The sequence below is a fragment of the Salvia miltiorrhiza genome, chromosome 5 (assembly GCF_028751815.1).
Source record: "Salvia miltiorrhiza cultivar Shanhuang (shh) chromosome 5, IMPLAD_Smil_shh, whole genome shotgun sequence".
NCBI classification, from domain to species: Eukaryota; Viridiplantae; Streptophyta; class Magnoliopsida; order Lamiales; family Lamiaceae; genus Salvia; species Salvia miltiorrhiza.
Window position 1 is genome coordinate 30,121,634 of NC_080391.1, and position 60,948 is coordinate 30,182,581.

General features: G+C 38.7%; 9 protein-coding genes across 11 annotated transcripts; 5 read left to right on the top strand and 4 right to left on the bottom strand.

Annotated features, from left to right (window-relative positions):
- Nucleotides 1-1,077: 1,077 nt before the first annotated feature.
- On the top strand, nucleotides 1,078-2,183 carry LOC131026397 (glycine-rich cell wall structural protein-like). Its single transcript, XM_057956273.1, has 2 exons — nucleotides 1,078-1,194; nucleotides 1,292-2,183. Exon 2 carries the CDS (start codon nucleotides 1,297-1,299, stop codon nucleotides 1,759-1,761), a length of 465 nt encoding a protein of 154 aa, XP_057812256.1. The 5' UTR covers nucleotides 1,078-1,194; nucleotides 1,292-1,296; the 3' UTR covers nucleotides 1,762-2,183.
- A 4,049-nt stretch (nucleotides 2,184-6,232) lies between these two features.
- On the top strand, nucleotides 6,233-7,206 carry LOC131025784 (uncharacterized). The gene is made up of 3 exons (XM_057955570.1): nucleotides 6,233-6,242; nucleotides 6,285-6,640; nucleotides 6,718-7,206. Exons 1-3 carry the CDS (start codon nucleotides 6,233-6,235, stop codon nucleotides 7,204-7,206), a joined length of 855 nt encoding a protein of 284 aa, XP_057811553.1.
- A 6,552-nt stretch (nucleotides 7,207-13,758) lies between these two features.
- On the top strand, nucleotides 13,759-15,276 carry LOC131025785 (uncharacterized). The gene is made up of 2 exons (XM_057955571.1): nucleotides 13,759-14,562; nucleotides 14,689-15,276. Exons 1-2 carry the CDS (start codon nucleotides 13,759-13,761, stop codon nucleotides 15,274-15,276), a joined length of 1,392 nt encoding a protein of 463 aa, XP_057811554.1.
- Nucleotides 15,277-17,309: 2,033 nt separating this feature from the next.
- Nucleotides 17,310-26,291, bottom strand: LOC131026371 (uncharacterized). Its single transcript, XM_057956238.1, has 22 exons — nucleotides 26,052-26,291; nucleotides 25,239-25,763; nucleotides 24,872-25,086; nucleotides 24,706-24,795; nucleotides 24,077-24,211; nucleotides 23,866-23,984; nucleotides 23,439-23,603; nucleotides 23,087-23,192; nucleotides 22,831-22,936; nucleotides 22,631-22,741; nucleotides 21,750-21,913; nucleotides 21,541-21,658; nucleotides 20,696-20,920; nucleotides 20,129-20,319; nucleotides 19,876-20,043; nucleotides 19,663-19,768; nucleotides 19,360-19,497; nucleotides 18,755-18,913; nucleotides 18,215-18,421; nucleotides 17,879-18,073; nucleotides 17,731-17,802; nucleotides 17,310-17,625 (listed from the first exon to the last, which is right to left on the bottom strand). The coding sequence occupies exons 1-22, from the start codon at nucleotides 26,097-26,099 to the stop codon at nucleotides 17,467-17,469; spliced, it is 3,522 nt and encodes a 1,173-aa protein (XP_057812221.1). The 5' UTR covers nucleotides 26,100-26,291; the 3' UTR covers nucleotides 17,310-17,466.
- Nucleotides 26,292-31,161: 4,870 nt separating this feature from the next.
- LOC131025786 (uncharacterized) lies at nucleotides 31,162-32,396 on the top strand. The gene is made up of 3 exons (XM_057955573.1): nucleotides 31,162-31,686; nucleotides 31,791-31,943; nucleotides 32,133-32,396. The coding sequence occupies exons 1-3, from the start codon at nucleotides 31,162-31,164 to the stop codon at nucleotides 32,394-32,396; spliced, it is 942 nt and encodes a 313-aa protein (XP_057811556.1).
- Nucleotides 32,397-33,140: 744 nt separating this feature from the next.
- Nucleotides 33,141-36,189, bottom strand: LOC131026401 (epimerase family protein SDR39U1 homolog, chloroplastic-like). 3 transcript variants are annotated; one of them, XR_009102280.1, is made up of 9 exons: nucleotides 35,693-36,181; nucleotides 35,052-35,162; nucleotides 34,885-34,960; nucleotides 34,585-34,699; nucleotides 34,416-34,460; nucleotides 34,280-34,330; nucleotides 34,088-34,190; nucleotides 33,620-33,763; nucleotides 33,141-33,379 (listed from the first exon to the last, which is right to left on the bottom strand). XR_009102280.1 is itself a non-coding variant. In XM_057956278.1 (9 exons), exons 3-7 carry the CDS (start codon nucleotides 34,949-34,951, stop codon nucleotides 34,140-34,142), a joined length of 333 nt encoding a protein of 110 aa, XP_057812261.1. In that variant the 5' UTR covers nucleotides 34,952-34,960; nucleotides 35,052-35,162; nucleotides 35,693-36,189; the 3' UTR covers nucleotides 33,141-33,379; nucleotides 33,620-33,763; nucleotides 34,088-34,139. The 3 variants fall into 3 exon arrangements, 1 of the variants encoding a protein (XP_057812261.1); XM_057956278.1 differs by having other exon boundaries at nucleotides 34,585-34,703; nucleotides 35,693-36,189; XR_009102279.1 differs by lacking the exon at nucleotides 33,141-33,379 and adding an exon at nucleotides 33,465-33,554 and having other exon boundaries at nucleotides 34,585-34,703; nucleotides 35,693-36,182.
- A 7,271-nt stretch (nucleotides 36,190-43,460) lies between these two features.
- Nucleotides 43,461-44,773, bottom strand: LOC131026394 (chlorophyll a-b binding protein 8, chloroplastic). The gene is made up of 3 exons (XM_057956264.1): nucleotides 44,386-44,773; nucleotides 44,250-44,311; nucleotides 43,461-44,174 (listed from the first exon to the last, which is right to left on the bottom strand). The coding sequence occupies exons 1-3, from the start codon at nucleotides 44,530-44,532 to the stop codon at nucleotides 43,559-43,561; spliced, it is 825 nt and encodes a 274-aa protein (XP_057812247.1). The 5' UTR covers nucleotides 44,533-44,773; the 3' UTR covers nucleotides 43,461-43,558.
- A 3,877-nt stretch (nucleotides 44,774-48,650) lies between these two features.
- Nucleotides 48,651-51,319, top strand: LOC131026373 (uncharacterized). The gene is made up of 2 exons (XM_057956240.1): nucleotides 48,651-50,876; nucleotides 50,939-51,319. The coding sequence occupies exons 1-2, from the start codon at nucleotides 48,655-48,657 to the stop codon at nucleotides 51,276-51,278; spliced, it is 2,562 nt and encodes an 853-aa protein (XP_057812223.1). The 5' UTR covers nucleotides 48,651-48,654; the 3' UTR covers nucleotides 51,279-51,319.
- A 740-nt stretch (nucleotides 51,320-52,059) lies between these two features.
- Nucleotides 52,060-56,498, bottom strand: LOC131026372 (uncharacterized). The gene is made up of 8 exons (XM_057956239.1): nucleotides 56,126-56,498; nucleotides 55,980-56,039; nucleotides 54,476-55,294; nucleotides 53,498-54,394; nucleotides 53,092-53,394; nucleotides 52,906-53,013; nucleotides 52,650-52,838; nucleotides 52,060-52,568 (listed from the first exon to the last, which is right to left on the bottom strand). The coding sequence occupies exons 2-8, from the start codon at nucleotides 55,998-56,000 to the stop codon at nucleotides 52,131-52,133; spliced, it is 2,775 nt and encodes a 924-aa protein (XP_057812222.1). The 5' UTR covers nucleotides 56,001-56,039; nucleotides 56,126-56,498; the 3' UTR covers nucleotides 52,060-52,130.
- Between the last annotated feature and the right edge of the window lie 4,450 nt (nucleotides 56,499-60,948).

Below are 60,948 nucleotides of genomic sequence, written 5' to 3' on the forward strand. Positions count from 1 at the left end.
CTCCCAAACCATAGCCATCTCAGCCGGTTGAGTTTGTTGCGCCTCTCTGGAAGCCGCCACCAAATCATAAGCCGACTTTGTTGAGAATTTACCGTCCGTAGTTGCCCTCCAACTCCATCCATCAGTTAAACCTGTAGAAGGGACAAAAGCAGCAACAAGTCTCAAAAGTTCCTCCACCTGTCCATTCTCTCTTTCCCTCAAATCCCTCCTCCAATTCACCGACCACACCCACTCTTCTCCTTCCCAAAACCCACTCTCTCCGACAAGGGCTTTCTTATTCGAGCACAAGTTATACAATCTCGGGAAAGAGAACTTGAGAGGTTTGTTAACAGCCCACACGTCCTCCCAGAACATTGTATTCATCCCATCCCCGAGACTGTGTTGAAGGTGATCAATGAACCATCTATCGTCTCTTCCTCCCCCTTTCTCCACAATTTTCGCCCACCACCCCAACTGCCCACTTCTTCCCACCATCGAGCAATCCCCCTCTTCGCCCCAGACAAGTTCCCCATAAATCGATTTGATCACTCTCGCCCACAAAGCTCCCCCATCCACCAAAAATCTCCAAAAATCGAAGGTGATATGAGTAATTTTTATGAACAAACGTTTTGATTTGGGTTTGGATCTTGGAGGGGCGATATTTTCAACATATTAAGTAGATACGTCTATTAAGCAATTATATTGGTTTATTCATAAAATTTATTAATTTGTTCATTATTTTATATAAACACACACGAGATTAAATATCCAAAAGAATACCTTAATTTTATTTCAATTTTCAGTTACAATACAATCTTTTTATAATTTCAATTTTCTTTTTACGAACTTTTGATATCTCTTTTTCTTTTGCAACCATGTTCTTGAAATACACACATACATCATCACATAATTAAGATTTTAATTTAATCTTTTTTTTAAAGATTTTTATCTTTTAATAACTATAATCTTCCTTATATATAAAACCATTAATAACTTTTAACAAAAGACAAATTTTCCAGATTATACTAATGTGAATCCCCGACGTAAAAGTCGTTGGGTATAAGAATTGAATTACAACTTAAAATTAATTCAAAGTTGGTGAATTTTTACATGTAGAGTGAGAGACACGAAAAACTCCAAACCTAAAAGAATCAAAAGACGAAGAAAGGATAATTGTAGCTTCTGAGAACGTACGAAATAAAGACATTTCCGCAGGTATTGTTAGTGGTCAACACAAGTAATCAATATAATACCAATATAGCATGTATAAATATAAGTTGATTGGGTGTTCTAAAATATTCTCATATGTAAGATATCATGGCAGTTGAAAATGGTGTGATCATTGTAATAATTATTGGCGCGGTTTTGATATTCACGGCCGTCGTCGGCAGGCTCATGTGTGCTTGTGCAATGAATCTAAACGGTGAAGGCGGCGGCGGTGGTGGAGATGGTGGAGGTGGTGGAGATGATGGCGACGGCGGAGGTGAGCCTGATCATGATGACGGCGGGGGTGGTGGATTAGAAGCCGGCAACCATAGTGGCCATGGTGGTCACAGTGACGGAGGGGGAGGACATGACGGCAGTGGCGGGGGTGGAGGATTTTTAGGAGGATTTTTCGGCGGCGGTTGGGGTGGCGGCGGACATGACGGGGGTGGCGGGCATGGTGGCGGGCATGATGGCGGAGGATGGGGTGGCGGGGGTGGTGGACATGATGGTGGAGGAGGCGGGGGTGGTGGCGGTGGCGGTGGCTTTGGCGGTGGGGGTGGGGGTGGTGGAGTTTGATGGGGGTTCCTTAGATAATCAAGTGGAGGAAATTGAAAGACGTGGAAGATAAGGAAAGGCATGGAAAATATGTTAGCACTAATTTTTTATTTTTCTAAATTTTTTAATTCATTTTTTCAATTTTATTGTGTTTGTGATTTTATGGGATGATAGTGTATCTTCGGTATCAATTATTTTGTCGTAAGAATTCTATCAAAACGTTGCGGTGTAAAATTTTCAAAAGTTTACCAAATTATATTTATTGGAAAAATTATAAAAACATTTGATTTGATATCAAAATTCTGGTTGATGATATGCTTATTGATGTAATTTCTCAAGTATTAGTGATTTTTTTTTTTTGGTTGAAACGATTTTGACTCTCTAATATTTCCATCTATATTTCCTTAATATCGAATTATCACTATAAATCCCTAGCTTGCTTAGATTCGAGCACACTAGCCTTAGTTATATTCTTAACTAGTACGTCCTCCCGTGTGATGCACGGATAACATAGTATATTTTTTTTTACATTTTAAATTATGTAAAATTATAAAAATGTCATCATTTATCAGTTGATTAATTTTACGAAAAAAATTAATTTCAAGTTAATTACATTGTGTAAATATTTTTATTTTTGAATTAATATATTGCAATATTTGTTTTAAACACTGTAACTTAAAATATATGTTAAAACTATATATATTGATTACATATGGATAAAAAGTGAACTATATATTGATTAGAGTTAATATGAAACTAGCCATTTTGTTTTAGTAAACTTAAAATTTACCCATTCAAATAAAAAGTTTAAAAATTATCCATTTTAGATGTTAATTGACTAAATTACCCTTAAGATTAAAATTTAAAAAATACCCACTAATATATATAATCATAAATACACTACACATTTGCAAAAAAAATATCACAACACACACGCTCTCTCTCCTCTATCTTTTTCGTACAGCGCTCTCTCTCTTCTCTCTCTTTCTCTTCTCTCTTTCCTCTTTCTCTTCTCTCTCTCTCAACAGCACACTCGCTGTATCTCTCACTCTCTTTCTGCAACCTCCGCCTCTGCTGTTCTGCTTCCGGCCGCGTCCAACGGAGCCTGGCCTCGACCGCTCCGCCCCGTCCTTCACCCACGACGTCGCCTCAGCGCCGCGCCACCCCAGGTCTACATCGCCGCCTCGCTCCGGCTAGAGTAAGGCACAGATCTGAAGATCTCCGTCATCGCCTATGAGGATCTCAAATTATTTCTCCATCTTGAAATCATTGGGATGAGAATGAGAATGATTATTTCTCCATCACCACCTACGCCGCCACAGTTTGATTTCTCCATTTTTGGTTTTGAGGAGAAGATGAGAATGATTGGGATTGAGACTTTAGTCAAATTCAATTTGATTTTAATAAAAAAAATACAAGTAAATGAAGTAATGAAGAAATTGATGAAAATCACGTAATTATGTACAAATGTTCTTGAATTCACAACTAGATTTATGAATTCACAACTTAATATTCTTAAATTCACAACCAGATTTATGAATTCATAACCAGATTTACGAATTCACAATTAAATTACCAGCGTTGGTTGTGAATTCACAACTGTTAGGTCCGGAGGGTCTCGAATAGGTGTATGGGTGGGGGGGGGAATACACCTATAGGTTATTTTTGAAATCTCAACACAGAGATCAAAACGAAACTTTTAACACAAACTCAGACACCTGTTAATTGAAAGGAGTTTTGACCAAAACAGGGTTAACGACTGATACTGAATACTCTTCAGTACTTAACTGGTGCACGTAAAGCTTCAGTTGAGTTTGATAAACAGAGATGTTATAAATCTTACTGACTATAAGAGGATAGATCAGTCAGACCGATAACACACGCAGCGGAAATCTTTTGTTTCGCAATAGCCAGTGAGTTGAGCACGTTGTTAGTATTAAGTTTCTCTTTGCACTTAATCAGTTTTCAGTTGATGAAAGTAAGAGCACAAGTAAGAAAGTGAATACTGAAAACTATAAATAACACAGAGATTTTTACGTGGTTCGGAAAACACTTCCTACATCCACGGTCGGTTGATCAAACCAACAACTTCACTCTGCAAGTGCTTACGGGTGCACTGCAAACCGATGCTCGTGCTTACAGGTGCACAACAAACAGAAACGTGTGCTTGCGGGTGCACACAACCGAAACAACTGAAGATCCAATCTTCAGTACCAACACACCTTGTTGGATTTCTCACTCCTTACACGCACTGTGCACTAGGATCTCATCACGGAGTCAGAGTACCTTCCTGAACTCCTTTACAACTCAAACACTCGATTCACTCGGTTGAATGGAGGTTTGAAAACTTGCCAACTAAACTTCAAAGAACAAGTTATTTGGAGTTAGTTTGACCTAGGCTTTGGATATACAAGGTTTGCCTAAGGTCTAAGAGAATTTATGTAATCAGCAGTGACTGATCTTTGGCTCTGGGATTCTCTTCTTCGATTCAAACTTTGGAGAGGTTGGGCTTTGGCTGAGAAACAATTTTGGCAGAGTTTCAGCTTATGTTGTTGAATCGGTGAAGATTGAAGTGATCCTCGAGTGCTATTTATAGGAGAAGTCTTGAATAGATCCATTGGCGGAGAAGGTCTTTAAGATTTCTTCTGTTAGAGAGTAATTTGAATTTGGGCTGAGGCTTCAATCTTCGAGGTTCCTTGTTTGGTGAGAACGGCCATCTTGAAGAGCAGGAGATGCGACATCTCTGAAAAGGTAATCACCAAAAAGGAGTGTCATCTGCAGAGAAAGGACGATACTGAGGTCATTCTTCCTCGAACTGATCTTCCAACGTTCAAAGGAAGCCACGTACTCACAAAAGTACAGCCGTATTAAATGCAGAGATCTCAGGATCTTATCTCTGCAGAGGTCATTCCTATTTGGTGGCTACTTTATCAGAGACGTCACATCTCATGTCCCTCAAGAGAGCCGTTTCCACCAGACAAGGAACCTCGAAGATTGAAGCCTCAGCCCAAATTCGAATTGCTCTCCAACGGAAGAAATCTTGAGGACGTTCTACGCCAACGGATCTATTCAAGAGTTCTCCTACAAATAGCGCTCGAGGATCACTTCAATCTTCACCGATTCAACGACATAAGCTGAAGCTTTGCCAAAATTGCTACTCAGCCTAAAGATTAACCTCCCCAAAGCTTGAATCGAAGAAGAGAATTCCAAAGCCAAAATCAGTCACTGCTGATTACACACATTCTCTTAGACCTTAGGCAAACACCTGTTTACCCAGAAGTCAAGGTCAAACTTGCTCCAAAGAACTTGTTCTTTGCAGTATAGTTGGCACCCGGTCAAACCTCCTTTTAGAAAGAAAGATTTGAGTGTTTGAGTGATTCGGAGTTCAGGAAGGTACTCTGACTCTGAGAGTCTTAGCGCGGGTTATGCTAAGCAAGAGAAATCCGACACGAGTGAAGTGTGGGTACTGAAGAAGTGGTTTCTTCAGTGGTACGGTTGTGTGCACCCGGAAAGTACACGATTTGGTTTGCAGTGCACCTGTTAAGCACTTGCAGAGTGGATTGTTGGTCTGATCAACCGACCGTGGATGTAGAAAAGAGTTTTTCCGAACCACGTAAAAGTCTCTGTGTTGTTTACAGCTTTCAGTTTTACTTTACTACTTGTGTTGTTTCAATTGATAAACTGAATACTGAATAACTGCAAAGAGAAACCTAAGACCAACAACGTGCTCAACCGAGGCTATTGCAAAACTAAGTTTAATTTTCGCTGCGTATGATATCAGTCTGACTGATCTATCTTTAGATAGTCAGGAAGAGTGTTATCATCTCTGTTTTAGCAAACTCGACTGAAGCCCATAAGTACATCAATTAAGTTCCAACAACTTAACTGATAACTCCTTACTGAAGAGCTTTCAGTATCAGTCGTCAACCCTGTTTGGTCAAAACTGTTTTCAGTTAACAGGCGTCACTATTTGCGTGTAAAGTTTCGTTTAGATCTTTATTTGGAGATCCTCACTTTGAGGAAAGTAAAAATAGCCCATACGTGTATTCCCCCCCATACACCTATTCGAGACCTTCAGGACCTAACATAATCATATGTTTCGGCCATTGGAATAGATCTGCATTTCTATGAGAAAATGAGTTATATAAATTATCTTTTATCATGTTATGTTCATACCTTTTTTATATCATCTTTATATCTATTTTTTATATCATCTTTTGTGGTGGATTTTCACAACGTATTATTGTCAAAAAGTCGCATCCTTCGATTTTGTTTATATCTTTTTTTTGTATGTGTTTATATTTGTCTTACATTTTCCTTTCGCAATCTGAACTGGACTTTGGATGCTGCTCATGCCGCTATAATCTGTGTAGAAAGTATGTTTATAGCCATCTTATATTTTCAAACAAGAACCTGCTCATGCCTCTACAATAGGTCGTCGAGCATGTTTATATGTTTTATAACCGTATGTTGATATCATGTTAGATTGCCGATGGATCGATGTGAAGTAATTTGACAGAATATATGCTTTGCCTGTGGTTTAGGTAGCACAGGAACTACACGTTCTGGCCGTGTCAACAAGACGGACCAAAAGCGCCGCAGTTGGTCCGTTAGGGAAGAAGAAGTTCTAATCGTTGCATTGAAAGAGCTCGTTGCACTTGGATGGAAATCTGACAACGGGTTCCGAGCCGGCTATTTGAGTAAGTTAGAGGAGGCTATGAAGAAGGAATTTCCGACCACCGACTTGAAGGGAATGCCTTATATAAACTCGAAGGTGACAACGTGGAAAAAGACTTACTCTTCACTGTGGAACATTCTCAAAACTAGTGGAGTTGGCTTCAATGTTAACGGGAAGCACATGATTGATTGCGATGACGAGCAGTGGGAGAACTTTGTGAGGGTAAGTTCATTTATCAATATATATAGACGTCCATATTTTGTGATTGTTTTATCATACGTTCTGGCCGTGTCATTTAGGTCGATGACAATGTGCGCAACTTCCGATATAAAAGTTGGCCTTATGTAGAAGATTGGAAGCTTATATTCGGAAAAGATAGAGCTACAGGCGATAAGGCGGAGGATGTCATGGAGGCGGCTTTTACGATGTATCGGAAGTTAGATATCAACCAACCGCTTGATGATGGTGAATACCATGTCTCACTTGAAGATATATTGGAGAACGGCGAAACGGGTGACAATGTAAGCCAAACTCAACCGCGGGAAGAGACTGTAACGGCTGAAAAGGAAGCTCCAACATCCAGCAAAAAGCGGCGCCGTAGTGTCGGTTTCGATGATAGGTTTTTCGAGGCTCTAACTAATATTGGTCGTGGCACGGAAACTAGACTTGATACAATATCAAGTCGGATGGGTTACGACTACGATATATCAAAGGCAAGGAAGGAAGTTTTTGCACAGTTGAGTGGTATTCCGGGCCTGTCAAAGACCGAGAAGTTTTTGCACAGTTGAGTGGAATTCAATAATATGCAGAAGTGACTTAAAAGCAACAAATTTTGCAATCACATTAGCCTTTGGTAGCATAATTGTTGCTCGTTAAATTGGTATTCTAACAAAAAATATATGAAATATTCAGTTCGTTGCAAAGAAAGAGGCAAACAAAGAAACAATTTATTGAAACTCGCAGGTGTTGAAATCAAACAATCAGTAGAATAGTTTCGAACCCTAGATGATGAAATTCCAGTAGACAAATTCCACATATTCTAAAAATGACGATCGACATAATGAAATCGGTAGTTGATTTTTTTGATTTTCAAATGAACAACCCCCAAATCAACATACCACAGATCGACGAAAAATCGAAAGCCATAAACACATATAATGGTGGTTCTTACCGATCTTTACACTGCTGATGATGCCTTTCAAATTTTCTCGCTTAGTTCTTGATTCGAGAACAGCTGGAAGATGGTGCCGCCGAAATGCCCAAATCCTAGTTTATACCCTTTGAAATTGTATTCCGCAATTGGCCGCGTTCGAGATGGAAGTGGATGACTTTGAATCTGAAATCTGAATATTGTGAGAGAGGGAATTTGATGGCTTTGAGTTTTTTAGCAAATCGAATCTAAAATTATTTCCACCATAGGTTCGAAACAGAAGGAATGGAGAAAGAGCAGCGATGGGAAGAAAGGGAGCTAGGATTGAAATCCAATCATCAGAAGTCGTGCGAGGGTAGTGAAAAATATTGCCATAATCTGTATTGATTACTATAATCGGAGGGGGTTGGAGGTATTAGGAATACAACATAATCCTGAAATTTAGCTACGGGCCTTGCCTTATCTCAGGGCCGTCCACAATGTTTCAATAGAATACCAAACTCCTGTCTAATCCGGATAAAAATAACTAATATGCTGTATAACCCCCAACCAAACCAGCCCTTACTATATACTCCCCCCGTCCCACTCCAATAGACTCATTTTTTTTGGCACGTAGATTAAGAAAATTTACTTTTTAGTAAAAAAGTGGTGTGGTCCACACCAATTAAGTATACTTTTTTTTGCTTAAAATGTAAAATGAGCCTATTGGAGTGGGACGTCCCAAAAAGGAAAACGAGCCTATTGGAGTGGGACGGAGGGAGTATCATATTAATATCATATTTAATAGAATGCATTAAACTATCTATAAAATATAATATGTTGTTTGATATCATGTAGTATTAAGATTATATAAAAGTTAATAGGGTTAATGGTAGTCTTTACCCTATTTGAAAGACAAAAGCAAAAATATACCCACTATAAAAGAAATGTATAAAATGTGCTCATTTTGGGGTTGAAAGAAATAAGATACCCTTAAGACAAAAACAAAATGCCAAACAAATCCCCATTCCCCCCAATTCACAATTTCATTGCTCAATTCCACAAATTTTGAGAACTGAGATGGCGTCTCTCTTGCTCGGAGTTGGAGCTCCTCCCATGGCTTCCAGACCCTCCACAATTCTGTTGGATTTGTATACTGAAAGCAAGAACGTTTTATGCTTGTATACAATGTTTCCTAAGTTCACTATCTAATCTCCTATCTGATTGTGTTCATGATTGCATATGTATGTTCTTTATCTCTATATAAGTAGATTATATGGTGTGTTGTAGATCACAGAAGACCATATAATTGGAATAACCTTAAGAGATATAAGATGATCACAGCCGAAATAACTCTAGGACAAGTTATTGGTTTAGGCTGCAGTATAGATGGAAGTAGTTTGTCTTGGCTACTTGTCTATACTGGTACGTCATTACGTATTGATAGGACCACAGTTTGAGATGTATTCTTCTATCTGACTTAAGTGAAGAATCAAGATCTCGGTGACTTATAAATCTTAATACTAATAAGTATTCAGATATATATATTAATTCGTATATCACTTTGACTTACTATGGGTGAAAGTTATATACTAACTCGAGTACTCTGTATCTTGGGTGATAGCGGTTAATATATGATATTTGATTATCTGTATTAGTACCCGTATCCGGTATAGGATAATGACATCCCCTTAAGGAGCTCAATAAGGTTTATTACGCTAAACCCTGCAGGTTGATTAAGTTCAGGCGTAATAATAAAGTTTGAGTGGTACTGCTTAAGGAATTATTAAGAGATTAATTAATTTAAGCTGTCAGAGCTCTAATTAATTAATGGATGTCGGATATTTTAAATACGGAGATTTAATAAGTCTAAATACAAGCCCCGACTCATCACCGGCAATAAAGGGGTAAGTCAGTATCGGTTCTCTAGTGGAATGAACTGATATTTATAAATTAATTATGGTCTGGGCTGACCATAGATAAATTAATTTATTTGAGGCCCATCTTTATTCCTTGTATCTGGTCCCTGGGCTGGCCCAATGTCTCCTAGCCCAAGTAGGGCAGATTTTCGGCCCTCACATAGAAACTGGCGCCCCCTCTCAGTTTTCTGTATTATTAAATACAGCTGTCAGCTCTCAGGAAAACACACTGATAAAATTAGGGTTTTGAGAGCAGAGAGAGGCGCAGGAAAGCGTGAGGTGATTTCTGTCTTGGGAATTTCCATAGCTCGTTGTCCATCCAACGTTGGGAATTGAGCGGGATACAGTCGAGAAGATCAGAGCTGGAGTCAGATTTTCGCAGGAAACCATGTTCTGGCAGTCTCCGTAAAACGGCCATAACTTCCTCCACAGAACTCCGATTCAGACGAATCAGGCGGCCACAGAAAGCTCTTTCGAAGACGAAGAAGTCGTAGTTCTGCACAAAATACGATTGGAGGTCGTTTGAGGGGTCAAACGGAGCGTTGAAGTTGGCTGACCTGTTCAGCGACAGATTGACGAATTCTTCTGAATTCTTCAGGTATTTCTGAACTCCAACGTGCAGCTGTTAATTTCATAGGAGCATGTTAGGATTTAATCGTTGTATGGTAAATTAATAATAACCAAGAAACGATCATCGGGCAAACGGAACGTTAATTCAATTTAATATTCCTTCAAATTCCCCCTTCTCTCTATCTCTAAGTCTCAAGCCCTATTCAATCCCCATTCCTCCCTCTCCGTCTCCACAGCCGCCCCTACGCTTCCTCTCAGTAAGTAAACTCTCTCATATCTCTCTCTCTCTCCCAGCGCGCCTCTGGCGCCTCCACGCATGGAGGAAGACCGCCGTGGCCACCCAGATCTGCCTCCACCGCACCTTTTTTTTTTCTCTCCAGATCCACCGTGGCGCGCCACCGTGCCTCGCCTCGTCGCGATGCTCTCTCTAGATCTGCTGCAACGCCGCGCCTCCGCTGCGCCGCTCCTCTGCCTCGTTGGTTCAGTGCTCGACAATTCAATGCTCAATGGTTCAGTGCTCGACGCGCAGCAATAGTTCAATTGCTCACCTTGCTCGACGCTCGACGCCTCCGCCTCGCTCGACACTCGATGCCCGAGGTGTCGAGCAATAGTTGCTCGACACTTGAGTGCTCGACGCTTCAGTGTCGAGCAATGCGTGAATTACACATAAGGGTAAAAATATCCTAAGTGGATAGATTTTATTGTTTTGAAAAAAGGTGGGTATATTTTACTCCCTCCGTCCCAATAATGTTGTCCCCTTTCTTTTGGGCACGGAGATTAAGGAGTGTGGAATTAGTGAGTATAAACTAGAAGGCCCCACATGTTTAAGATGGAAATTGAGTATAGCTTAATTAGGGTAAAATGTAACCAGCTATGCATCTGCAAATCCTCTTCTCCGGCGAGACAGTGCTACAGCCTATAGCTTCTGCTCAGCCACCGCCACCACTCTCCTCCGCCGCCCCATCACTTCTTCCACCACTCCTTGTGTTCCCTCTCATCTAAAACCAACAAAACAACCCCCTTCTCAAACAGCTCTTCCTCTCTCTCTGCCAAACAAAACCCAATTGAAATTACCGACTGCCCTAATCCCCTTTCCGGCGACCGCTGCTTCCTTCGCCGTCCAACACTTCGATAATTCAGAAGAAAAAAAAAACACCTTTTTCACGTATTGAAAAATGGAGAAGAGAGTTGTGTTTTTTCGTGCCGACAAAGTATTTTACCAAATTGAGCAGAGGCGACCGACGGCGAGAGCCGGCGAGGGAAGAGAGGCAAGAGGCGGAGGGCGCTCTCCGCTGTCACTGCAACGAGTCTGGCGAGCCCTAATTTTTGAAAAAAAAACAGAGAAGACAACACGAAGACGGTGGCACGAGGGGTGGTAGCGATAGGACGGAGGCTGGAGGTGGGAGAAGGGGGAAGGGGAGAGGCGGTGCCGGCAGAACAGATGGGCAAGGGAGAGGCGGTGCCGGTGGATTTACAAAGAGAGAGGAAGGGGCGGCGCCTGTGGAGTTACAGAGGGGGAAGGAGGAGGTGGCGCCTGTACAGAGGGGGAAGGGGGGAGGCGGCGCCGGCGGAACAGAGGAGAAGGAAGCGGTGTCGCCGGTGGAGTTACAGAGGAGAAATGGTGGAGTGGATTTCGAGAGGGGAAGGAGGAGGTTAGAGAGAGAGAGAGAGAGAGAGAGAGAGTCATGTAGGTGTAATTTAGAGGGGGATTAACTAGAATCATGTTAATTAGAAATTAATTACCTTTTAAAATTTACCTAAAAAGGAAATGGGACAAGATTATTGGGACAACCCAAAAAGGAAAGTGGGACAAGATTATTGGGACGGAGGGAGTATGTTTTATCTTTCAAAAATGGTATATCCCATTTTGCCTCAATAGTAATAATAGTAATAATTAAGATTTGTATTGTCGTCTCTTGTTTTGTTTTGTTTTGTTTTCATTTTGTCCGTTTCAGACTTTCATTTTTAGACGAGTACTCTTTTTCCTCTTTAAGGGTTTTCTCATTGGGTTTTTCTAACGAGACTCAGCCCTTAGTCTACGTCTTTGTGCTTTGAAAGGTTCTGTAGGTTTTCTTTTTGTCTTTTTTATATAAAATTCCATTGTATTATTATAATTAAGATTTATATTACGTATACCACCTACGGATGTGGTATACAAAATCCCTCAAATCAGTATAATATTTTCAGACTTTTATTTTTAAAGGAGTGTGTTTCGTATTACTTATTTTCAGACAAAATATTAGAGTGTCATAGGCATATTATACACTAATCAGCTGTATCAAACGAGCCTTAATGTACAAAATTTAGTGTGCCATTTTCAATCTTTTTATTTTACATATTTTTCCTCTTATTTCAATTTTGTATGCTTTGTTTTAATTTTATGATTAGTAATTTGAGCTTATTTAATCTAATTAAGGTATATAATAATTTTTATCATTTAATTTCATTATAACCAATATAGATATAGTAGAAATTTAGTTGTCCATCAACTTAGTTTCAATAAATTATACTCCATCCGTCCCACCGAAAGTGGTGCGTATTCCTTTTTAGGCTGTCCCACCAAAAGTGGTGCATTTCATTTTTTGATAATAATTTTACACTACAAACAATGTGGCCTCACACACATTTACACACCTTTACACTACAATCTTATTCTCCTTAAATTCCTTGCCAAAAGAAGTGCACCACTTTCGGTGGAATGGAGGAAGTAGTTAATTTTCAGGATTTTATGGAAAATTGTCTGCAGCCTATTTCTAATTTCTCTATTTCTTCCTCTCCCTCTCCGTCTTTCTCTCGTTTACTCCGCCACCTCCCTCCTTCCTTTTCTCAGTCCTCTTTTTCTTCTCATCCGAACGTCGTCGTCGTCTTTCGAAATTCAGATACGTCGTCGTCATCACCTACACTAAACCACCTTCTTTAGTATTATAGATTATATCATGCATCTTCTTACTCTAGACATCCCAATCAAACATATCACACATTATCCTATACCGCGAACCAAACGTGCCCAAAGTGCAATTAGTCAAGTGGTTCATGCTTTCTCCTGCTTATTTCTCTTATTGCTCGTACTTCTTTTATTTTATAAGGTAAACTCCAACATACAAAAAGAACAATCGTTTTACAATATACTCCCTCCGTCCCCAAAATAAGTTCCTCTTTGGGGACGGCACGGGTTTTAAGAAAAAGTGGTAAAGTGTATTGATAGTGGAGAAAAATATGTTATACTCCCTCCGTCCCAATAATCATGTCCCATTTCTTTTGGGCACGGAGACTAAGGAGTGTTGAATTAGTGTTGTAAAGTGTAAGGCCCCACATGTTTAAGAAAAAGTAAATATGGCCTAATTACTCTTTTGTTTGAGTCATTTAAAATGATGGCTAACATATTTAAATTAAATTAAATTTTAATTCAATTTTTAAATTTAATTCAGTTTTTAAATTTAATTCAGTTTTTTATTTAATTCATTGTTTATTTTTTATTCAATTTTTAAAGGCAATTCAATATGAAGAAAAAAAAAGGCGGCAGATTGTACACAAATTTGGAGCCAAACCTGAAACTTTCATTTACTTTACCAAAATTCAACAACTTTGAAAATTTCCCACCAAAATACATTTGCAAACTCTATAAAATCTGCCTAACACTCTCATCTGCCTAACACTACACGCCCAAACTGAAAAGAGGCAGCATACAAATTGCCCAAAAAACACTAGGAAAAAAAGGAAAAATGCGGCGCAAGGATCTAACAACGGGAGAGAGAAACTCCGTAGTGCAGTTTCTGCTTGAAGACAGCCATGGTGGGAAGCCAAAAAGGGGCAGAATGCAGGCTGCCGCCATCAAGTTTGCCATTTGCCGTCGAACCGTCACTCGGTTATGGACTGCTGCAAAAAAACAACAAGCACAAGGTCAGCATATTCATAGTAGCAGTGGCAAAATCGACAAACCAAGGCGCAAGAGAGTTGAAATAGATCTTCAATTAATTTCAACATTGGAGCTAAGCAAGAGATCAACCATTCGAAGGCTAGCAAGTGGAATAAGTTGCAGCAAGAGCACAGTTGGGCGATGGATAAGCAAGGGTTTGATCAGGGCTCATACTAGTGCGATAAAGCCCGACTTAACAGCCCCTAATAAGTTGCTACGTCTAAGGTTTTCACTTGAAGCAATCGAATATGATAGAATACTCAAGGTGCTTCAATTCAAGAGTATGCATAACACGGTGCATATTGATGAGAAATGGTTTTATATAACCAAGTCAAATCACAGGTTCTATTTGACACCGGGAGAGGCTGAACCACATAGGACTTGCAAAAGCAAGAAGTTCATAACCAAAGTCATGTTCATGTGCGCTGTGTGCAGGCCGTTGATAGCCGAGGATGGGACTGTACTCTTTGATGGGAAAATAGGCATTTTCCCATTCACAGAATACATACCAGCCAAGAGGAATAGCAAAAACAGGGAGGCAGGTACACTTGAGCAAAAGCCCATTCAATCAATCACGAAGGAAGTAATTAAGGACTGCATTATCAACAAGGTAGTGCACACACATGAAATGTGTCATAAATGTAACTCTAGTATGATATGCATTCAAATAACTTGTGCTTTAGATAGGATTTCAATTATTTAGTGCTGAACTGCTTTCCTTACTGTAATATGGCAGATCATTCCTGCCATTAAGGTCAAGTGGCCACAATTTGCAAGTAGAGTGATTTTTATTCAACAAGATAACGCGAAGCCTCACATTAAAGATAGTGATCCGGATTTTAGACACGCTGCCAGCTCAGATGGCTTTGACATCAAGATTGTTCATCAACCACCCAATTCACCGGATACCAACATCAATGATCTTGGTTGGTTCAGGGCTATTCAAAGCCTACAAATTGAATCAGTTTGTACCAACGTAGATACATTAGTGGAGGCTGTGAAGAGGTCATTTGATGAACTATCTCCAACAACACTGAACAAGGTTTTTTTAAGTCTACAAGGTTGTTTGACAGAAATTCTGAAGGTAAAAGGCCACAACAGCTACAAAATACCCCATATGGGCAAAGGGTCACTTATTAGGCAAGGAGCATTACCAATCAACTTACAAGTTCCCCATGATCTAGTTAATGAAGCTATTAACTATCTCATGGAGAATGGAATTGTAAGTGGCATGGATCATCTAAGGAATGCACTTGGAATAAGTTCAATTTCCTTAGATGAAGTTGAATACCAAATGGGACATTTGGGTATTCAAGTTCCATGAAAATGGAGTCTATATTTTGAAGGCTGCCACTTTTTGTATAGAATAGGGCATTTTAAAGGATTTAAAGTTTAGTAGGCTGCCACTTTTTGTATAGAACAGGGCATTTTAAAAGAAAGTTCAGTAGGCTGCCACTTTTTGTATAGAATAGGGCATTTTAAAAGAAAGTTCAGTAGGCTGCCACTTTTTGTGTAGAACAGGGCATTTTAAAAGAAAGTTCAGTAGGCTGCCACTTTTTGTGTAGAACAGGGCATTTTAAAAGAAAGTTCAGTAGGCTGCCACTTTTTGTGGATATCCACATAATGATGTAATGAATGCTATCTAAATGAAATGCAAGTTTTTGTTTTAACCTTAGACTTAGCCAACATATGGGCACACACCAACAAGTTGCAAAACATTTGGGCACATACCAACATATGTAAGCAAGAAACTTAGCCACATATGAGCACACACCATCATATGCATGCAAATTGGACACACACCAACACATGTAACCATATTAGAGGCTTTAAATCTGGAATTTCAGTTAATTCGAGTTCATCATAGATTTTTGCACATAAAACCACTCTATGAGCACAAATTCATCATCTCAAACATGCTCACAATCGCCCAACAAGTGCCTCACACAATTTCACACACCAACACAGAACAAAGGCCACACAGAGCCTATACCAAATCACATATACAGAGGCCACACAGAGCCTATACCAGAGCACATATACATGGAATAGTTCAAAAAACAGAGGCCTCACAGAGCCTATACCAAGCACAAGGTCAGCAAATATACATGGAAGAGATAAAATTGGAGGATCTCACCCAGTATTCTGGAAAATAGAGTAGGCCATTCAGGAAGGCCAACATAGCAGGAGAGTACGAGAACTTCTTGACAGGGGCCTCCGGACCACAATAACGAACAACATCGTCCCAATTTTCCTCACAAATCAAGGAAGAATCATCAGGATATGAAACCAAAGGCTCCACAGCAGGAGGCCTAATCATTTGCATATAGTTCAAGGGGGCAGGACGCCTAAACAAAGAGAACCTGGATTTGGGCGAACCTAGGGTTCCGATCGGCGAACACACGGCTCCAATCTCCTCCACCACGTCAGACTCTCCTTCTTCCTCCGAAAAAGTCACCGAGAAAGGGAAAAACACCTTTGGAGGCGAACCCCAAGTCGAAAAGTCCTCTTCCGTGTCAGGAACGTACGAGCTGCTCAGATATCCCTCCCATGGGTTGTCCATCACGGCGGTCTTGTAGATCGGCGGCCGCTCTGCAAAGATCTGCGAATTCTTTAGGGTTTTCACAAAAACCCTAAAACACCGATCAATAATAGCCGACGAACACGGAATGACACTTTGGAGGCGGAAGGGAAGGCGGCGCCGGTGGAAATCGATCGGCGACGTTATGATTTTCGAAGAGAAATGGAGGGAGTCGACGGGTAGAGAGAGAGAGCGGCGTTGATAGTCGATGGAATTAAACTGCTTCGCCCAAATATTAGGCGACGAGAAACGCTGTAGATACAGAGGGGAAAGGGGAGGCGACGCCGGAGGATCTTGATCGGCGAATTTAGGGTTCTCGAGAGGAATGGAGGGAGTCGGCTGGAATAGAGAGAGAAAGAGAGAGAGCCGAATGTGTTTTCTTTTAGAGTAGAAATGATTAATCAAGTTGGAATTAATTAAGATGATTAATCAACAAGTGAGATCCCTAATTTTTTCCAAAAAAGGAAATGGGACATGAATATTGGGACAGCCCAAAAAGGAAAGTGAGACAAGATTATTGGGACGGAGGGAGTAATTAGTATTGGGAGTGGTGAAAAGGTGAAAAAATGTTATAATTAGTATTGGGAGTGGTGAAAAAGTGAAAAGTAAGAATAAATAAAGTATTATTAGTGGGGTAGTTGTCCAAAAATGGAAAGAAAAAAAGAGGAACTTATTTGGGGGACGTCCCAAAAAGAAAAAATAGGAACTTATTTCAGGGACAGAGGGAGTATAATTGAACGTGACTGAAAAAAAATGGCAAGAAAAAGCAAAGAAACTGACTTTGCAATATATAATTTTATTAAAGAATAATCGTTTTACATACAAAAAGAATAAATATGAATAAAATTAAAATTTGTGATCCATGCAAGCCATGGCTTCTGTTTGGGTTTAAAAAAGTTGAAACTGGAAAATCCGTTTTGAGTAAGATGGTGACTAGAAGTATATATATGAGGATGAGTCGATTCTGTTTGTTGTGTCTCTTGACAAAATAGATCGAGCTTCAGTAATTGAACGTGGTGGCTCCAAATTTTTCTCCTGCAAAGCATTTCCTAGCAATCTCTGCATCTGAGATGCATATGTATCATCCACAATCTGGAAATGGAAATAACAACACTAAATTGTCACACAATCTGATTGTAATAAAAATGCATCATCATTGCTTTAGTGTCAAGTTTTCTGCATAATACCAACACTTACCCCGAGGGCATGATATGATCCGGTATACCATACTCGGTTCTCCTTCCTTCCTTCTAGAAACTTCAACACAATCTTTAAATGTCCAGAAAGCCACATAAGTCAGTATGTATTTAAGCTCAATCAAGCAAAGAGTTAAGCTGTAGCTTACTTGTCCCATTTTGTCCCAGAAAGCACGGGTGATTGCAACAAATATTTGGCTTGTAAAAGTTTCATGCAACTTGGAGATGCAATCAGAGAGTTGTGTGCTCAGAAGTTGCATCCTCTCACGAATCTGAGCTTCACCGTCAGCTTCTTTTGTTTCTTCCAAGATCCTTTGAAGTCGGGTGCTCTTGTTTGCTAGCATCTGGAAAGATTTACAAAAAACTATCAAGTAAAATAAAAGAGGCAACACTAGCAGTCTAGCTATATACTTTGCAATTTGGTGGATTCATCAATCATTTATGCAAGTCTGGAAGGGGTAGTAAGCTCAGAAATCACTGCTTACATTGCCGGCAAGCTTGACTACGATGGCTTGAATGTAATTCTTATATTTTGTTCGCAGAAGAACAGTTATAGCATTCATCTGCTCTCCAAAACTAGTTTTACTGTCTCCATTCGTGGGCAAATAAGAAGCCCATGATTTCAGTTTGTCCTCAATCCTACAATGCAGAACATCCAGAATTCTCTTGATTGTGTTCAGAAAAATTCCAAGCTGCCAAACGCAAAAAATCAGGAAATCGAATCAGCTGCATTCATATCAATTAAGATATTGATAGGCAAAAAAAGTTGATTTTCATATGAATTAAAGCTTAGATTTTGATGCTAGTACAAATAAAACCAACCCCAATTAGGCAATCTAGATGACTACTTCTAACCATAAAAAAAAATTGGTTTTATATGCTAGTAAGCATAAATTGCCAGTCGAAAAGGAAATAAAGACTGACGGATGTCAAAAACCAAGGTCGGCATCTGATAAAGTTATTGATTTAAGATATTGAAACAGTGAAGCCAACATTTATTTGGTGCCTGCGCCAATTGAACTCACCTGACTAGGGATGGTATAGTGAGCCGTTGATTGCCTCCTTGCCAATTTCTGGACCTGCATACCAAGTCTTTTTGGTATGCTATCTCGCAGAGGGGTTAAAATATCATGGTATTGCCGTTCCATTGCTTTAATTATAGCCCTTTCCACATTTGCAGCGGCCTTTTAATCAACAGTTAGTGAAAAGGACACGATTAGGTGCAAGTCAGTTCAATAATATTAGCCAGATAAATGTAGCAATATTATACTGCCTCCGTCCACAAAAACTAGTCCTCGTAAGGGATGGCACGAGTTTTAATAAAAATGGTTATTGTATTGTAAGTGGAGAAAGGATCCCTCTTAAAAAGTAGTGTTTATAATGAAAATTAATTGTATTGTGAATAGAGAATAGGGCCCACTATGTGATAAATGAGACTAATTTTTGTGGACATCCCAAAATGGCAAAAAAGAGACTATTTTTTGTGGACATCCTATTGGCTGCTTATGTTGACCGTTTTAAACGCAAGAGCTCCTAGCAGTATCAGCATCTTCAAATATACAGCCAATTTAGCAAAACATAGAACTCACATTTTCCAAAATTTAAGTCTCTGACAAAACATAGAACTCACATTTTCCAAAATTAGTGTGTATTGAGGCCAGCGATTGATAACGACTTCATATTCACTAAGCATTCTTGCCAACTTCTCAAACATTTCCTCGGCAAAAGGGGACGTTGAATATTTGGTAAATACTCCGGACCACGGAACCTACAATAGGAAAATCCATTTGCAATTGTCATAATTATTAGCAGAATAATAATATAGTAGCAATGCACATCCTCCACTGAAATTATGTTTTAACATTGACTTTTGTTTAGAAAACAAACAATCAGGTGAACCGGATGGCACAATCACGATAGTCAAGACGTTAACCTTTTCTGCTTTGCAAAGATCAAGCAACGTAAGTTGTAAATCTTGTATCCAGACCATGATGTAACCATGGAACAAGTCTTTGGAGTCAACACCACCTTGGACAGTGCTGGCCACAGAAGTTCACATTACATTAGTACGAAGTTTAAGAAAGTTGTACCGGTAATTCGATTTTGTGGGGTAACTTGGCTAACTTAAAGGTGTGTGTTTATAAACCTGATATTCCATAGTTCAAGATTCCTCTCAAAGTCGGACATTGCTATTAAAAGGTCATTCACATGTGGCATGGGACTTGACGGGGGCCATATGGCAAGGAAGCATCCCAGTCTCTTGCTTAATTCTGTGTTGTAAACTGCTGAGGTTATGGAAGACAGTTCTATTGAACTGAAAAAAGAATAAGATGCTTTTGTTATCAGAGTTGTTATTTCCATAGGGTATATAGGAAATATGCTGATTATAAGGTAGGTACCTGGGAAATATATGCTGATTGTGGATTTTGAGGTCAGTCTGGATTTCATTGCCAATGTTGATGCAAAGATTCTTCATCTTCAAATAGGCTTTGGTGATGGTATCAGAGTCCATAACAAAACCCTCTGAGTTGCTTGACACAAACTCATCAGTCTCCATCATGTGTTTTCGGCATCTTTTCGTTGCTGCTGTCTGGAGGAAAACATTCAACTCACTAAACATATCCCACAGGTACAAAAATGAAGTAATAACAGCAGTAAACTATTCCATAATCCATATTAGAAAATATAGGATAAAACTTATAGATATGGCTTTTATTGTATGTCCTTTCCCTGCATCTCTTATATAAGGATTTAACAAGTCCAAGTGAAACTTAAATATACAAGTATCTCCCACTAAAATTTTTGTTTCTGTCAATATCCAATTAATTCAAATTTCAATTTAAGTTGTGTTGGGTTGATCTGGTTCCTTAATAGCCAAACATAATTTCCACCAACTGAAAAGATAAGCATGTTGACAGGTTTTGATATTTCACTAATAACATGTCGTAGTATAAACTAAGAGTTACCTTTAGATAGTTTCTCAGCATAGTCTGAGCATCTTGAACAAGAATGTCATGTAGTAAGGTATAAACCTGCACAGCAGGAGCTAGTGCAGGCGATGCAGTTTCTGATGTTGGAGCTGACGTATCTGCTAAGCCGGTTGGATAATTATCATCTAATGACTTGTAATTCTGGAAGGCCTCAGCCAAAAGCCTTTCGACTTGGGTCTCACAATCCAACAAGATGTTTTTCTGTGAATCCACAAATTCATAACAGTTAACAAGAAGTTGAACAACTTAAGTAATCCAGGTAGGACAACAAAAGCAACAAATCAAGAACATAACTGAAGACTCAAGAAATTGTCACTTGGTAATTTTAAGTATGTTGCAAAACTACTTTCAGAAGAAAAAAAACACTATGGTTTTGAACTGGAAAGCATCTGTGCTCATCACTAGGCCTCTTATAATTTCTTGAGATACCACATCTTCTGTTAGAGCACCAAATTCTTTCTAAATTGTGGTATATTCTTACATATTGTAATAGTCCAAACAGAGAATGCTCATTCATTACAGAGATTCACAAAACTGAGATATCTTTATCTTCCAATATAATCCTCTCAACATTGGTTGAAGAGGCATGTTCGAAGAATCTGTTTTAAGTGATTATAGTCGGCATCAAAGAAGCTTCACTGGGAAGATAGCACTCATTTGACACTGAATACACATTTTTCATGTCAAAATTTTGCACTGCCAAAACAAAAGGAGTAAACCCCAATAGACCCTCCCGATCAATTTCAGGTCCTGTTTGCACAAAGATATGTTTGCTTGGAAGAATCGACAATCTTTAGCAATGTTTTTGTTATCATGCTCACCTCTTGTCTTGTTAAATTTCTCTCACTTCTTGCCTTCAGGACTGGGACAAGCAACTCATGCAAAATCTCTAAGCATTCTTTTGTAGGAGTGGCAACATTCATGACATATGAGAGGTATCTGTATAACATTCAAAGTTAATATACCAGTAAACAAGTCACTTCATTTCCCAAGCTGGAGATGAGATTCACGAGGCAGTAAATGTTTATACCTTAATTTAGTATAAGAGTCGGACACTCCATAATACTCAGAAAATTCTGTCAGTATCCACTTCCAAGGCCCATTTATGCGTAAATTTCGTGCATGAAACTGTTGAGCCCGCATGGCAGCCTCCAGAAGCAGATCATATGCTAGGGTCTCCACAATAGATCCACTCTATCAGATCACAGTGGAAAAACTACATGTTAGAACACTTCTTGAAAGTAATAATTTTCTATTTGAAAACTGGAGATGTATGAATCTATTGTTCAAAGAAACGTACTCATACTCCCATTGAAGAAATGCCACTAGATAATATATTAGAGTATTTGAAATAGAGGAAATACAGACTTATAGAAGAATTTTAACTCTAGAATACTGCCAAAATATTGCATAGTTCATTTATCAAAACCAGAAAAGACATACTCCCTCCGCCCTGTAAAAATAGTCCTAGGAGGGAGTGGCACGGATTTTAATCATTGTAGTTGAGTGTATTGTGAGTGGAGAAAGGAACCCACCATAGGGGTAGTGTTAAAGTGGATAAAGGGACCCACCTTAGTGGATGATGGGATTTAAGTTACATTAAAGTTGGGCCATATGTTACTGAGGGTAATATGTATTGATTTGTTGGGTTAGTGTCTATGAATGGAATATGAGTATCTTGTGAACGTCCCAAAATGGAAAATTATGACTATTTTTAAAGGATGAAGGGAGTATGCATAGTATGTATGTATTTTACAAAGAAAATCAACTCATTCCTCCCCAGTGAAGAAATGCCACTAGACGGTATATTATGAAAGAATTCAAATAGAGGCATACGAACTTATGAAAGAATTTAACTCTAGAATACTGCTAATATTGTACGTAGTACATTTGCATAAATGGTAAGGATACCTTCATAAGCACTGTCTCATCACTTGTAAATGTGCTTCCAATGGAGAGCAAGACCTTACCAACACATTCTTGATCACTGTGGTAGATTGGCCACCACCGAACTCTTTCATTCTACAAAAGTTCAGTTAATGTTAGAAAAGTAATGGTTGATAACAATATCTCCTGACAATGATCAGGCCAGTTATAAAAAGAGCACTTACAGGGTTATCAGTTAGAGAAGAAATCGGAATTGTAGCACAACCTTGAACGTTTTTCATTGCATCCTGAATTTCAAGTAGAAGAGCATCCCCTTGGCTCTCGGGAAAACTGAAAGCCAGATTCTCATTAACATTTCTACTGTGAGGTTTATATCAGAAAGACTGGTATGATCTTAACAGATGGCTATCTAGAATCAAAATCTTGCAATTTCATGATTCTGCATTATGATCACAAAAGAATAAGTAATCGCCAACTTACAATTCATGGTATTCACCAGCTCCGGGCCGAAGTGAGATGGCAGAACCTGCTTCAGCTTCAATATCTTCAGCTGAACTTTTTAGTTGAATCACACACCATAATGATTCTGTAGATAATCAACAATAGCAAACCTACTTAATCTACAAGTTCCAGATCTGCTAATCATAAGTTAATACTTGATAAGATGCTTGAAACTCAATTCCAAGATCTCTCAGTTCTGATCAGAAAAGACTTTGCTTGTTGAATAAGCCAAGTACTCAATATTTAATGTTCTATATCAGAAAACATTATGTATTCTGTTCCCATGAGGAGCAATTAGGGCTCAAGAGACTTCAAAGATTCAGAGACATACCTTCAGATGGAAATGATAAGGGACTGAATTTAAGAGTATTGATTCTGTGTTTTACTATCGAGGAAACATGACGGACATAGTCAGCCCCAGCTTGCAGGTAAATAGCACCTCTCATTGAGTTTGTATTCTTTAACTTCCTTCTCGGTATTATACGGAGCTTTTTCACTGCAAAAGAAAAGTTAAACGATGTTATATTTCTCTAGGTATTTAAACAGAATTTAGCTTTTTCTAGAACTGAAAACGATTTTGAACACTGAGTACACTATTTATAAAACCTCAAGAAAATACTAGCTTACCATAAAAAATCAGAGCTCTCATTCACTAACAGAGAATATGAAGGACAAAGATTATATTTGAAAAGGGCGACGACTATCTGATGGGAAGGCCATACTAGTTATTTAAGAGAGTTGAAGGTAAAGGCTTAGACCTTCCACACGAATCTTCCCAACTGTCTGCTTGACTTTCGAGGCCATTGCTTGTTCGGTGGTCTTGTTATTCATGTCTGCTTGCTGCACACCTCGAGGTTGAAGCAAGAGCTTGTGAAGTCTACAAAAGGGAAAGTCAATGATAATTTCATTATATCAGGTAAGCACGATCCAGGAAATTCTTGCAAATCATAAGTGACACATATGACATACCCAAAAGCATTACGAAGGAGCAGGCACTCATCTCGCAGAAATTCTGGAGCCTCCGCACAACCTCTTGCCCATGAATTCAGACATAAACGAACGCAGGCATCATAAGCAACAAGCGCTTGATATGCATTTTGATTGCTGTCATCATAATGGAGGTGTAGCGTTAAGCGGTTGAATAGGGTCATATTGGCGAAAACATGGACCACCACCATTCATAATGCAATATGCAGGATTGACTAAAAATTTTACAAGAATACATTTCACAGGTGCTTCTAGACTTGGCCAATTAGTACCAGAAACCAATAGATTGAAAGTTATTGCTTTGGATAAGTTCTGGTTCACAGACTGCTATTAATTCCACTAAACGTTTGATCCTGTGGCTGTATTTACATTGATCATTCAGGACGAAGCAACAAATTCAAATAACTATTATCTTCTTTCCACACAAGGTGATCCGTTGGTAATGCCTGAGCAAAGGATAACGACGTGAGACAACCCACTGTGACTTTTGAGGAACTAATTTGAGGGTGCTATATATGCAACCCTGGCGAGCAGGGGAAGAATAGGAAAAAGAGCATGAAATATGCATCAGCAAAATTAGTCAGTGATACAAAACTTGCAAGAAGTATAACCTGGCACAATAGTAGGGTATGTGGTTTACAGAGTTTGCATGGCAGACAGGAGCAGGGTGTTCATTTTCCCCAAGTAATTCTTCGCGATCCCTATAAATAACTGTTATTAAATAACGGAACATGTACAACTAAACCAATATAATGGATTGCCATCCTCTCATCATACCTTTGGCCAACTTCTGTTTCAATCTTCACTGATTTGTTACTTTGCTCTGCAAAACCTTTATCACCCAAAAAGCCCTGCTCTAATTCTTTGAATTGACTATCAATGCTTTTCTCGCTTCCGGCCTCAGAGTCATGAGCATTTCCAATATCCATGAAGGGTGGTGCACTAGGAGTACCAAGTTCAACATTTTCACTCATGTTACCAATGGGAGTACCCTGCATCAAATTGAAAACACACAAACCTAATTAACCTAGAACATTCAACTTAACTACCTCAATTTTCTATTTATACTGAATCATGACTATTTTCTTAGAATTTCTCAGCTCTAGATAATTGCTTTTCTTGAAAACATTAAAGTATCACTTACATAAGCACTGTTAGGATCCTTTCGATCATTCAACCGGAAACTTCCACCACTGCTCTGACCATATCCCCTTGAACCCCATTCCCCATCCGTGAATCTCCTCACACTTCCCGGAACTTCAACCCGAAGATCCTCTTGCAACAACCCTCTTTTAATCGTAGACCTATATTTACTGTCATTTAGTTTCTTGCTAGCACTGAAGTGGAACATATCCTCTTCAAAGCCCCTAATCACCGGCCCATCCACTGCATTATCATCAGAGTTGTTCCCATGTGGGGCAGAGCCCACGCTCTCACACTCATCATCATTATCATCATTGTAATAATCGGACTCATCCTCATTACTTTCAACACTTAGAGTGACGGTGCTGAGGGGTTTTACTAATCCAGAATGAAATTTCAACGGAGGCAGAATATGGGAGGCATAACTGCTCGAATTGTATGCTAATGGTGATCTAGGGAGATGATATTTTGTATCTATCCTCTCAGACAACGGTGATCGAGGTGGATACTGTTCTGAATCTGATCCCTGCGGTCAAACGGAGTTTAAACTTTTACGAATCTTTCAGAATATGGAGTGAAAGTTTCAATCTTCAACATAAAATTTCAAACTTCAACATTATTAACTAGCAAAATTTCCGTATATAGTGGAATAAACACAGGAAATATACATATATATTCTATGTATATTAGAAATTTGCATGCGTCTATACACAAATTCATACGCACCTCAACTTAAAAAAGTGAAGAATTATAAGATGATGATGATGATTCAGAAAGGTTCAAAGAATATGTTGGTGGGTCATGAAAAAGTTACCTTCTTGATCCAGTTAATGGCACTTTCATCTAGCCCTTCCGTGAACATTTCAGAAGTACTTTAGCTTCACAGACGATCACCTCAGTAGGTGAGAGGATTTGGAGATGTTGAAGAGTTACGCACTCCGCTTACTGACTAAAGATCTTGAATATAGAGAAGAGAGAGGTGGCTGTGAGAGAGCGTCGTCGGTGGAGAGCTGGCTGGATTTGTTCACAAAACAAAGCCCAACGGCTAGTTTGAAACTGGAGGTTGCTTTTTCGTTCATTAGGTAATTATTTATTTCCAGTGGGTCCGGCCGTCCAAAATTATGCCTTCCTTTTCGTTTTCCGAGAACCTTCCAAAATTAAGTCTTCCTTTGCTCCAAAAATATTATGCGGCTTTTAGAGCATTCGCAATGGTGAGCCTTAAGTGGGTGCAAATGATGGTCCCCACTACTATTGCATTCACTTTCTACAATGAGAGAGCTCACTCTTGGCTCTCTAGTTTAATTTTTTTTTATGTAAAATACAAAAATAGGGATAAAAAAGGGAGGTGGCAACACGTGCGGCGGCTTGCACCCGGAGCGCTGGGGCGCTTCAGTCCTCTGCACCGCCGGTACGGCAACGGGAGCGGGTGCAATAAATGGGGGCTCGCACTGGCTATTGAGCCCCATTGTGGATGCTCTTAGAAGACCCGTATAAAATAATGAAAATTAATACTAGTTACTTTTAAATATAATTGTAATAAATTATATTCCCTTCCTTCATCAAAGAATTTTTTTAGGAAGGAATGACGTAAATTTTAAGAAAAAAGTTGTTAGTATATTGAGGGTGGAGAAAAGATTGTTGAGTTTATCAGAAGTGGTGAAAAAAATATTGTAATTATAGTCCAAAAATAAGTACGTAGGAAGTTTTCTGTGGACGTCCCAAAAAGAAAAAGTAGTAAGTTCTTTCATAAACGAATGTAGCATTTAAAATTAATTATTTTGGATGGAATTATCTCCGTTCTTTCTCTTGTTACGTACGTACAAAATATATCGGCTATCTTTTTTTTCATTACTTCTGCATTCCTTCTCTCTCTCTGAAACCCTAGTTCCGTCGTCGCGCCTCCACCACTCTAAAGTATCTCTCTCGAAATATATATCTTCATCGCTGCTTACTCTCCAACAAGCCCCTCTTTCTTCGATTTTCTTTGTTGCCTCCATTGATTCATCTACTCCTAGAATGCGGCGAAACATGAGTTTTATGAGTTCCAGCAGTTCAAGGAGTTCCAGATCTATGAAACTCATGAGATGCAAATTCAAAATTGGTACGAAATTATACCATACGTGCCAAGATCTATCGTATGAAATGGAGGAATGGAAGGGGCCAACGCTCTCATTAGCATCATCCATATCGTCCATACTAAGATCTGTCGAGACAAGGACTGGTACGAACGGTTGCTAATGGTTCCATTTATGCCAGTCGCCGATATTTGACTATCATATGTAAGGAACGAGTGGAACGAAAAATAATTTTGTTCCAACCATGAAGAGTCTACAGCCAAAGACGAATTTGATCAACTGTACCAAGTGCACAGGACTGGGGTGAGGAAGAAATCAATCTCCAGCCTGTAAGTCTCCAGTCCATCACTGTCGCACGACTCACAAAGTCTTCCTCCAGTACAAGAAAGTGAATGAAATGATGAAAAATGATGATTTAGTTTAGAGAATTAGTTAGATTTTGTGTTAGTTCATGTTTTTTGCGTTAATTTGTTTATATGATTTGTAATTGTATTGTTTGGAAATTGAAGAAAATGAATAAAATGTTAATTCAGATTTTGTTTATCAATTATAGTTTGATTTGTCACTACTAAAAAAAAGCTCATAGATAACGCTCAAAAACCGTTATCTATGTGCATCCAAGAGTGTCAAGAATAGACATGTTATCTATACATCTAGATATGATTACACTCAATAACCGTCATCTATTCGCTCATAGATGACGGTTTTTACATAATAGACGTCACTTTAAAAGCATCATCTATGAGCGTTTATATAACGATAATGTCATATATATGATAAATAGACGGCGTTTCTGATGAAGCAAGAAATAACACCCAATAATTAAACATATAAGAATATAAAATAACACGAGAATTTAACGTGGTTCGATCTTTGAAGATCTACATCCACGATGATCACCCGAATAATCTCACTATTTTAGGAGAGTTACAAGCACAAGTTAAGTAATCCCTCCCACTTTCCATGTATAAGAGCCCTATTTATAGATGACTAATTGGGCTTAACCCTAAAACCCACGAAACAGAGAAATGAAGCCCAAGTCGGTGGCAAGGCTGGCTCTCGGCAAAGCTGACTCTGGAAGCGCTGGAATCTAGCAATGCTAGAATCCAACAAGGCTGGCGCTGGAAGCGCTGGAATCTGGCAAGGCTAGAATCCGCCAAGGATGGAGTCCAACAAGGCTGAAAACCAGCAAGGCTGGAGCCGACAAGCTGGAGGCCAGCAAGGCTGGCATTTCCACGGTGTACAGCGCTAATGCATATTTTACTTCTCATCAGCTACTCCCCCCAGTCTGGTTGAACCGGGTCTTCTTCGTGTTCAACCGAGGAACTGTTGTGTAAAATCACTGCGATGTTGTTTTCCCAAATAAAGTCCAAGTATCTTAGCCCTGCAGCCCTGTAACTTATCCAAGATTGAATAATTATAAATTTACAAAGTAATCGATGATAAAATATTACACCCCTGCCAATATACTTAGAATAACAACAAAAATAACAAGAATAAAGAAACTCCCTTTCGAATGTGCTCATTGAGCCACTATTTGATTGTTACCATTGTGCTTATGGCCAACGACCCTCCCTTTATGTTTGAGTTTTCTCTCCAATAGCTCGCGGTTGAGGCAACTTCTAAAATTTAATGCTCGCGCTAAGCCAGCATTGGGATCCGGACTTAGGTAGCTTCTCAAACTTAATGCTCTTAATGCCCATGCTAAGGCAGCTCTGGGAGTTTGCGCTTAGGCGACTTCTAAATCTTAAGTGCTCGCGCTACCACCAGCATTGGGATCCGGCGTAGGCAGCTGCCCGTTCTAAGCCAGCTCTGGGAGCTCAAACTTAGGCAGCATCTAAAAAATTTTAACCCTCCTGATGCCCGCGCTAAGGCAGCTCTGAGAGCTCGCGCTTAAGCGACTTCTAGGTCCAAAGTGCTCGCTACTACCAGCATTGGGATCCGATGTAGGTAGCTGCCCTTGCTAAACCATCTCTGGGAGCTCAAACTTAGGCAGCATCTAAAAAATTTTAACCCTCCTGATGCCTGTGCTAAGGCAGCTCTGGGAGCTCGCGCTTAGGTGACTTCTAGGTCCCAAGTGCTCGCGCTACTACCAGCATTGGGATCCGGTGTAGGCAGTTGCCCGCACTAAGGCAGCTCTAGGAGCTCGAACTCAGGCGACATCTAAAAAATTTAACCCCATTTCCTTAGATTTTAAATTTTTTATTCCTAAAAAATAGGATATCAGAGATGACGGGGGTATGCACCCCCTACTCCCCCTAGTGTCGTGCGCGTACTTTAGAAGTAAAACACGATTGTTGAAGACCCGGTGAATAAATAATAGAAGACCAGGTAAAAAGCTGGGCTGGAAATCATGGAAACTTTTTGAATCCCATAGTCGAAAAAATAAGAGTATTATACATGAATATTATGTGACCCTGTTAACTCAACATTCTTGAGCCCTTGTCAGCTCGAAAAATCCCATAAATAAAAGGCATGGTTGTCACATACGCAAAGCTATCGTGTGCCCCTCGGCTTCAGAACAAATGTTGGGCTGCCATGTTCCCCTCAATGCAAGAATAAGTGTAGGGCTGTGAATCTCTTCCCTAATTCCAAGAAATAAATTCAGCCGTGAGCCCATGCAGGACTGCCATTCATTCCTTAATTCAAGAGTAAGTGCAAGGTTGTTAGACGCCTCCCAAGTCAAGAATGATGCATGTCTGCCGTGTTACTCTCAACTTAAGAATCGAAATGGACAAGCACTTGGCTGTCGCGTGCTTCCCTCAGTTGGTTGCAAAGTCCCCTTTGCGCTGAGAAGTCCCTCATATGGTTATTACATGCCCCAAGAAACCTCTGCAATGCTGCTATTGCTTCCTTGTGTCACTGTTACTCCACCATTTGTGTTATCCTCCCAACCAAAGAAATTGCATCCCTTTGCCCCCAAAAATTTATTCGAAACATTCTTGCTCTGAAACTATTATGGCTGCTTCCAGAGAATCCCCAGCTCATACCCGAACAGAGCTCCCTTTTTTCTCGAGTCCAGCCCGCTGCATATACTTCATCAACAGAGATCACAAGACCAGCGCACTTTTCTTTCATGAACAACATCGGGCTGTTGCGTGCCACACACCAGGGCTGTCACGTGGCCAAAGCTGTCGTGCTACCCTCGCATGAGACGCCAAGTTGGACGTATTGCTACACCATGGTTAATAGATTCATAGAGCTAGAATTTACCATCGCGCCGAGAAGACTTATACAGGGTTGTAATATGCCCCCTTTAATTTCGAGAATTCCCATTGAAAAGGGTGTAGGGCTGGAACGTGCCCTTTCAATTTTGTTGATATCAGAGCCCAACTTAAACCCAAGTTATAACCCCATCATTAAACTTGTTTAATGTTCGAGTCAAATAGGGTTTTGAGTAACTGAATCTTGCATGTGATAAGAAAAATCTTTATTGCGACGCGCAAAGAAGCAATACCCGGAGGGCTAGAAAATAGACAGAGCTATCACGACTTTAAACAAACAACTGTCCCCCACACTTCAAAAAACCAAAACATAAATCTTCCACGTCCCCCGGGAAACCTACGAGGAACAGGGCTGGAATACCCACTACCAGGCCATCGTGCCCCCATATCCTGCTCTCAAGGAGAAAAGAATCCAAGCTTTTCTACGACTAAGAAAAAACAAATTAAAGAAGTTAAATGTATGCAAAGAGGCGGCAACTCAATTTTTTTACCTCCAAATCTTTTCATTTCACAAATTTGAGTACATTTTCAGTTTTCCCCCCAAAACTACTCTATAAATCTGCCATCAGTTGGTAGATTTTTACAAATCATCTTCAGTTCCAAAAAAACAAAAAAAACACACACTATGGTGAGCAAATATCTCTCTAATAAAGATAAGAACAAGATAGTGCAGTTTTTTCTTGCAAACTTGAAGAATGAGAAGCCTAGATATGGAGCCATGAAGGAGGCTGCATCCCTCTTCAACTCTTCCCATCGCAACATTACTTGTCTTTGGGTGGCTGCGAAGAAACAAAAGGAAAATGATGAGGAAATATATCTAACAAGTGCCAAACCAGGGGCTACTAGAAGAAAAAGAGTTAGCGTCGACATAGAGCTAATTCAAAGCCTAGAGCTACACAAAAGATCAACAATTCGACGACTTGCAGTGAGGATTAATCAAAGCAAAAACACGGTTTGGAGGTGGGTAAACAAGGGGCTGATCAGAGCGCATTCTAGTGTTATTAAGCCTGATCTCACAGCCCCAAAAAAGTTTCAGCGACTGCAGTTTTCATTAGAGGCATTGGAATTTGATCGCACTATGTTGGCTTTGAAGTTTAAGGCTATGGACAACACCGTTCACATAGATGAAAAGTGGTTCTACATCACAAAGGTAACACATAGATTTTACCTAACACCGGCTGAGGGAGATCCTCACCGCACATGCAAGAGTAAGAGTTTCATAAAGAAGGTAATGTTTGTGTGTGCCGTTTGTAGGCCAATATTTTCAGATTCGGGGAATGCTTATTTGATGGGAAGATTGGAATCTTTCCATTAACGGAACAAGTTCCTGCCAAGAAGAACAACAAAAACAGACCAGTGGGCACACTAGAAACCAAGGAGGTCATGAAAGGCTGCTTCATAAACAAGGTATGCAAAAGACCTAAAGTATGTATGCAATGTGGAAGTGCTATGTAGCTTATTTTGAAATGAATTTAAAAATGTTCTTTCATTTTTGTTGTTTCAAAACAGCTTGTACCAGCCATAATTGCAAAGTGGCCTGCATTTGCAAGTAAAATGATCTATATTCAGTAAGATAATGCGAAACCCCATATTCAGGACTCAGACCCCGATTTTAGAGCTGCAGCCACTGCGCAAGGATTCGATATAAGAATAGTTCATCAACCACCAAACAGTCCGGACGCAAATGTGAACGACTTGGGATGGTTTAGAGCTATTCATAGCATTCAAACCGAATCTACGTGTTACAACTGTGATGATCTTGTCAAGGCAGTTGAAGAATCTTATGCACAATTATCTCCCCATACACTAAACAAAGTGTTTCTAAGTTTGCAGTCATGTATGGTGGAGATAGTGAAATAAAGAGGTCATAATACATACAAGATCCCACACATGGGGAAATATGCACTAATGAGAGCAAACCAGCTGCCAAAGAATTTGGAAGTGCCTATGGAATTGGTGGAAGAGTGCATTAACTACATGAATGAAATTGCACTGCATTTGGTGCAAGAGCTTGTGGAGAAGTTGGGATATCCTTTTCCACAACAAGGGCTAGCTACTAAATGAATTCCCACAGTTAATAATATAGGGCTACTAGTTTTATTTTGTTAAAAACAAATGCTATAGAATAGTGGCCTGTTTTAGTGTGCAAATCACACTACTACAAAAACGCTCATAGATAACGGATAAAATCCGTTATCTATGACCCCAAAAAACCGATAAGTATAGTGGTGATATCTATGATATGGTCATACATAACGGTTTTATTACCGTTATGTATAGTAGTATAGATAACGGTATGATGCGCTCATACATAACGGTACATAACCGTTATCTTTAACAATTATACATAACGGTTCCTACCGTTATGTATTAATGATATTACCGTTATGTATTAGAATTTTTAAATTATTTTTTTCATCATAGTTAACGATTTTTTGCACTTTTCATAACGGTTTTTACCGTTATCTTTGATAGAAATACATAACGGTTTTTTTGCACTTTTTATAACATTTTTTTTTGCATTTTTTATAATTGTAATATATTTTTTTCAAATTTCCTGTTATTTATCTCAAAAATTAAAGAAATAATTATAAAACAACAAAATAACATTGCCATCGATAACATATATTATATAACATTCAAAATATTCATACATTGTCATCCAAATATTCACAAATATCACATACATTAATGTCTAACAATTCTTCCACCATATAAGCACTAGATTCTTAATATCGCCCAATTTTATACTAACTACACCACCAGGGACAAAAATAGCACCATCTTCTCCATGGAATTAATATAGTTTGCTTCTTCTTATTGAAGTAGTCCCAGAGGCATACCTGTATAAATTTCAGAAGAAAAAATCATGATTTTTTACCAACTATATACATCCACACATAATGAAACACTTTATTAAGCACTAGATTCTTAATATCGCCCAAATTCCAGTCTTGACATTAATTTATTTCTCAATAGTTCAAACGGCATTGCATCTTTTGATGCTAAGCATGTTTCCTGCTTAGCACTTGTGTTAGTTTCAGTCACAATATATAATAATATATAATAAAGTTTGACCAAACCTCAAAGAAAACTCTTGTTGGGGACACAGGCATGGCATACAGAAATGTTGGATATTGTGCTTCTAAGAATTGAACTTTATGTTTCCAGTAGTCTCTATAATCCATAAAAACCATCAGGCTGGGATCGTATGGATTGTTTTCCACCTGAAAAAGTAAATATGCGAATATATAAATGGGTTATACAAAATGGTGATCGTGATGTTGAATTCAAGAAAGTACTATCCAAATCTTCTAGCTAAGAAGATCAAACAACAACATTCAACAGTAGCAAGTGTTAATGTCAACACAATTAGTTGAGGTTTCAATTTGTTTCACCGTATAATGGCATCATGTATATTTAATATAAACAATGATCAGATAACGGTGCACCAGCAGCAAGAATATTAAAATAAAGTCATTAGAGTTGGTGGAAGGTACTGTATTAGATAACAGAAACTTTGATATTTTACACCTTCTGAACATTCCTACCTCAACCTCGATGCCATAGGCTGTCTGGACTGAAACCCTCGGACCCCCAACCTCATACTCTAGGAGTTTCCCTGAGGCTGCCCCGGATGCTACAGTTGCAAGCCTGTAAATGTGAGTCAGAGGCACAGGCAATGGAGATAACTAAGTTCTTCACAGAGTATACTAAAGTAAAAGAGAGACTGTTGCACTAACCAAAACCTTGGGGCGAAGGTCATCCTGTGTGCTATTAATAAAATCTACAACCTAGAATATTTATTGTTTTCAATAAGCGATTAGCAGATGATTCAAAACTTAAGAAGAGATTTTAACAAGGACGTACAAAATATACCTTAGAAGTTACTTTAATCCTGCTTTCCTTGATCTCTTTCTTGATCTGCAATATGGGCTTCGAGATTAATGTGTGCACAGAAAAAATTGTGGTGGCACTCTGATGTCTAACTAGATTATGATGTGAGATGTAGCAGAATCATTCTGAGGAAAGTCGTAGAACGGCATACCTCGGGTGACCATCTTGTGCTTATAGGCAATCCGGCCAGATTTACAACAGCCGTAGAACCTTGAATGCAGTTTCTCCATTCTGGTTCCTCTGCTATTTTAATTCCTGGATAGTCCCTGGCTATACATAAGAATGAAATAGAAGTTCATTGAGCTGTTACATTTTGTGTCCCATCTCACAAATCAAATAGTGCTAAAACACTCAACTAACCAACTGCTTTTATGATCAGATAAGGTTTTTTGCTCGTGCAATAAATCAGTTCGGTGATCATGGATATGAAGTCCCTAGAGTCTACACATACCTGCAAGCAATCTCTGCACCAATCTTTTACCTATGAACCCAGTGGCTCCAGTTACTGAAACGATCATCTCATCTGCCTGCTTCAAAAAGGCCAAGTAAAACATGTCTGAAATATACATATTAATGGACCTTAACATGCGATTTTCCATTACAGAGTACAGACTACACCTGCAGGGAATCACAATGTTGCCTTCACACTCTACAAGTCTATGGCCTCCTGAAGCTTCAATAATCCTTTCCACTTTAGTGTTGAGATATGATACACCTGACTCGACACACCTAGGAAATTTAATATGAGTTACAAACCTATAACTGTGACCAGTATGAGTTACAAACCAATATAATGAACTGAACAAGTTTCACAGCAAGCTTCATCATATGGGTACAATGCTTTACATCAGTTTTCATCACATAAATGGACAACGTTACACAAATCAACAATTTCGACGCCAACTTCACTTGAAAACACCACGCAGCCATTCATCTCACAGCTCACAACTGACACACATATATATATCAATCATCATACTAATAAAATTATGCAAATATATAAATGTTATAGCTATATATTCAGTTACCTGACACAGAGAAGACAAAATGACCTAATATGCAGATTCAAAGATAGGAAATCGTTTACACATCAGCAAATATAGCTTCAGAAAATTAAAAAATTTGAGCAAAATAGCTTCATATAATTTAAAAAAATCGAGCAAAAGCCCTAATCTAAATCATATTGTTACCAACAAAGTTCAAAAATTAGGGATTTGGAATGAGATTTGCGTAAGGGATGAATAAATTAGGGATTCTACCTTGGTGGTGGCTATTGTAGAAGGCGGCGGCGACAGCGGCAGCTCCTAGGGTCTGCGATTGAGAGCTCGACCGACGGCGGCTGCTAGGGTTAACGGACGGAGAGAGAGAGAGACGGGTGCGGTAGGTGGCAGACGGAGAAGCAAAAAGCTCGATCTGCTGCTGCTGCTGCGAGAAGAGCGGCGTCAGCTGAGGAGAGGGGTGCTCCGCCGCCCGATCTGCTGCTGCGAGAAGAACGGCGTCAGCGGAGGAGAGGGGTGCTCCGCCGCCCGATCTGCTGCTGCGAGAAGAGCGGCGTCAGAGGCGACGCGACGCAGGGTGGGTGGGGGGCGGTCACTGACTCACTGGCATCGGCGTCCGGTTGCTCGTGCAGCGTCGTCCGGGCGGCGTCACCGGGGGGAGCTTGGGGGGAGGCGGCGGGTGTGTTAAGAGTGTTAAGAGTGTGGTGCAGAAGCTTGAAAAACTTGATTAAAAAAAAGAAAAAAAAAATGTTAATACATAACAGTATTGAGAGGCGCTCATAGATAACGGTTGAAATAACCGTTATAAAAATATGCTCATAGATAACGGTCGGCTTAACGGTTTTGTAGTACCGTTATGTATGAAACTAATAGATAACGCATATACATAACGGTTTAACTTAAACCGTTATCTATTTCCATGGACAACAGTACATAGATAACGGTTTTTTGTGAAAACCGTTATCTTTGCAAAAAAAGCGCTCATACATAACGGTTTTTGAAAAAAACCGTTATGTATGAAGTGTTATGTATGATGATTTTTGTAGTAGTGTCAGTGACTACATTTTGTAAATGAAAGGTTTTGACTATTTTGAATGAATGAAAAGCAATATGCAGCCTATTTTGAATGAATGAAAACCATGTATGCAGCCTAGGAAAGGTATGCAGCCTATTTTCTCAGAAAACCATCAAAGAAGGCACCAGGCAGCCCCAAACAATCAAACACCAGATACAACAACATCAAAGAAGGCACCAAGCGGCCCCAAACCATCAAACACCAGATACAACAACATCAATGAAGGCACCAGGCTGCACCAAACAGCCCGATATAACAACACAAATGATGGCACCAGGCGGCCGTTCACATAATGCAATAAAAAACCTAACCTCCACTTTCAAAAAAATTCTCAGAAATTAGGCAAAAAAAAAAGATCATCACGGAAATAAGCTGGCATAGAATTCATCATTTCAGCATGTTTTATACCAACAACCAACAATGTATGCTTTAATCCCCACTGTAAGCACATAAAAAATCAGAGAACAAACCCCAAAAGGAAACTTCTCACCGAATAAGGAAACATCTTCTTCAATATTTGGAATCTGGTAAGTTTCTTCTACATCACAGGCTGCTCCTCCATGTCTGGGATGGGCATCCACCCACCGGAGTCCCCGGAGTCCACATAGTCTAGTGGATCGGCATCGCCGAATGGTCCAACAGACCACGGTGATAGTGTGTCGACCACAATAAGCCCAGAGAGATACTCAACGCTCTCCGTCGATCCAAGCAGAGATGGATAGGTCAACGGAGGTAGCGGAGATTCTGGAGAGGCCGGAGGTTCGGTGGAGCCCTCGATCTAAGAGTTTTTCTCAAGAAATGGCAGATCGAACACCAATCTCCGCCGACTCGACGACGAGAGGTGACTGTGGCAACATGAAGCCACTCAGAGAGGGGGAGCCCTCGATCTGACTTCCTTCCTCACAATATGGCCAATCGCTGCCAAATAACCTCTGAAACGATGGTGATTCAACGACGAAAGAAAAATCGGATGAGGAGGTGTTTTTCTTCATCGCGACGGACCAATTTCTGAGATTCAACGGTGAATCGAGATGAACGGTGATTCAACGGTGAATCGAGATGAACGGCGATTCAACGGTGAAAAACCCTAGATTCACAGATGGGTCGAGAGATGAGAGAGAGAGAGAGAGAGCCGAGGGGTTGCGGCTAGGGTTAGGATAAATGATGAAAAGTAGACTTAAGTAGGTAATTCATTAGTGTTTAATTAGTGTGTTAATTTGTGGCTTTAATTAAGGCTAAATTTTCCTTATTTTAGAAAGTAGCCACAAATAGTGGGACAAAACCAAAAAAAAAATGTGGCCAACTTTAATGGGACGGAGGGAGTAGTATATTATAAATTATATTTTTAATTGAAAAATGATACTTTGTCGGATGGGTTGAAACGGATTGGAGCGAAAAAAATAAAAAAAAATAAAATAAAAAATATCAGATCTAATCGAATAATGTGGATCGAACCGAATCGAACCCAACAAATTAGGCTGGACCGGACCGGCCGCATGTGAGGACGCCCTCATTGGAGAGTTTGTCATATAAATGTAGTCAATCCAATATTGATATAATTTAAAATATAAAAAGCCAAGCACATAAATGCACATCCTACACATGAATCCTAAATTTTAATTTCACATCCAACTATCCCTGTAAAATTAAAGTTGAAAATGGGGCATCTAGAGTCATAATTAATGAGGAAATGATCCAGAAATTAAATGGTGCGTGAGGGTTAAAATGGTGGAGAGGAAACAGACAATCTGAGTTGCAAAAGCCCTCCCAGCAGCCTACTCCACGTATATGCCCGCATGCATCACTCCCCACCAAACGCATTTACGAATACATACATATATGCACGCATTCACTTCTCACTCCTCACTCCTCACTCATCTTATCTCTCTCTCCCCTCCTCTCCAATGACAACAAGAAGAAGAGATCCGGGTGGCTGTTGGTGGTGGGCCGGTGGCAGAGCTGCGGATGAGGCTAGTGGAGGGGAATCCGCATTTGGAGCCATGTGTGAGAATGAGCGTCGCCGCCGTGAACTGGTGGCACTCGGCGGTTATCAGCTTCAGGACGCGGTGCCGCAGGAAGTCGATGCCGACATCTTTCAGCTGTCGTATCCAAGGCCACGGCTGCGCTGGACGACAGAGCTGCACGACCAGTTTGTTAAGGCCGTCGACCAACTCGGTGGCGCTAATAGTAAATTTACTACTTAATTATTCTCTTCTCATTGTGTTGAGTTTCCAGTTTTAATCATACATATATATATAGAAAGGACCTAGCTAGTGAGAATGATCAAATGTGGTGAGAGATATACTATGAGAAGACCAACAATACTACTAACACATCCTTATTGGAAACATATTTGCGTACTCGCGCAATATTTAGTTTGCATATATCCATTCAAAACTTCCATGAATATATATGTATGTGTGAAGATTGTTGACTCACTTTTTGTGTTGACATAATTGTAAAATTTGTTTCAATTGTTGCAGAGGCAACACCTAAAGCAATCTTGAATTTGATGGGCGTCGAAGGACTAACTCTTTACCACCTCAAGAGTCACTTACAGGTTTTTTTTGAGCAGTTTATATATATTCCAAACAATTCTGCGAGTATATGCGTAAAATTTGTTTCACGACTTTATAATTTGAAAAAAAAAAAAAATTATCATAATTTTTCTTGTCAAGTCATAGAAAAAGTTTATAAAAGACTCATTTCATTAAACATAAATCTGTATTTGTTTTGTTAGAAGTTTTAATTTAGATATTTTTTCTTCGTTTGTCAAGCCTTGGATCAGGATTTTAATTTGCTTGTCGTTTTTTGCTTGTTTTTGGTGGGTTGATTCTAATAGTCATTGATAGAGAAATCAAGATTTGAAACCTGAAGGCAAATTATTTCCATTTTAAACTTAGTTTATAATCTTTTATGTTCTCTTTATTCTATGTTCTATTTTTACTATTAATTGTGGATTAAATAGTTTAATATATATCTTAGTTGTATTAAAAAGATTAATGAGTACTTGAATTTCAATATTTATCTTACTGATAGTTTTCAAATATCATGTGAATAAATCAGTTATGATTCCGGAGTTTCATACTTTTTGCATAATTTTACACATAATTCAAATTATTTTGTAACCACATTACAATGATTTTTAAACTGTGATGTGACGAATATAATCAATTAATGTTGCATTGTAATTGTACGTCTATAGCTAAATGTAATTGAGTTAACTACACTGCAACTTTATCAAAATTATGATTATACTTTATATTTAAATTTGTTTATTTTTGTACACTATACGTTCTTAGTTGGATACCGTTAGCAAAATTGTTGGGGTTGGAATGAAGCTAAATTGTTGAATATTTTAAATTGGTACAGAAATTTAGGCTTGGAAAGACTGGACGAAAGCTGTGGAGAAAGGAATTCATACCGCCCAACTACTGTACGTTTTACACTTGACAATATTTCGTAGACGCGATATTATATACTCTTCTTTCTTTATTACTCCCTTCAATTCAAAATATATATCATTATACCCCTGTGCACATAAACTAAAGATTTTTTTTTTGTCAAATGTTACCTTTAGTAAATTATGAATTTATAATTAATGATGTGAGAGACTGTGAGTTTTGAGATAAGCAACCATAATGGAATCAGTAGAGAAACAAAAATAATGACCTTTATTTTGCAAGGATTGAAAATATTCAAAATGACATTTATTTGGGATATAAAGTAGGAGTATTATTATTATTATTATGGGTAATTGCGTGGAATAAAATCATTTGTACTCATTTTCTAGTTTGTAACATGATTTTTAATGAACTCTTGATACAAAAAATCCAGTTTTTTTAATTTGTGCGATTTACATCATCAGTCTATTTTTGGGTCAAATTAATTAATGTAGATATAGATGTCGAAAAAGTACATGTTGATTAACCATACACGTGAAAAACTGACAAAACTTACAATAATATTATTTAAGGTGATCGGTTGGCTAATCCATATATATGTACTTTTCCGAAAACCACAGCAGCTTTAATTTAATTTTAATCGATGTTGAAAACATTCAAATTCTATAAAATCATCTTTTTTGTGTCAATATATCAAAATTGTGTTGCATGTAAACTAGAAATTGAGTAAAATGGTGTTATTATTTGTTGTTATTTTGAAATTTGGATGACATGTATATTTGTTTGTACTTGTTAGACCGTAAAGGAGATGATAGATTGCCAGCAATGAACCTGGAAGCTCAGGGACCTTCCACCACAAATGCATTCAACATGAACGGGTAATGTATTTGTTGTCTTATTCTTTTTTTTTTTCTTTCTCAATATGTGTGTTGCTAGAAGCTTAGAACATCACTCAACCTTAACATGTCCAATTGTTTGGTGAATGCAGAACCAATATATTAGGGGCTGAGGCGTATGGAAATCTGCATCTCCTAGTTGAGGTATTGCACCATATTAATATAAATATTTAGTGCGCTTGCTTGTTACGTGGTATGAGATAATATGTGATAATATTTGATTGTGATATTTAATTATTAATTTATTTTGATAATATATATAATATATATAGGGTGTGGTTCTAGAGAGAACTACATCATTTGTGATAATGTGCGAACCATCAAATCTAATGCATCCACTGTAAAAATTAATGCATTCGTTGTTAAAATTAATGCACTCAAAAAAATAAAAAAAAAATTGCTCCCTTCAGGATTCGAACCCAGGATCTGCATCCATCCAACAAGATGATGCATCCACCGTAGATCTTGATGATCGAATGGCTGAAAATGGTTCTCCGTTCTTCTTTTATTTAGTGGTTCTTTCTTGAACGTCTCCCTATATATATATAACTCTAAATCTTTTGTACTAAGTATCACACGTCTTAGATGTGATACAAAATCAAAAAAATATAGATACTTAGGACCGTAACTTTCAGTGTTTTCAGAAAGATGACTATATGTTACGGAATTTGAAAATGATGACTATAACTTTCATTTTTTACATTTATAGTCATATTTAACTCATCAAAATAAGGACTCTATAACTTCCATCACAGCTTAAAATAAGAGTATAAATGTAAAAAATGGAAGCTATATATAGTCCTCATTTTCAAATTTCGTAATATATAATCCTCATTTTCAAATTTCGTAACATATAATCCTGAAAAATATTAAAAGTTACAGTTATGTTAAAACAATGAACTCATAGCTAGTCATTAATTTATAAAGGACTTTAATTTTTAAAGCCAACAATATATTACGGTGCTATTGAAATCTATCACACCCTTAACATGCATAGCAAACGAGCTCTATATATATAGTGGTGGAGGGACAATGGGGCTCATGTTTGAAAAAAATCAAGGGTATTTTAGTAATTTTATAATATTATTTAAATTTTAAAAATAAAAAATTAATGAAAATGTTATTATTTGATATAGATTGGAGATTTGGGAGCATGTAGAAGCACTAAACAGTACTCCTCATTTTCTTAGCTAGCTTTCAAATTGTTCTGTGTTGAAAACTTTATTTTATTCATTTTTTTATTATTTTTTATTTTGACTTCTTAGAGCAATACGAAATATTTTGTCAACTTTCTATTCATCACCCAAGTTGGATATAGTTGGAATTGATGTTATCGACGCTAAGTAAATATTTAGTTGTTTGTTCAATTATTATAATGTGGAATACTTTGTAAATGAATGTAGAATGTATTTAGGTGATTTTAATGAGGAAGGACTCCAAGGTAGAGTCAGTAGTTCTTTAGTTTATATTGATTACAATGTTAAAGATTGGTTGCCAATTGGTAACCAATATAATTTTGTTCTAAGTTGGACAATGGTTTAATGTTAGAAGTTGGTGATGGAATATTCATTGTACTTGCGTGATCGATTGGGGAATCAAATTCAAATGAGATTTTCTGTCCCAAAATTTATTGTGCCTTATCGTGTTCCACTCTCAATTTATTATAAATTTCAATTATTTTTTTAGTATTAATTTATTACATGTTTTAATATGATTTTGAGATAATTAACAAGGGGTTCACTCATCCAATTACGATCTATAATTATTTTTTTATATTTATTTTAATTAATAATGAATTATTTTGGTTAATTAATTTAAAATTAGGGTATATATAATTTTTTCAATTTTCAATTTTTATTAATAAATATTAATTATATTATTATATAATCAAATTAAGGGTGTCATGGATTGATTTAATAATTTTAGAAAAATTAGGGATGCAGAAATTAGTTGCGGTAGCAATATAGTAGCTTCTTGATAACTACTACTTCCTATGTTACAATATAATAAATTGAAAATAAAAAAACTAGTATTGTCTCTTTTTTTTTGATAGAAAAACTATTATTGTCTTAAACTATTTTTAAAGTTCATTATTTAAAAACAATTATTGTCTGTTAGTGATTGGAACAATTTATTTATTTATGTATTTTGAAGTTTAAAATTATTTATGAATTTATAAAATTATGATTAATATTTGGGCCTCTGACCACTGTGTGCATCGGGAAGCCTGAGGCAGCGGCAGAGAAGTTTGAAGCGACGGGGAAAGTTTCAATGAGAAATGAAGCAGTTAAATTGGAGGAGGATTTGGTCGGCGCGAAACCTGCTCTGCTGCCGCTGTTTCCGGCAGGTGGGATGATGGAATGGTCGGAATATCTGGAAGGAGGAAGAAGATCAGCCGAGAACGCATCAACCATGGACGACTACCTCAACTCCGACTTTGCTCATCACTCCTGCATCATTTTCAAAAGCTTCTTCGACGAAGTCGCCACCTTAGACGCTGCAGCTGATCATGCCAACGCCAACGCCAACGCCAACGCCAATGCCAATGCCAATGCCGCCGATTATTATCCTTAAAATCTCCCAACTTGGACTTTAATTGTGTTTGTGTTTATGTTTATGTTTATGTTGTGGAATTAAACTCAAATTGCAACTAATTAATCATAAAAGCCGCCTTTCGTTGCTAGATATGGCAAGATATACATATAATATGTCTGCACATGGTGAATTAATTTAGCTACAAAGACAATTAATATTAATGGAATTTGAGGCTGGTGAGCACATTGTTGTTGACGGGATCGGCCAAATGATCCAAGAGGTTTTGGAAGGGGCCGACGCCGGTGACCAAAGCCTGTATGAAGTAACCCAAGATGGCGAGCATGGCCAGCCTCCCATTCTTCACCTCCTTGAGCTTCAACTCCTTCATGGACTTCTCATCCTTGCCGAAGCCCAGGGGGTTGAAGAAGGGGCCGCCGGGGTAGGCCGGGTCGCCCGACCCCCCCAGCCCCTTCTCCAGCCCCAGGAAGTACTGCTTCCCCATCGAGCCCGGCTTCGCCCAGTCCTGGAACCTCCGGTGCTCTGCGAACCCCATCAGCGCCATTTCCAGGACGAACAGGGTGTAGTTGTCGGCCCAGTAGTTGTAGGTCCCCGCCGGGGGGATCACTCCGGTTTGGAACCACGGCAGCGCTGTCTCCGGCGGGATTAGCCCTGCCTTGCCCAGGATCTCCGGCGCGATGGCTCCGACCGCGCCCAGCATGGCGAAACGCCCGTTGATGATCTCGCCGTAGGCAAGCCATTTGGGCTCGATGAAGCCGCCAGTGCCCTCCGGGTCCGACAGACCCAACGGGTCGAACCCGTAGTCGCCGGGGAGGCTGCAAATCGACGGATATGCTCAGTTTTAATTAAACACGAGATTAGTATTAGTATTAGAGGTTGAGAAAGAGTACCTTCCGTCCAAATAGGAGAGGCTTTGCTGGGAGGCGAACCAGAGTTGCCTGTCAGCTCCTTGCTGAAAATTTGACGTACCAATTAAGAGTTTGTGGTGAGACGTAAATGATGAAATGTATATATGTATTTACTTACCTTAACAGGAGGAGTGGAAGCGGCCTTGACGAGAAAGGAAAGCTTTCTTGAGGAGGGGAGAGGGCGGGCGCTGGCTCCCAGAATTTGTCTGGCGAGCTCAGCAGAGGAAGAGATGGAAGAAGAAGAGACCAATGCTTGTGCAGCCATTTTGGGTTTGATTAGGAAACACCAAGAAGCAGTGCGAATTATAATCCACAAAGCTCAAATATGGCCACCAAGATTTTTGTGGGCCACTTTCACAGCATCCAAAATGTGGTTGCTATAGCCAGCAGATAAGACTTGGGATTTTGGTATCAAATAGGAGTCTCACAACTGTCATGGGTTTTCGATAATAGATATTATTTGGCTTTCCACCACCAAATTCATTTCTTTTGCTACTCGTCGTTTTTTTTTCATATTATATGTTTTATTCGAGTATGACGAATGAGTTTATATTCTACAGTCATAGGTATAGAAAATGCAAAGGGTTGATGATTGCTTTTATTCATTTATAAAGATAAAATATAAAAATATTTATTATAAAAAAATTATAAAAAATTATTAATTTTAAGCTTGAAATGATAAATTACCCTTAAAGCGTAATTTTTGATCAAATCGCAAATTCCGCTCGATATGTTCAACCAACAAGCGAGCATGACCACTAATACTCGATCATTATGAGTCAAGTATGTCAAACATTAGTATATTTATAGTAAAAACATTAATGTTCAACAACTCGACCTTTAAGAGTTGAGCATTAGTGGTAGATACATCAATGGTCAATCATTGCAAGTCGAGCAATTGAGTATTAGTAGTCGAGCGACTTGGGAGAACATCACATCGCTGACTCTACACCACACACTACTGGTTGAACACAAAGAAGACACAGTTCAACTAGACTAGGGGGAGTAGCTGATGAGGACTAAAATACTCATCAGCGTTGTGCTTAGTAATACAAGAACATTTTACTTGATTGCTATTATTGTTATTATTATGATTATTGAACGAAGCTAACCAGCGCAGGTTTAATTGAAGACCTCAGATAATAAAGGGACAGCTCGCCTGCGCCGCTCAAGGGGACTACTTAGCACGGGCAATGAGGGAGTTCTATTTTCATTACTCGAACCAGCCGAAGAAATCAAAGTGTCTGTGCATCTTAAAGAGCTCGAAGCACCTGCGCAGGATAAAGAACTTGAAGTCTCGGCACAGTCATAAGATAGCGAAGCTTCCAGCGCAATCAAACTAGCGCAGATAGGTCAAACCAAGACTAAAGTTAAGTGTATTAAGGCATTAAAGGGCCTAAATCCAATTATTAGAGTTCATGGGCCTAAGGCCTTTAGGGCTTACTCTCACATCTATAAATAGAAGGTTTAGCATTAACATTGGGGGATCATGATTTATTTCTGAGTAACACTTGTAAAATGAAATTATCTCAAAGTATAGTGGAAGAACTCGAAAACACCCGTGGATGTAGGTCTTAATGACCGAACCACGTAAATCCTGTTGTTATTTACTATTTTATGTTTACACAACGAATTAATTAATAATTCATACATTTTAGCTAGTTCTATTTTATATGTTAAGAAGTGTTTATACCGTAGCTCTACCTTATATATATATATATATATATATATATATATATATAAGGGAGGGCTACAGTGAGATATATATATATATAGGGAATGGCCGGCTACCGTGAAAACACTTCTTAAAATAACAATAAAAATATTTTTCAATGTACGAATTTTATGTAGGACACGTATGAATTTATCCAACAGGGTTACGAATTGTGAAAAATAAATTTTTGTTACCTTTGGGATTCGAACTCAGGACCACGAATTCATCCAACGAATCAACCGTAAATCTTGATGATTTAAGGGTTGAAAATTGTTTATATTTTATATTTTAAGAAGTGTTTTTATTTTAGCCCTCCCCTATATATATATATAGGGGTGGTGTGCTAAAATAAAAACACCTCTTAAAATATAAAATATGAATCACTTTTAGACCCTTAGATTATCAAGATCTATGGTTGATTAATCACCTTGTTAGATGAATTCATGGTCCCCAGTTCGAATTACATAGATAGCAAAAAATTTATTTTTCGCAATTCATACAGTTACGGAGAATTCATAGGTGTTCTACACAGAATTCATACATTTTAGCTAGTTCGTATTTTTATATGTTAAGAAGTGTTTATACCGTAGCCCTCCCTAAAATAAAAATGTCTCTTAGAACATAAAATAGGAACCATTTTCAGCCCTTAGATCATCAAGATCTACGGTTGATTAATCACCTTTTTAGATGAATTCATGGTCCCGAGTTCGAATCTCATAGGTAGCAAAAAAATTATTTTTCGCAATTCATACAGTTACACAGCAAATTCATACGTGTTCTATATAAAATTTACTGTGAATAGGCGAAAGTACCCACTTTTATAACTTGTCTTATAAAAGTACCCACCCAAGCCAAAGTCCAAAAAGTCAAAGCCGACATGCTTGGTTTTTTGGAAAATCAGACCTGACATGCTTCGGTTTTTGTAAAATGTCTAACTCACGTCAATTTCACAAGTTTAAAATGTGATGAAGAGACAATAATTGCCCAACTCACGTCACTTTCACATTCTAATGTATACTGTATGTTTGAAAATTTATAAAAAAATTAGCTTACGTTTGCATTATAAAAACATTAGTAAGAGGACTAAAAATTTCACTATTATGTGTATTATGCAACAAAAAAATATTTAGAAACCAATGAAACAATTAGCCGCCGGAAATTCATAGCCGTGAACAGTAGCCGGCGGTCCAAATTATACACGGCTACTGGTCAGCGGCTATGAACTTCCGGCGGCTAATTACTCCATTTGTTTCATAATATTTTTTTGTTGCATAATATACATAATAGTGAATTTTTGAGCCCTCTTAGTAATATTATATTATAACACGAATACCTTAATTTAGAGTTTTTATTTAAATTTTTAATTTTATTTTTTTTATATTACAAGAAGTATACATTGATGTCAAATATGAGAGATACTGAATCTGCCAAAAATTGGATTATAGTGGGGTAAAAATACTCACTTTATGCATGATTTGATTGAACACAAAATAATACAGTAAACACATAAAATAATAGGCTATTTTTAAAGAAAACACTTGAAACTCCTGAAATGTAAACACAAAAATATTTTAGCTCTAAAAAAACAATTAGCCGCCGGAAATTCATAGCCGTGAACAGTAGCCGGTGTTCCAAAATATACACGGCTACTGGTCAGCGGCTATGAACTTCCGGCGGCTAATTAATCCATTTGTTTCATAATATTTTGTTGTTGCATAATATACATAATAGTGAATTTTTGAGCCCTCTTAGTAATATTATATTATAACACGAATACCTTAATTTAGAGTTTTTATTTTAATTTTAAATTTTATTTTTTTATATTACAAGAAGTATACATTGATGTCAAATATGAGAGATACTGAATCTGCAAAAAATTGGATTATAGTGGGGTAATAATACTCACTGTATGCATGATTTGATTGAACACAAAATAATACAGTAAACACATAAAATAATAGGCTATTTTTGAATAAAACACTTGAAACTCATGAAATGTAACCAAAAAAATATTTGAGCTCTAAAAAAACAATTAGCCGCCAGAAATGCAAATCCGGTCGTACTAGCCGTGTGAAATTTTTCACACACGGGTAGTGAATCCGGCTACGATTTTGTGGCGGCTAAAAGTTTTTTTGGGAGCAAAAAATCATTTTGAAGTAATACATATGGTTGTAAAATTTTTTACCTTGTTATTTCTATTTATTTGTTAATGTTTTAGTCAAAAAAGTACATGTCCACATGAAATAAGAGATAAGGTGACTGCACAAATTTGGATTGTAATGAGGCTTTAATGCTCACTTTCTGCATGCATTTGATTGCACATTGAATAATAGATTGAAGTGTACTGAATGAATGAACAATACATTTCACGTGAATTTGTACAAAGGAATCTAATATTAGTCTATAATTGCTACACTTGTGAATGAGAAAACATAAATCCAAATACTCGTAGAAAGAGCATTCAGTTAAAAAATTGAGAATTTGAAACCCTCAAAGATTTGAGAAGTGGTTTGTGCGATAGTTGGTGCAATTGGTGTTCAAATTCTACTTGAAGAGGTGATTTTCTCATATATTGTTTGTGTAATTAATAGTTTGAATGTTTTATGTTATATTTATGAGAATTTTTAAAGTGTTTATGCATATTTTAATACTACATTTTATGTGTTTTTATAGATGGAATTCGTTAGATACATATATGTGAGATACAACGGACTCGTCGATGGTATACACTATGTTGGTGGGGATACAGAGGTCCTTCCCCTCGTCAACGAAACTATTGAGAGCCTGATGTGCAGCGTCAACAATATTATGAGGACGCATTCGTTGAGCTCGAGCTACCAATTGTATTATTTGGCGACCAATCTATTTGGTAGGGAGATGAAATGTGGCTTGGCCACAGACGATGACGTGGAAGCCTTGTTGGCAACTGCCGACTATCCCATGGTGTACGTTGAGCACTACAACGGTCCGATTGTAGAAGAAGCCTACATCCCTACTTTTAATTTTGCTGAACCTTCGGGACACGTAGATGAAGCACAATGCAGTCAGTATGAGACGCCGTATTATCATCATACGTCGTTTCATGGTGTCCAGAGCTCGCCTCCACGACAATATTTTAATTGGGATGGACAACCGCTAGACGAATCTGCATGGAATCAAACCGAAAGGCTTAATGAAGTATGTGGGAGATTGAACGATGTGCGGACAGATGATGAACCTGAGCACGAAGCTGAAGGCTCGGTTGCATCAGGAGACGATGATGATTCTGATGACGAAGAATTTGACCCTGCGCTGGAGGTGGGCACTGCTTCTGATGCCTCTGAGGATTTATTAGACGACGATCTAATTGATTTCACGGAGACCGAGCGAGCAGGTTGGATCCGACAACCGACAGCCGAGACCGGTGATCTAACTAATTGGTTAGTTCCCTTGATTCCAGTGGACGCCTCGGCTTCGCTGGTTGCTCGCGAGAGTGACCCTTCTAGAGTTGATGATCTGCAGAAGAATTCTTTTTACAACAGCAAAGACGACCTGATCATTGCTGTTGGTTTGTGGAACATGAAGCGAAGCACTGAGACAAAAGTTGTCCGCTCAGATCCGGGACGAGTCTATTTCTCGTGCAAGCACTCTGACAACTGCAATTTCGATCTTCGTGCGTCTGTTCACGGCCGAGGGATGTGGAGAGTGCATAAGTTGAAAGAGCATTCATGCGAAGGGGACTTGCGCACAGCTAAAAAAATCAAGGCGCACTCGAAGGTGGTGGCAGCGTTTGTGGCAAACAGAATACGCGATGATGGAGAGGTCATTAAGCCGAAATCCATCATGGCTGAGTTAGTACGCGATTTCGGCATCAAAATCAAATATGATGTCGCGCTGCGTGCAAGAAATCTCGGGATGGATATGATATACGGTCGAGTTGATGATTCGTTCCTCCTGCTCCCAAGATATCTGTATGCCCTGAAGGAAGCGAATCCTGGCACCGTATATGATTTGGACGTAGATGTAGACTGCCGGTTCAAACATTTGTTTGTTGCTCTGTGGGCTTCCATCTCACCTTTCTACTTTCACCTTCGACCAGTGATTGTGGTTGACGGCACACACCTGAAGGGCAAAAATAGTGGCATTTTGTTTGTCGCCGTGACAAAAGACGGAAACGAGGCAGTTTTTCCCTTGGCGATCGGTGTCGGTCCGATCGAGAATGATGAGTCGTGGAAGTGGTTTATGTCACATCTGAGAGGTGCTTGCGGCGAGCCCGATAACTTACTTATTGTATCTGATGCGCATGTCTCCATCGCTAATGCTGTGAAGAGCGAGTTTCCAAATGCTACTCACGGTATTTGCTACTACCACTTGTTGAACAAGATGAAGGGTTACGGGCCCGGTGTTGCTGAGCTTTTCCGCCAGGCTGCATACGCCTACGAGCAATCAGATTACACGCGTGCAATGTCAGCCATGGCTGCTCTGAAGCCAAAGGCGTACGAGAAGTTGTTGCGCGTAGGCCCGGAGAAGTGGGCACGATCACAATGTCCTGTGTCCCGTTACAGTTTCCTTACATCCAATGCCGCCGAGAGTTTTAATGCACGTTTGCTGTGGGCCAGGCGTCTTCCAATCTGCTCGATGTTGGAGGCAGTCAGATTAGTTGTCGAGCAGTGGTTCAACGACAGGCTTGCGGCCGCACAAGAGAGCGATGAAAATCTGACTCCGGAGGCAAAACAGAAGCTCAGTGCAGAACTTGTAAAAAGTCGTCGTTACACAGCCAAGAGGACCACCGAGAGAAAATACAGGGTTCGTGCTAGTGGTCGCCATTATATGGTTGACCTTCAAAAGCAGAGCTGTGAATGCAACGAATTCAACGAGGACCAGATGCCGTGTTCTCATGCGATTGCAGCCATTACGTATGTCATTTCTATTCATGACCATTATTAAATAACAAAAAGTATAATCGTTTGTTTTGCAGTGAGGCGAACGAGTCAGTGGAGGATTACGTGCACTCTTACTACTGGAACAGTTCACTAGTTGACACATACTCTGGTGACGTTAACCACTTGCCTCCCATAGAGAATTGGAATATTCCTTTCCGAATTGCATCTCAGCTTATTTTACCAAATCTCTCTCGGCGACAAGCTGGTCGTCCAAAGGAAACTCGAGTTCGATCCGCAGGTGAAAGACCGACTCAAAACACATCAACAGCGGAGGCATCAACTAGTAGCAAGAAACGAGCACCCAAAACGTGTGGTCTATGTGGCGGGTCTGGTCACACACGTCGATCGTGCAAGGGTACGGCCACCGATGCGTAGTCGTATTTATTTTTCTGTTTTATTTAAGTTCATTTAGAGTTCCCTAGTTTATTATATTATTCTAATTATTATGATATTATTTCAATTTCATTGTTCTTTTCTTTTAAATATTAAATAATTATTATTATTACATTAGAAATAGAAATGAATTACTATATAATTTTGATAAAAATATCATAAGTTGACCGGATTGATGGATTAAATCATAACGTTGTAATTTGAAGAAATTCGATAAATTAAGTTTGAGTTAAACAATTTATAATGAACTAGGAACTAAAATGATTAAAAAGCCGCCACAAAATGTGCCTAAAAAATGTGTAGCCGTGGGTAGTTACATTAGAACGGCTAATCCACACGGCTACACTTTTGTGGCGGCTAATTGTTCTATTTTGGTTTGTTTGACGTTGATAAATATATTCAACTGTAATATTTGACAAATTCAAACGACAAATCAGACTTACTTAACAATGATCACCATTTACATGTCACTACAATTATGAGTTGAAATTATGAATGAGAATTTGGGAAAACCAACAACTTGTACTAATAATTTTAGAATATACCATTACAGAGTTTGAGATTATGTGATTATGCATTAAACATGTCATTTAAGTTTGAAAAACGACTTAGCCGCCACTAATTAGTTTTTAAAGATGTAGCCGTGGGTAATGAAGATTGCCACGGCTAATCCACACGGCTGCACTTTTGTGGCGGCTAATTAGTTTTTTCATCTTATCTTACAGTTTTATATGCATCACAAGTCATCATGGCAGTAAATATAGATAAAATGATACTAGAATGTAATATAAAAATGTTGTTAAACAAAATAGTCATAAGGATGAAAATACACTATCAAAGTGTATTGGGGGTCGTGCAGAACTCAAAGATGGCACTGCCTATCTTGTGCCTATACTCCTGAACATGGTCATTGCCCCATGACAGGCTCGGCGAGTCTGCGATCAAACGCTCTACAGCCATGCACGCGAAAACACCAGAGCTCCATCGGTCAGCCTGTGAGAACTGCTCGGCAGGATCGGCATACTCGATCTGGAGCTGACGCCATTCGAGATTCTGTCTCGGGTTCTCCACAATGCGTGTCCGCTCGAACCAAAGGGACACCTCAAGCACCCGGTAGAAAAGGAGGCCCAAAGGAGCAAGAGCGCGCAGCATGTCGTGGCGTTCCTGTGCCAGGATCCGATACAAGTTCGGATCAAAGACGCGGCATTTACCCGTGAGCATATCAATGCTACAGATAACGAAACGCTGAAGGACAAACACAGGAACAATGACCTGTACATGAAGAAATAATTGATCAACAATCATTATTGATCAACAGTCAAAGTTATTTATGATGTAGGTGTAATTGTGTACCGCAATGGCATCCATCCAATCTCCCTGACTCGATGAGGTACCCCTGCCATACACTGAATACATACGGTTGGCGTGCGGCTGCCACCCCATCACAATTGCCTCAGAGTTTATAAAACGCTGCTCTGAAGGAGAGCTAAACATACGGCGCGCATTCGCCATAAGCTCATTGTATTCTCTATCCAAATAAGTCTGCAAAGAAGAAAAACATTATTTCAAATAATACTTTATTATAAACGCAAAATATGTTAATGCTTACGAAGAATTCCGCATCCAATATGATATGGCTCCTGTCATCGATGTCCTGAAGCAGGTCTGTACCGCTCACCAGCCTATGCCTCAGCGTCATCATGTACGCATCTACATGCTGCACATACTTTAATGTTAATATTAAGTAAACACTGAGGGTACAACATGTAACAAGTGCATCAAAAATATTAGATACCTCGGGCTCGAGCTCTTTAGTCCTGTTCATGAGAGTCACCCAAAACTGCCTCTTGATCGGGTGCCCACTCTCTGTCACCACCAACTTCCTGTAGTTCCCACCACGGAGACGCTCCGCCATACGAGTAAATCCCTGAATATACTTGTTGTCGACGGGTTTCGGCTCGTTGCTGTGAACGTATGGGGATCTCAGCGCAGCCGAAGGCTGCCGCTCACGGTAGCTTCGGCGCAGTTGCGCATCCTCTGGTGGTGGTGGACAAACACTGAGGGGAATGGCAGGTGTTGCCCCAGAAGCAGAAGCTCCCTATATTTACATTAAAACAACACAAGTTAAACATATAAACAGTCCATAAATGACACGTAATTTCAATTAGAAGTAAAATTTAAAACAAATACTGAGCTTTTACCCCACTAAACTGCTGCCATAAACGCTCCATCTCTTCCTGAGAATATCCAGCCTCGGCCAGAATCGGCAGCGAAGAACGAGGCGGCTCGAATGGGTGTGCTGAGCTCGAGGGCTGCTCAGTGTACGAGTAGCGTGGCCCCAGATATGGGGTCAACTGTAGGCCAGCCCCAAAAGTCGTGGGCACACCAAAACCAGTATGCGGGCCCGGTGGGGTTTGATAATCATCACTGCCGGAGTGACCCGCGTCCCTAGCAGGAGACCTCTGCTGCGATGGCGCATCCTCGTGCTCGGGCTCGGTCTCGGGCTCGGCCTCGGGCTCGGGCTCACGTCGCCTGTCCGATTGAGGTCTTGGAGCAGGCATGGGCTGACGTACATCGGTGCTATGCGAGCATCGGCAACGCATACACCCAAAGGTCTCCTCGGCCCAATTCTTCAGCCTCGTGAATAGGCCCTCCTCCACACGCCTCGCCACCCGGCCCTCACTCTCGCGCACCATCTGTTCCATGCGCTGCCACTCCTGCTCGCTCAAACCAGAAGGCCCATGAGCAGCACTGCTCTCTCCCCCGTATCTGGGCCTCCTTTGACTCTGTGACCTCCGCCCGGAAGTCACGGGGCGATCGTCGCCGCCACTCTGATCCCGCTGGCCACTGCTCGACGAGGACGAAACCACCTGTGGTCTCTGCCGCTTTCCCCGATCTTCGCGCCTTGAACTGCGACGTCGGGGTGCCCTCTGAATAGATGCCTCAGAGCGGTCCCCACCACTCATGTCCGCTCGAGGATGCCTCTGGCCGAAGACGCCCGGACCTGGAAACTGGACATCTCCGTCATTCGCGACCGATAGCCACCAGTGCGTCGTCGCCTCCTGCTGTTCGGGCTGCAACTCATAAAGCCCGTTCTCCTACAATAAAAAATATATGTACATGATGATTAATATTCATAACATCAAATATAATGTCATAATAAACACTTAAATTATTACCGGTGACTCAAATAGGGGCTGCAAATCTTCCTTGATTTTACTCCTGAAGGTCCACCTCTTGAATCTAGGTAATATCCCGGCATTATGTATAGCGACGGCTCTGCCCAAGCCGGGAACAACCTCAAGACCCCAAGTATATAGAGCCCAAGAAGGCCCATAGAAGTGGTACTTCCATTCTTTCGACATCTTCCTCATCCTGTAGTTCAAGCGATTATATGCCGCTGCACCCCAAGGAAATGTGGAGAACTCCGACAAGTCCTCCACCAAAGCCCACGTCCAGATCTCCACGGGTCGTGGCAAATCCACGCCCAAAACAAATGCGTGTAGCACCAACAGGTGGGCCACACGCAGTGCTATCGAGCCGTCGGGGTCGACAATCTCCGTCCACCTCTCGAAAAAAATGTTTGCCAACTCCTGAACTGACAAGCGCTGCCCGCCACAAACTCGTGTGTAGGCTACACAATTCTTCAAATTGTGGGTTGCTGTTGGATCGAAACGATGTGGCCCAAATGGCAATCCGGTCACAAGAGCGAATGCGGCGTGATCAAGGCAAACCTTCCTGCCGTTGATGTAGAACCACATCACATCGTCACAATCCAGCAAAGAACGAGAGACAATATGGTGCAATGCCATGTTGCACCTGTTGCCCGGATCCCAATCCAACAAATGTCCAAAGCAACCCTGCCTGAACGTGGTCTCCAGTGCGTCGCCCCCAATTTCCCTCAGTTGCTCGGGTACAAGGGACAAATAACTGGTCTTGTAGTAAGAACTGATCTGCGTCCCGGGGCGATTTATTGTTTCGGGCCTCCGATAACCCATCTATTCAATACCAAAAATATATCAATTAAAAAGCCAAAATATAATTAATTAAGAAACACCAACTAAAAATAACACAAAATTTAATAATAACATAAACGTGAAAAACATGAAAAAATGTAATAAATTTTAAACATTATGAAAAACATGAAAAAATGTTATTATTCAAATAAATACTTATTCTATATCATACCATACACGAATTCAATTCTTAGGTTGGCAGTCAGATTTAAATTATTGAATTAATTTATTTATTGAAATGATTATAAAATTAAACTAAATCAAATTATATACTAAGTAATTCAAGAAAATAACATAAGTAATTCAACCAAATAGAATTATTATTATTATTATTAATTCACGAAAATAATTATGTACATGTAGAGGATCTTCTCGTTAGTTTCAATTTATGCACTACCCAATTCAATTCTTTGGTTGTGTATTTTATTTAAATTATTGAAATGATTTTAAAATTAAACTAAATCAAATTATATACTAAGTAATTCACAAATAACATAACTAATTCAACCAAAATGACTACCCAATTCACGAACATAATTAAACACAAGTAATTCGAATTAAACAATGTCACCAAAATAATTCACGAAAATAACATGCTTCAACTTGTTGTGGAAAATAACATCCTTATTCAAGAATTTAAATAAAATCAACGAAATAGGATACTTACTTCGTTTGAAGAAGAAGCCATGGTATATGCCTTCAAGTTGAAAAAATCGTGCAAGCCCTCCTTCAAGTTCAAAAAAATTGATTCTCATTCAAACATGGGACAAACAAGAAAAACAAAGCAAAAAAAAAATATTCATTCCAATTTACCTTCGGTGTATGCAAGACGTGAATGCTCTCCTCTCTCTCAAAAATGGACCAGATGCTCTTTCTCCTCTATCTCTCTTTCTCGGCTGCCTCTCTCTCTCACTCTCTCTCAAAAAATAAACAGATGCCGTGAATTCAAATTGGAATGCGGCTAGGTTAAAAGTTGTAATTGTTATACATGTAAATGGCCCCAATTCAAACCTTCTTGGTCAAACAACCCTTCAATTGCCTTGTGAATTTGAGATACAGCCGTGTACATCCCCCAATAAAGCTTCCGCGATTCTCGCCTATCTGTATAGCCGTATGAATTGTCCAATCACCCTTTAAGCTTATAAATTAAAAAAATAAAGGTTTTCGTGTATAAATAGAAGAAATAGTAGTAAATTAAGGGTAAAAAATACGAATATTATATAAAATGATATGAAAAATTATTTTAAACACATTTAATAACTTACCCGCCACAAAAGTGTAGTCGTACGATTTAGCCGTGAGTAGTTTCTTACCCACGGCTAAGGAAGACGGCTACGATTTTTCTGGCGGGTACTTGGTGGCATGGTGTATTATGTTTCAGTGATTCATAATATATGATTTTTTAATTTTTTTATCCATCATTTGCTATTATTTTATGTGTTACAATATTAATTCATATTCCAATCAAATAAACTAAATAAATTTAGACTTATTGAGTTGATTTTGTCAATCTCCTTCTCGTGAATTTACTGCAAAGAAGAAATAGACCCTATAAAGCTGCATTGTAGCCGTATGAATTGTCCAATCACCCTTTAAGCTTATAATTAAAAAAAATTAGGTTTTCGTGTATAAATAAAAGAAATAATAGTAAATTAAGGGTAAAAAATACGAATATTATATAAAATGATATGAAAAATTATTTTAAAGACATTTAACAACTTACCCGCCAGTACTTAGTAGCCGTCCTCTGTAGCCGTGAGTAGTTTCTTACCCACGGCTACGTCAGCCGGATACATATTTCTGGCGGGTACTGGGTTGTAAGGTGTATAATGATTCATTGATTCATAATATGTGATTTTGTAGTTTTGTTATCGACTAGTTGCTATTATTTTATGTGTTACAATATTAATTCATATTCAATCAAATAAACTATATAAATTTAGACTTATTGAGTTTATTTTGTGAATCTCCTTCTCGTGAATTTACTGCAAAGAGATTGTCACCCTATAAAGCTGCATTATGCCCGTGAATTGTCCAATCACCCTTTAAGTTTATAATAATTATACAAATTATGGCTGTTTAAAAATTTAAAATCAACAATATTATGAAACTAGAATTTTTTTAAAGCTAATTAAGTATTTACCCGCCTGTTAATACTAGCCGGTCCAAGTAGCCGCTGGGATCCATTTCCAGCCGGCTACTTCTAACGGCTACGATTAACTGCCGGGTAATTATTGTATTAGCTTCAAAAAAAACTTGTTTCATAATACGTTTCATTTAATTTTTTTTCAACTTTCTTATAGATGTTTAATAACATGAAAACATGTCCTTATTTTTTCGAACTTAAGGCATTTTAGGGTTACAAATAATGACTTAAGTTAGCAAATAATGTCATTTCCTCAGATTTAGAGTCATATTTAACTACCTCTCTTACACATTTTCTTACACAAGTGTACTTGTGTAAGAAAAGTGTAAGAACTTTTACGGAAAACGATGCAAGCCTATCACCATCAATTACAAAGTGGGTAGTTTTATAAGACATCTTATATGGGTGGGTAATTTTGTAAGATAACTAACCAAAGTGGGTACTTTAAATTCCATCCCTAAAATTTATACATTTTAACTAGTTCGTATTTTTATATGTTAAGAAGTGTTTATACATATATATATATATATAGGGTTAGGTTCAATGAAAAAGACCTAAATGTAAGAAAGAAGAGAGAAGTAATCTCATCCGTTGATCTTATCTAATCTAACGGACATGATTTATTCACGCCATGTTCAACGGATTTTTTCGTTGAACATTCGTGAACATATACAATATTTTTGGGAGTTCTGGATTTCGACCCCCCATATGTTCAACGAAAAAATCCGTTGAACATGGTGTGAATAAATCATGTCCGTTAGATTAGATAAGATCAACAGATTAAATTACTTCTCTCTTCTTTCTTACATTTAGGCCTTCTTCATTGAACTTTAGCCTATATATATATATATATATATATATATATATATATATGGTTGGGTTCATGTGGATCCCTATGCTTATAATAGATCCGTAGATCCAAATCTAGACCACACATTTATGACATGTGGCGCATCAAGATGCATAAAGGCATTTCAAGGCAAAATCTGGAGAGGGGTAAAATTGGAATGTAATTTTCGAAATTAAAAAAAAAAATTAATCGCAACAAATTACAAATTATCTGATGTTGTGATCACTAAATTATTAGCAACAAATTACCGCAACTAACACGGTGCAATTGTAGCACAAATAACAAGTAACCGAGTATCGTATCCACAGGGACTATTATAACGAATCACTCTAAGTAATCCTAATTAAACTCTAGTAATATTCAGGCAAACGAAAGAAGGAAAGTTTAATTAACTTAAACTAAAACACTAATAACAATAATTAAAATCACGTAGGAAAAATCAAGTATTAAAAGACAACTCATCCTAGGGTAGTAAATTCATCAATTAAATCTACGCAATAAATCTATTAATCCTATGTACCAATTTAATCCAGTTATGATGAGAGATCACTTAATTAATCAATTACTCTCGCTAGAGCAGCAACGATCGTAGATTAGTAAATTATCTATCTCCGTTAGGTCTCAAGAAAATCTACTAACTCCCAAAAGTTCCTAAGAATAGCTCCCTATGATCCGCCTATCTCCGATAGGTCTCAAGGTTAAAATCATATCATACATTCCTGAATCCGCTAAACAGTTATCTCCGCTAGGTCTCAAACCGAATAGCTAAACATGCAAACTATTGATCAGATAATTCACAAGAAATTAAGCACCAGGAATTATGAATCATAAACTGGAAGGCACAAAGGTATTAACAAACAAATCACATAAATTCAATCAACTATTTACAAACCCTAGAATCAGCTAAAAGAAACTAGCCAGACATACTGGAATAAAACTTAAACATAATTAAAAATATAAAGCAATTGTAAAAACTGAATTGTATAAAAACCGAATAAAAACTGAAGTAGCGGCTTGAATCTTCAATCTTGATCCAAGCCTTAAAACTAGAAAGCAATAAAATTCTAAAGCTAAAAACTAAAGTATGAATGCTTGGGTTCTCGGATGTGTGTTGTTTCTCAATAGGTCAAAAGAGGACCTATTTATAAGCTTCAGATTTCCTTCGGATCACCATGGAAGTTGCCATGCAAAGTAGAATTCTAAAGGTAATAGAATCGTGTGAAATAAGGTAACTCTCCAGCTGGATACGCGCTCCGGAAAAAATACTCCCACTTTTGCCAACTTCGCAGCTCTCGCCAGAGGAATGGATGATTTCCCTGTTATCGCCAGAGGAACGATTGTCTCTCGGGAAACGGGTCGCGCCCGAGAAATGACGAATTCTCTGCTATCGCCAGAGGAATAGGTGATTTCTCTGACCTCGCCAGCGGAATAGGTTGCGCCAGAGAAATGGACCTCCGCTCTGGCATTCCTCCGCTCTAGCAGCGGGGAAGCGAATCCTCTGGCATCGACTCCTCTGGCCTCGACTAGCGCTCCGGAATGGCAACTCCTCTGGCGCCTTATGAGTCCTCTAGCGTTCGCGGATTTCGCTGCACTAAACTTTGATTTCTCTGACTCCAGAGGAATGGTGATTTCTCTGCTCTGGAAATGTCGGTTCCTCTGCTCTGGAAACCAGAACACCTGGAGAACGCCAAATTCTTTCAAAACTGCATTCTTCCATCTCGAAAGCCTAAATCTCCTGCAAAGCATAAAATACACCATAAACGTACCAATTTCCAAAAGATTATCTTAAAACATGCACAAACAAACCCTTAAAAATAGAGTAAATTAAGCATAAATCATGTTGCTATTTGTAACTCAGGAGTGTGTCTTAACACATGCATCCTTTATCTTAATCAAAAATATTTCAACTCCTGTTATTTTGGGAACACCTTTTTTCCAAATGCTTTTTCCTATTAATAAAATTAATGAGAAAGGTTTATTTGCTAAAGTTAATGGAAAAAATTTGCATTTTCCTTTCACTTCTGTTCCTATTACAAAATCCATTAATATTATTCAAAAGGTCATTAACAATAAAAATTATTTTATTAATTCCCTTAAAGAGGAAACTAGATTTAAAACTATTAAAGAAAGAATTAATTCTGAAAAAATTCAAAATAAAATAAAACAAATTCTTCAAAAAATAAACAGTGAAATTTGTGCTGAGGTTCCAAATGCTTTTTGGAACAGGAAAAAACATGAAGTTAGTCTTCCATACATAGAAGGTTTTGATGAAGATAATATTTCTACCAAAGCAAGACCAATAGCTATGAATGAAAGACTATTAAAATATTGTAAAGAATATATATATATATATATATATATATATATATATATATATATATATATATATATGTGTGTGTGTATGTATGTATGTATAGAGAGAGAGAGGAAGAGTTAGGTTCTAGTGAGACTGTCATTTCTCGTGAGAAGTGAGAATAATTAATAAGACAATATATAGTGTTGAATAAAATATTTAGAGCATCCGCATCGCTCTACACGATGCGGCCTACTCGAGTAGAGGCGACATCGTGTAGGGCGATGCAGCCTCTTCCTACTCGAGGGATGCACGATAAAACGGGTAGGGGAATAGCGGCTTTATTG

What these genes read in the sequence shown, in the direction of transcription:
- LOC131026397 (XM_057956273.1), top strand. Translation starts at nt 1,297, where the DNA reads ATGGCAGTTGAAAATGGTGTGATCATTGTAATAATTATTGGCGCGGTT.
- LOC131026401 (XM_057956278.1), bottom strand. Translation starts at nt 34,951, where the DNA reads ATGATCGTTTCAGTAACTGGAGCCACTGGGTTCATAGGTAAAAGATTG. An exon ending in GGTGCAGAGATTGCTTGCAG is followed by an intron (nt 34,704 to 34,884) that starts GTATGTGTAGAC and finishes TCTTATGTATAG; the next exon opens with CCAGGGACTATCCAGGAATT. An exon ending in ACCTTCGCCCCAAGGTTTTG is followed by an intron (nt 34,191 to 34,279) that starts GTTAGTGCAACA and finishes TCACATTTACAG; the next exon opens with GCTTGCAACTGTAGCATCCG.
- LOC131026371 (XM_057956238.1), bottom strand. Translation starts at nt 26,099, where the DNA reads ATGTTCACGGAAGGGCTAGATGAAAGTGCCATTAACTGGATCAAGAAG. An exon ending in TGCTGAGAAACTATCTAAAG is followed by an intron (nt 20,320 to 20,695) that starts GTAACTCTTAGT and finishes GTTTTCCTCCAG; the next exon opens with ACAGCAGCAACGAAAAGATG. An exon ending in CTTGAACTATGGAATATCAG is followed by an intron (nt 19,769 to 19,875) that starts GTTTATAAACAC and finishes TTCTGTGGCCAG; the next exon opens with CACTGTCCAAGGTGGTGTTG.
- LOC131025784 (XM_057955570.1), top strand. An exon ending in AGTGGGAGAACTTTGTGAGG is followed by an intron (nt 6,641 to 6,717) that starts GTAAGTTCATTT and finishes CGTGTCATTTAG; the next exon opens with GTCGATGACAATGTGCGCAA.
- LOC131025786 (XM_057955573.1), top strand. Translation starts at nt 31,162, where the DNA reads ATGGTGAGCAAATATCTCTCTAATAAAGATAAGAACAAGATAGTGCAG. An exon ending in AGTGGTTCTACATCACAAAG is followed by an intron (nt 31,687 to 31,790) that starts GTAACACATAGA and finishes TGCCGTTTGTAG; the next exon opens with GCCAATATTTTCAGATTCGG. An exon ending in AAGGCTGCTTCATAAACAAG is followed by an intron (nt 31,944 to 32,132) that starts GTATGCAAAAGA and finishes CCCCATATTCAG; the next exon opens with GACTCAGACCCCGATTTTAG.
- LOC131025785 (XM_057955571.1), top strand. Translation starts at nt 13,759, where the DNA reads ATGCGGCGCAAGGATCTAACAACGGGAGAGAGAAACTCCGTAGTGCAG. An exon ending in AGGACTGCATTATCAACAAG is followed by an intron (nt 14,563 to 14,688) that starts GTAGTGCACACA and finishes GTAATATGGCAG; the next exon opens with ATCATTCCTGCCATTAAGGT.
- LOC131026373 (XM_057956240.1), top strand. Translation starts at nt 48,655, where the DNA reads ATGGAATTCGTTAGATACATATATGTGAGATACAACGGACTCGTCGAT. An exon ending in CATGCGATTGCAGCCATTAC is followed by an intron (nt 50,877 to 50,938) that starts GTATGTCATTTC and finishes TTTGTTTTGCAG; the next exon opens with TGAGGCGAACGAGTCAGTGG.
- LOC131026372 (XM_057956239.1), bottom strand. Translation starts at nt 56,000, where the DNA reads ATGGCTTCTTCTTCAAACGAA. An exon ending in TATGGCAGCAGTTTAGTGGG is followed by an intron (nt 53,395 to 53,497) that starts GTAAAAGCTCAG and finishes ATGTAAATATAG; the next exon opens with GGAGCTTCTGCTTCTGGGGC. An exon ending in TATTGGATGCGGAATTCTTC is followed by an intron (nt 52,839 to 52,905) that starts GTAAGCATTAAC and finishes TCTTCTTTGCAG; the next exon opens with ACTTATTTGGATAGAGAATA.
- LOC131026394 (XM_057956264.1), bottom strand. Translation starts at nt 44,532, where the DNA reads ATGGCTGCACAAGCATTGGTCTCTTCTTCTTCCATCTCTTCCTCTGCT. An exon ending in CTTCCACTCCTCCTGTTAAG is followed by an intron (nt 44,312 to 44,385) that starts GTAAGTAAATAC and finishes TCAAATTTTCAG; the next exon opens with CAAGGAGCTGACAGGCAACT. An exon ending in CTCTCCTATTTGGACGGAAG is followed by an intron (nt 44,175 to 44,249) that starts GTACTCTTTCTC and finishes GTCGATTTGCAG; the next exon opens with CCTCCCCGGCGACTACGGGT.